Source organism: Dendrobates tinctorius, unplaced genomic scaffold (genome assembly GCF_039654945.1).
Source record: "Dendrobates tinctorius isolate UK_male_01 unplaced genomic scaffold, ASM3965494v1 ptg000150l, whole genome shotgun sequence".
Classification (NCBI taxonomy): Eukaryota; Metazoa; Chordata; class Amphibia; order Anura; family Dendrobatidae; genus Dendrobates; species Dendrobates tinctorius.
In genome coordinates this window covers 9,959,178-10,031,266 of record NW_027361817.1, presented here as the reverse complement: position 1 = coordinate 10,031,266, position 72,089 = coordinate 9,959,178, and the positions used below count along the sequence as shown (strand labels likewise).

Genomic DNA, 72,089 nt, shown 5'->3' with positions numbered 1-72,089 from the left:
TGGGGGGGACATCCCACTCATGTAAAAGATTGCTTCCGCCTAAACAAGCCAAAGCTAAGAGCTTGAACTTCACCATCTTCAATCTACTAATAATAATATTTAATATGGTTGAGTTTGATTGTGAATTTTGTTCAGAGTAGTAGAGAATAGGCTACATATAAAAAGGACTTTGATTAGGGAACGTGATAGGCTGCCCTAAACAGATGTGTTTTTAGGGAGCGCTTAAAAATGTGTAAGTTGTGGTTAGTCCTAATTTCATGGGGTTGAAAGGTTAAGAGTTGAGTTATCTAGGTAGAAGAATGAACAGAGAGCTAGATGAAGACCAAATCAGGGGTGTTACCTTCTTTGTGTGTCTCAGAGGATGAAAGTTGTGAGAGGCCACAAGAAAGTGACATGCAGTTGAAGAAGTGGGGCCGTTGAAGTCTCCCAGGGTAAGGGTTGGTAATTCTGAGGACATGACGTGTGGCAGCAAGACAGAAAAGTGGTCAAGGGAGTGGGTGGGTGAGTCTGAGGGATGATATGTGACCACTACTCTGAGGGAGAGGGGATGGAATACCCTGATGGTGTGAACATCAAAAGTCGAATGGCAACCAATCAGCCTGTATTTGTTTATTTTTTCAAAAACAGAATTGGTAGTTGCAGCTAGGAGTGTGGGGTTATCATGGAATTAGCAGTGATCATATGGCACTATATACACATATTCCATATGTCGTAATCTGGTGGTGTATATGCCGTACGCTCACTATTAGTTTTCCAATAACTAATTATTGTAAACAGCCTGTGGCCTCCTCGGTTGATCATTACCCAATCGTATAATTTTGTGGACGATAGGAGCCAGCTGAAGATCACAACCGGTGATTCTCCGTGACTCCTGGCCTGTGATCTCTATGATAAATGGTTGGCCAATCCAATCTGTTGGCCACGGAAATGCAGCCTTTCCACAATGTGCATAGAGACAGTTTCTGAAAGCTAATGGCTATCACAGTCCTCCAGTACCAGTTGCCCAGGCGCCATTACTTCTCTAAGAAATATGTGCCTGCACTACACCAGCATGTTGCAGACAACATCACCCGTTCCTTGAAAATATCAATGTATGTATGACAGGGTGCATTTTAACATTGACACCTGGATGAGCAAGCATGGACAAGGGCATTACATCTCGCTGACTAGGCACTGAAATCTCCAAGACTTTCAGGGCTCTTGAGGATGGAGAACTAAACCACTACACGCCCTAATAAGGACAACTAAACTACTAGACAACAGGGCTTGACTAAATAAAGTACTAAATACCTATAATTGGATAACTAAACCACAATACACCAGAAGATGGAGAACTAAACTACTAGACCACAGGGATTGGAGAAATAAAGTACTAAGCACCTAAATTTGGATAACTAAAGCAATGCACACTGTTATGATTAAGTCACCGAGGAGGATAGCCAGGAAATAAGCTAAGCAACCAGAACACCAGAAAGGTTGGTAACTTAGTGGATTGCAGACCCCTAAACCTAACAACACAACTAGAATTAGCCGTGGGACGTACCTACGATGCCCTAGATGCCTCGGCACAGCCAAAGAGTTAACTAAGCCTAAAGCAAGAAAGTGGAAAGCTAAAATGCCCCGGAGCAGAACCCCAAAGGAATAGATAGCCCCCAAACATATATTGCTGGTGAGATGAGGCACAAACACAGGCAGAAAATAGAGTAAGCAAATGGTGGGGCCCAAACTGTCTAGATAGCACAGGATAGGAAAGATACTATCTGCAATCATGCAAAAACCCTAAAAAATCCAACACGTCTGATATGCAAAAGTACTGAGGCCACACAACCTCTACCCACTAGATAAGCATTCTGGTGTGAACTGGAATCAAAACTAAAGATGTTGCTATAACGGGATTAGCAATACCGAACAGACTGACATAGGCTGTGGCATATGGAACAGGGTCCAACACCTGTCCCAGCAGGGAAAAATGCTGAACCCACACAGAAAAGCAGAAAGCAGAGAAAGGCAAAACTGGATCAAATGCAAAAGATTCCAGCAAACAAATAACTTATCTGTACGATGCAAGACTAAGCAGGGGACAAGCAGACTTCAAAATGGACAGGAAGAAAACCAAGTCACCAGCAGCAACTGAGGGAAGCTTGTTCACTTAAATCTTCCGAGTCTGTAACACCAGACTTCCACTCATTGTCTTCAGGTGATGGACTTCTGTCAACCCGACCAGCTCCACTACCCGCAGCAACCACCAGAGGGAGCCCAAACTCAGAAGTCAGATCAAGAGTGTTCACAACAGCACACCAGAAAATGGATAACTAAACTACCTGACAACAGGGATTGGAGAACTAAACTAGTAAACACCTAGTTTTGGAGAACTAAATCACTACACACCAAGGGATGGCAAAATCTTGTAATCCCCAAGGCTTGCGGGATAAACCTCTGTATGTAACCCTTCCTCCACTGTTTCTGCCTCCTCCACCTCCTGTAGGTTCTCCACCTGCGCCCTCAACCTCTCCCTTAATGAAACACACTTTCCAACAGTGCAGAGAATATCCCCCCTACCACCATACTGCACAGTCAGGGAAAACCACAATCAGGCAGTGTTTACATTTATATGCCTTGGAGAACACAGTTAAACAGCTCAAGCATTGTGGACAGCTATCCAGGCTGAGTTAGAGTGAAGGCTGTCTCCACTGAACCTGGAGTCAGTGAAGGCCGTGTCAGATATTGGAGAGAACCTAATGGTGGACCTATGGCTCACGTCCTCAACCAGGTGGTAGAGCAATTTCTATGCCATGGTCCCAACCTGGATGCGTTGCTGCATAAAGCCCAGTTGCTGTGTGCTCATTTCTGGCATCTACACCATTCGCGGTCATCGACTTACATTGCTACAGAGATATTTTGGGCTACCGGTAAACCAGTTCATATGTGCTGTGAAGACACCGTGGAATTACACTGTGCACATGTTGCAGTGACTGTGACAGCAGCAATGATCACTGGTAGAGTAGAGCGAAACGGGTCGGTCATATTCAAAAGTCGGTGACTTTCGCTGAAGTCGGGTTTCATGAAACGAAACCCGACCATAGTGTGAGGTCGGCCACGAGGTCGGCGACCAGAGCGCCAAAGTCACGTTTCAAAAGATGCTTCCAGCGCCCTTTTTCAGCCAATGATGGAGGATGCACACTGTGGGCAACGCGATAACATAGGCATCGGTCACCACCATCTTGGAGAAGGTCATGCAAGTGATTGGCTGGCTTTGTGTGGCATCACAGGGGCTATAAAAGAGCGTGAACGCTGACCGCCATCTTACTTCTGCCGATCTTAGCATTAGGGAGAGGTTGCTGCTGCTGATTCAGAATAAGGGAGAGCATTAGGCAGGGAAGAAGAACCAAACAACTGCTTCTGCTGTTAGCGATTTCCACTTACAACACAACACAACACAACACTTTGTGTGCAGTGACAGGGGAGGCTCTATTTTTGTGCATCAGCTCTGTTCGTTATTAGGCTGCCTTATAAGGCTCCCTGATAGCTGCATTGCTGTTTGCACACTGCTGTGCAAACTGCTTTTTTAAAAGCAAAAATACTTTTCTTCCTCTTTTCTGCACAGTTACCAAGCGTTCATTTTTCCACCCTTTTGTGTGTGCAGCAGTCCTGCTTATTAGGCTGAGTTCACACGTGGCTTTTTTTCGAGTTTCCGCGGCAGTTTTAACCACGCGATTTTGCCGCGAAAATGCGAAAAATAAGCATCCAATGCATTCCTATGGGATTCCGCAATGCTGTGCTAATGCTGTGGTTTTTACTGCGGCGGAATCGCTTCGCGGTAAAAAACGCAGCATGCTCATTAATTTGCGGAATCGCAGCGATCCTGCACCCATAGGAATGCATTGTTCCGCTTACTTCCCGCATGCGGCTGTGCGCACCATGTGGAAAGTAAGCAGGACAATTGCAGATGGTACCCACGGTCCGGAGGAGAGGAGACTGTCCTCCGGGCTTTGGGTACCATATCCCTGTAAAAAATAGAATTTAAAATAAAAAATATTGTTATGCTTACCTTCCGGCGTCCCGCGCAGCCTTCCCGCCTCTCTCCACGCTCCCGGTCCCAGTAAGCCTTTGCGAAAATGCCCGCGATGGCATCCATTCTCACGGGATCGCGAAGTCTCGCGGTCATTCTCGCGACGTCATCGCGAATTACCGCGAGACATCGCGATCCCGTGAGAACGGACGTCATCGCGGGCATTTTCGCAAAGGATTACTGGGAACGGATGCGCGGGACGTCGGAAGGTGAGAATAACACTATTTTTTATTTTTTTTACATTCTATCTTTTACTACTGAGGCCACCATCTCATACACCATCCAATTTCAGCCTGTTACATTGAGGTGTAATCTCTCCTGGGCCTGAGACAATAGTTCTACATCCTCAAATCTATAGTGAGATTCAAATTCTCAGGAATCCTATAGACACCCTCCACCTTGTCATACACCATCCAATTTCAGCATGTTACATTGAGGTGTAATCTCTCCTGGGCCTGAGACAATAGTTCTGCGTCCTCATATCTATAGTGAGATTCAAATTCTCACCAATCCTATAGACACCCTCCACCTTGTCATACCCCATCCAATTTCAGCCTGTTACATTGAGGTGTAATCTCCACTGGGCCTGAGACAATAGTTTTGCGTCCTCAAATCTATAGTGAGATTCAAATTCTCACCAATCCTATAGACACCCTCCACCTTGTCATACACCATCCAATTTCAGCCTGCTACATGGAGGTGTAATCTCTCCTGGGCCTGAGACAATAGTTCTTCGTCCTCAAATCTATAGTGAGATTCAAATTCTCACCAATCCTATAGACACCCTCCACCTTGCCATACACCAACCAATTTCAGCCTGTTACATTGAGGTGTAATCTCTCCTGGGCCTGCGACAATAGTTCTGTGCCCTCAAATCTACAGTGAGATTCAATTTCTCACCAATCCCATAGACACCCTCCACCTTGTTATACACCATCCAATTTCAGCCTGTTACATTGAGGTGTAATCTCTCCTGGGCCTGAGACAATAGTTCTACATCCTCAAATCTATAATGAGATTCAAATTCTCACAAATCCTATAGACACCCTCCACATTGTCATAGACAATCCAATTTCAGCCTGTTACATTAACGTGTAATCTCTCCTTGGCCTGAGACAATAGTTCAGCGCCCTCAAATCTATAGTGAGATTCAAATTCTCACCAATTCTATAGACACCCTCCACCTTGTCATACACCATCCTATTTCATCCTGTTACATTGAGGTGTAATCTCTCCTGGGCCTGAGACAATAGTTTTACATCCTCAAATCTATAGTGAGATTCAAATTCTCACCAATCCTATAGACACCCTCCACGTTGTCATACACCATCCAATTTCAGCCTGTTACATTAACGTGTAATGTCTCCTTGGCCTGAAACAACAGTTCAGCGTCCTGAAATCTACAGTTAGATTGAAATTCTCACCAATCCTATAGACACCCTCCACCTTGTCATACACCATCCAATTTCAGACTGTTACATTGAGGTGTAATCTTTGCTGGGCCTGAGACAATAGTTCTGCGTCCTCAAATCTATAGTGAGATTCAAATTCTCACCAATAGTAGATACACCTTCTACCTTGTTTTACAGTACCATATAGCTTGTGGTATTTTGGGTACATTTTCACAAAAATGAGGAAGTATGGTGGAAGACGCCATGGAAGTGGGCTGGGGTAGCCAGCTAGTCCCGATGGTGGTGGTGGTATTGCATCTGTTGGTAGTGGCAAAAGCACAATAGCACCTAAGGTAGGAGGTGTTGAGCCTTCGTCATCGTCTGGCTCCAGTAGGCCTCGAAGGCTCTCTTTTCTGGGAGTAGGTAAACCACTTTTAAAGCCGGAGTTTCAGGAACAAGTTTTGGCTTACTTTGCTGACACAGCCTCCAGCTCTCTCGCCTCCTCTTCTGAAGTTTCAAAAAATATAAGCACTGAGTCATTAATGGAGGCTCCTGGTCAGGAACAACACCTTTCCTTGTGTCCTTCACCCCTACCAAAAGTGAAGGATGTGGCAGGCCACACTTCCGATTACTCCATGGAGCTCTTTTCACATACCATGCCTGGGTTAGCAAGTCAAATCGTGAATTCCCCAGTCCAAGATGAATCTGACATGTAGTGCACTGATGCACAGCCACTGCTAAATTTTTCTGCTGGTACATTCACTCAGAGCACTACATTGTCCTCGCAGAGTACTGAGGCAGAATCAAACCCTGATGAAACTCAGGTGCCCCTTCCCGCATACTATACCACCTTACACGGTGACACAGAGGAAGGTGCACATGAAATTGAAGAGGAGGTGATGGATGACCCAGTTGTTGACCCGGATTGGCATCCATTGGGGGAAGAGGGTGCCGCTGGAAATAGCTCAGAAGAGGAGGAGGAGGATCCGCAGCAGGCAACAACATCGCAACAGCTGTTATCTGGCTTTACCGTAGCAGTCCAAACATGTGTTACAAAAACCAAGAGTTGCAGGACAGCTTTGCCAGACGGTCAAATTAGCACAGCGTGCAAGGTCTCAAAATGTCTTCCATAGTAGGAAGAGTGCAGTGTGGCACTTTTTTGAACAAAATCCTAATGATCAGGCAAAAGTTATCTGTAAGAAGTGCACAAAGACCTTTAGCCGAGGGAAAAATCTGAGAAATTTGAATACCAGTTGCATGCTTAGACATTTAACCACCATGCACTTGCAAGCGTGGACGGACTACTAAACCTCACGTACCACATGTGCACCTGCTCCGAATGAAGGTAGTCAGCAACGCTACATCGCTTCCCCCACTGTAAGCCCACCGGTTAGCACACCACCAGCAGCAAATGTTGAGGTGTCGTCGCAAGGGCAAAGCAGTCATGGAATCACAATGTTATTGCTACGAAAGACTGAATCTAGGCCATCAGCAACACCACCAACACCATCACCAACCCTCTCTCAGTCTGCCATGTCCCCCGCTAGTTCCACAATATGCAGCTCTCAAGTCCAGCTCACCCTACCAGAGACTCTGAGTAGAACAAGAAAGTACTCATCCTCTCATCCGCGTACACTGGCTTTGAATGCCCACATTGCCAAACTAATCACGTTAGAGATGATGCCCTACCGGTTGGTTGAAAGCAAAGCTTTCAGCAAGCTCATGGCCTATGCAGTACCACGTTATGACCTACCCAGTCAGTACTTCTTTTCAAGAAAAGCCATCCCAGCCCACCACATGCATGTGAAAGACCGCATTGTCCATGCACTCAAGCAATCAGTGAGTGGAAAGGTGCACCTCACAACAGATGCATGGTCCAGTAGGCATGGCCAGGGCCGTTACGTGTCCATCACTGTGCACCGGGTTAATGTGGTGGATGCAGGGTCCACAGGGGACAACGGCGGCAGGACAGTGCTGCCTAGCCAACGGTATAGGAAACAGTTGGCTGTTGCTGTTTGACCCTCCTCCTCCTCCAGAAGCGAAAGCTCATCCACAGAGTGCAGTTGTACGAGCACTCCATCCGCAGCTGCCAGTGTTGCACATGAGGTGTCCCACTATCGAACAGCTAGTGGTAAGCGTCAGCAGGCTGTGTTGAAGATGATGTGTTTGGGTGACAACAGACACACCACGGAGGTACTGGCCGACTACTTGCAGCAACAAACTGAGTCATGGCTGTGCAGTCTACATCTTGAGGCAGGCAAGGTAGTTAGTGATAACGGCTGGAATTTCGTGGCAGCCATAGCCCTTTCAAAACTCAGACACATACCTTGCCTGGCTCACAACTTGAACCTGGTGGTGCAGTGCTTCCTCAATAATTATCCGGAGTTAACACCCCTGCTCCATAAGGTGTAAGACTTTGCTCGGACATCCGCCGGTCGCCCGTACACTCCAGTCGCATGCAGAAGCTGCAGAGATTGCTCCACCTTCCCAAGCACCGCCTAATTATCGACGTTGCAGCAAGGTGGAACTCCACCCTGCACATGGTTCAGAGGCTGTGCGAACAGAGGCAGGCTGTAATGCATTTGTGGGAGGATACACGGGCAGGCAGTTTTCAGGCAGACATGGAGTTGTCTGGTGTGCAGTGGTCGAAGCTGAAAGACCTCTGTAAAGTCCTTCAGTGTTTTGAGGAATGCACATGGCTGGTAAGCGCAGACGACGCCATCATAAGCATGAGCATCCCACTTATGCGTCTGCTCATGCAAGCTTTGATGCACATTAAGGAGCAGGCGTCTGCAGCCGAGGAGGAAGAGGAGGAGGGAAGCCTTGATGACAGTCAGCCATTGTCTGCTCAGGGAAGTCTCGTGGACGAGGTGGAGGAAGAAGAGGAAGAGGAGGAGGATGATGGGGATGATTATTTTGGGGAGGATGCTTCTCGTGGGGCAACAAAAAATGTTGGTGTGGCAAGGTCAGGTACAGGGTTTGTGCGTGACTGGAGGGATGTTGATTTGCCAGAAAGTGCTCCTCCACCCAGCACTCGCAGTGCATCATTGACACCTGAAACATTGGCCTACATGTCTGATTATGCCTTGCAGATCCTAAAAAGGGACCCCCGCATTGCCAAAATGATGAACGATGACGACTACTCGTTGGCCAGCTTCCTGGATCCACGCTATAAAGGCAAGTTCCAAAACATCATGCCACAGGAGAACCTAGAGCTAATACTGGCTAACAAACAAGCAACTCTGGTAAACCGTTTGTTTGAGGCATTCCCAGCACACAGCAGCGGTGATGTTTTTCCAACGAGCCATAGGGGGCAACATGGAAGAGGTGTTCATGGTGCACACAGTCGAAGTGGCGTTGGACACAGGGGTTTCATGACCATGTTGTGGACTGATTTTTCAAGTACCGCTCACACAACTGGTAATACTGCATCGATCGAAAGTGACAGGAGACAGCAGTTGTCAACTATGGTAAGAAACTACTTCTCCTCCCATATCGATGCTCTCCCTCACCGGTCATTCCCCTTTGACTATTGGGCCAGTAAACTTGACACCTGGCCTGAATTGACACAATATGCCTTATAGGAGCTCGCTTGCCCTGCTGCTAGTGTGTTATCTGAACGAGTCTTCAGTGCTGCTGGATCAATCCTGACAGAAAAAAGGACCTGTCTGTCGACCCAAAATGTTGATGATCTAACCTTCATTAAAATGAACCATGCATGGGTTTCAAAGGATTTTGTCCCACCTTCCCCTGCTGACACGTAGGTTGCCAGAAAAATGGCTTGCTTTTTTCCTCCTCTTCCGCTGACTTCTCCAATTACTCCATTTGCAGCTGCTGAATGTCCAACATCAACATATGCCATTTTTTCCACCTCCCTAACTGGGCTGCCTCCCCCCACAGGGCCGGGATCACCACCTGGCGCACGCACCCGTGCGAGTGCCGTTGCCCTGGACAGGTGGGTGGGCACACTCTTTGGCAACGGCACTGGCACAAGGTCCCTCATAGTAGAATCAAGAGTCTCTGACGGTGGGGATGCGCACCCACCGTCAGACACACCGGCGTACTATGAGGGGCCCTGTGCCAGTACCGCCTCCCACGAGTGAGTGAGCCCCCCTGCTTGCTCAAGGCACCAGCACTTGAAATACTTACCTCTCCCTGCTCCACCACTGTGTAGTCTGGCCTGTTAAATACTTCACTGGGACTGCCAATACAAATTTGGTGAAATGATAGAAGATGGTTAAGACGTAGCTGTGCCCTGTCCTGCTGGGCTCTATCTTCAGATGATCAATGGCTTCCATTTGTTATGGACGTCGACTCACAATGAGATGCAGTGGTGGTTTATCATCAGCTTTCACGGTTTTCCGACTCACAGACGTGTGACATTCCTGCCCACAGTTTTAAATGTGTCTTCTCATGCCAATCCAATAGAATCGCCTACAGCCTGTGGCTTCAGTCTTTTGCACTCCAAAGTTACCTGACAGATCATGATAGGCATTGAGGACAATGTCTCCATCTGTCCCTGTGATCACAGTTTGATGGAGATGAGTAATGGTGATGGATTCCACGGTACTGCGATGCAGCAAACCTTTCTTCACAAGAACTGTTTTCGCTGTCTCCACAGACAAAGTAATTGAGGGTCAGCATCGCCTCAGAGAATTCTCCCGGGAGTTTTTACCGTGATTAGTAATTCCAAAATTTCTGCAATCACTCGACTTTCCATCTGTACTTGTATCCATCTCGTTTCCTCTTGCGGAGAGTCTGGACTGTCTTACTGAGACAGAAATATATATGAAGATTGAAAAATACCCCAACAGTGTATACTGGTGTACGCTTCGAATACATAACCCTTCTACTTTTTAGATTCTTGTCTAATCCATACTGAGGCTGTGAGTGTCTTTGTCGGACTCCGGAAATATACACGCAGATTTTTAATGTTTAAACTATGCTATATATACCTGCTATCCAGTGATACTGTATGTACCCTTTCTCAACTTTCTACAATCACGTTGAATCCAAACTGGGCCTGAGACCGTCTGAGTCTGCCTCCTGATATATAGACATAGGTTTTTAATGTTTAAACTATGCTATATATACCTGTTATCCGGTGATTCTGTACCCTTTCTCAACTTTGTACAATCACGTCAAATCCATACTGAGCCTGAGACCCTCTAAGTCTGTCTCCTGATATATAGACATAGGTTTTTCAGGTGTTCACTATGTTACATATATATACTGTACCTGTTATCCAGTGATACTGTACCCTTTCTCAACTTTTTACAATCACGTCAAATCCATACTGGGCCTGAGACCCTCTGAGTCTGCCTCCTGATATATAGACATAGATTTTTAATATTTAAACTATGCTATATATACCTGTTATCCGGTGATACTGTACCCTTTCTCAACTTTGTACAATCACAACAAATCCATACTGGGCCTGAGACCCTCTGAGTCTGCCTCCTGATATATAGACATAGGTTTTTAATGTTTAAACTATGCTATATATACCTGTTATCTGGTGATACTGTACCCTTTATCAACTTTATACAATCACGTCAAATCCATACTGGGCCCGAGACCCTCTGAGTCTGCTTCCTGATATATAGACATAGGTTTTTCAGGTGTACACTATGCTACATATATACCTGTTATCCGGTGATACTGTACCCTTTCTCAACTATGTACAATCACGTCAAATCCATACTGGGCCCAAGACCCTCTGAGTCTGCCTCCTGATATATAGACATAGGTTTTTAATGTGTAAACTATGCTACTTATATACCTGTTATCGGGTGATACTGTACCCTTTCTCAACTTTCTACAATCTTGTCGAATCTATACTGGGCCTGAGAACGTCTGAGTCTGCCTCCTGATTAGAGATGAGCGGTGTACAAGTTGACCTGTTCGCCAAGTTAAAATTCCAGCTGTTTTGGGCGGTGTTCGAGCCGTTCGTTGAACTCAAACACTTTGCTTAAAATTCAGCTGTTCGAGGTTCCGTTCACCAAAAGCGTAACTTCATTTTCACATTAATAATGGTTTTCAATTATAATAGACTGTTTCATGGCATAGTAGCGGTGTGTGGTAGCAAGCGGTGTAGTACACCTGTCAAGGAGCTACACCGTGTGTGTTTTTAATTATTTTTTACCGCATCTTGTCCAGAAAATCCTTTTGGGCCTTGTAGCACTGTCTGATACTCAGCAGAGGAGCCCACCAGTGAACCAAGCTATGCCGCCTGTTTATGTAAGAACTGCGTGCTACTCAGCATAGGAGCCCAGCTGTTAAGCAAGCTACAGCACCTGTAGTTTGGACACTTAATTTTTTCATTTTTTCTGGAATGCCGGTTAGGCCTAATTCCAGAATTTCGGTTGACCTGCACTTACTGGGAAATCCTCGTTTGCGGGGAAGAATTGTAATCCCAGATCCCCATCACTAACGGGGTTCAGTGGGTTATCTGCACCTGTAAGCGACACACGCTGGACCATTCAGTGTAGCGCGCATGCTGCCCCGGACATGTAAGGGCATGACAGACCTGTTATTGATCGATCTCGCGTGCCAGAGCCTCGCGTGTCCCTGTAGTAAGCTTGACGCGTACCGTGGGGGCATGTCGGAGTCTCGTTCGTTAATGGAATTAAGCTGACAAATCGCTAGCACAACTAAAAACAGACATCCACCACCACCCACAGAATCAACAAAGCTTGCAATCTGTCAATCTTTTCTGTAGCTGGCATGGTTGAGGTTTCCCGGGTGGAGTTGAATTAAGCCACTGGCTCCACTCCTGGTGGTGTGTTATGAATGGGTCACCGAGGAGAAAAAAGCAAAACAAGCTAAGCCACAGAAAACCAGAGAGGTTGGTAACTATGCAGATTGCAGATCCCTGATCTTACCACACAACTAGCAGTAGCCATGGAGCGTGCCAATGATGTTCCTAGACGCCTCGTCACGGCCAGAGGACTAAATAAGCCTAAAGCAAGAAAAGGGAAAACTAACTGCCCCAGAGCAGACCCCAAAGGAATAGATAGCCCCCATACATGTATTGACGGTGAAACAAGATGAAGGCACAAACACAGGCAGGAAAATAGGCTGAGCAAATGCTGGGGCCCAAACTAACTAGACAGGAAAGGAAAGACACTGTCTGCAACCTGAAAAAACCCTACAAAAATAATGTCCAACACTTCTGATAGCAAAATTAACCCTGAATTCACTAGACTTCTCCCACTATATCAGCACTCTGAAATATTCTGAGACAGAGCAAAAAAACACCGAACTGGCAAGGGACAAAAAGCCAATTGGCAAAATACTGATAAATACGAGTGGAAATTCAGCTCATCCCCAAGCCGGGGCTGGCAGACCACACAAAAAACAGAATAGACCAACAAAATCAAGTGTGAACATTAGCAGAAAAACTTAGCTTTAGAGGACTGGAAGAGAGTTGAAAACCAAGAGCTGACAAGCCAGAAGGAATCACCAGCAACTGAATAGGGCGTCGGCTGTCTTAAATCCAATCTGAGAATCCTGAGATCCAATCGTCATCCTCATTCTCAGGTGGCAGATCTCCATCGATCAAACCAGCCGCACCACCTCCCGTCACCACCAGAGGGAGTCCAGAAGGGGAACTCACAACTGGTGAACCAGAGAATGAACTCACAACAGTGGTGCCCTTCTGGACATTCCTTTAAGGTTCAGCTTTGCAACCATACTGCCCCCGGAAACAAAACACTTTGCCTTCATAGATGCTGTTCGGAGGTTCATGGGAATAATGCCGCCGATCAGCAGTTGGCCTAATTTTTGGTGGGAAGTCTGACGGTATATGATCATCTTCGATTTCAGATTTTTACTGTTTTTTGGTATTTTACATTTTTATTCCAGCCTTTCTTGACTTCATAAGGGCATGACATGCCTATATCTGTGTCTCCTCTTCCTCCTTTTACTCCTCCACCTCTTTTCTATATGTAGCTGCCGTTTTCCATATGTTATTTTTGTATTCTGAGCATTTTGTCTGCTTTGGGACATGTTTTAAGGTGTTTTGTAATTGTTTTCTATGTGTTTGTATGTGTTTGTGTTTGCCTGCCATTGTTTTCAATGATATTCGACGTTGTTTGTCGAACGTTCGACAAACATTCGATGAACTTGCCTCGTGTTCGACGAACCAAAACGAACTGGAACACTAGCGGGGTGGCTCAACACTAGTCCTGAATATATAGATGTACATTTTTAATGTTTAAACTATGCTATATATACCTGGTATCTGGTGATACTGTACCCTTTCTGCCAGGAAGTCCTCCTCCACCCACCACTCTAAGTGTATCACTGACACCTGGAACATTGTCCCACATGTGTGATTATTTCTTGCGGATCTTCTTGTTATATTGTGGTGTGATCCATCCTGAGCGTATGACAGTTTGTGGGTTACTCCTGCAATTTAGACGTACTTTTAAAAATTACACCAACACTAGTGTATACAGCTCTACGCTTGTGATACATTACCCATTTACTGCTTTTTATATTCTGGTCTAATCCAAACTGACCAAGTGAGAGTTATTTTCTGACTGTGGAAATAAATACTGAGATTGACAACAATGACCCCTACACTGTGTACAGCTGTACTCTTCAGATCCATTACCGTTTTACGGCTTTTTATATTGTGTTGTAATCCATACTGAGCCTGAGAGCGTCTGTGTCTGCCTCCTGAAATATCTAAGGAGATTTAGAATGTTTAAACTGTACTATATATACCTGCTATCTGATGATACTGTACACTTTTTCTACTTTTTCTATTCTTGTCTAATCCATACTGAGCCAGTGAGCGTCTCTGTGTGACTGATGGTATATATAGGAAGATTGACAATGATCCTTTGACTGTATAGAGCTGTACGCTTCTGATACAGTACCATATATCTGATTTTATTTTGGGTTCATGTTCTGCAACATTTTGAAGTTTGGTGGAAGAGGCCGCGGACGTGGGCGTGGGGGGGGCCAGCTGGTGCTGATGGTGGTGGTGCATCTGCTGGTAGTGGCAAAAGCACAATAGCAGCTAAGGCAGGAGGTGTTGAGCCTGCATCATGGTCTGGCTCCGGAATGCCGGAATGCCTGGAAGGGTACCTTTTCTGGGAGTAGGTTAACCGCTTTTAAAGCCGGAGCATCAGGAACTGGTTTTGGCTTACATTGCTGAAACAGACTCCAGCAAATATGCCCTCCTCTTCTGAAGTTTCAAAAAATGCAAGCACTGAGTCATCAAGTGTGGGCTCCTGGTCAGGAAGAACCCCTTTCCTTGTGTCCTTCACCCCCACCAAAAGTGAATGATGCAGCAGGCCACACTTCACATTAGTCCATGTAGCTCTTTCTATCATACCATGCCTGGGTTATCAAGTCAAATTGTGAATTCCCCAGTCCAAGATGAATCTGACATGGAGTGTGGGTGGCCAGCCAGGGCAGTGGGGTTAATCGGTACAGGGCCGGTGTCTCAGAGGGATGTGTCACGTTGGTGGTGATGACCCGTTCCGTGGCCCTGGGCGTCAATGCAAAGGGGTGAATAACATTTATAGGTGAATGATACGTGACACCACCTGTGGTTTCTGATCAGATTGACCCACGCTGCAGTGTCGCTTCTCTGGGACAGATGTTGTGGTGCAGCTAAGATGTAGAAGTCCTGCACAGGTAGGGCCATAGTCGCAGGGCAGATGAAAGAGTTGGTAGATGGTGTGCAGTGCAGGATGTAGCAGAGCTGTGTGCGAGACGCAGGAGAAAGATGACAGACACAGTCGTGCAGTTCCTTTACCTGTACTTGGTAAGTGCCGTCCAGGACCCAGAGTACAGATGGAGAAGGAGTTGGTCAGCCTGGAAGCAAATTTGGAAATCTCTCTCTGCAGATAGGTAGTGTGATGTCATGAACTCATTTTCTGCTCCACCAGTTGAGAGTTCCCCTTCTGTTCTCCCTCTGGTGGTGACAGGAGGTAGTGCTGTTGGTTTAAGTGGTAGTGATCTGCCTCCTGATGAGGGAGATAACAATTGGATCTCTGGAGTATCAGACTGGATATAAGACAGCCGATGCCCTATCCGGGTGCTGGTGATTCAGTCTGCCTCTCAAGTCCTGGACATCAGCTCTCTTCCAGTCTTCTCAAGTTAAGTTTGTTTTTTGCTAATGTTCACACTTGCGCTTGTTGGTCAATTCAGTTTTTTGTGTAATCAGCCTGCCCCTGCTGGGGCTATGCTGGAATTCCACTCCTATTTATCAGTATTTGCCAATCTGCTTTTTGTCCCTTATTAGATTGGCCTCTTTTTTGCTCTGTCTCAGAATATTTCAGAGTGCTGATATAGGTTTAGAAGTCTAGTGACTTCAGGGTTAATTTTGCTATCAGAAGTGTTGGACAATATTTTTGTAGGTTTTTTTTGGCAGATTGCAGACAGTGTCTTTCCTTTTCTGTCCTTTTTAGTTAGCCGGGCCCAATCATTTGCTCAGCCTATTTTTCTGCCTTTGTTTGTATTTTCATCTTGTTTCACCTTCAATACATGTGGGGTGCTGTCTTTCCTTTGGGGTCTGCTCTGGGGCAGTTAGTCTTCCTCTTTTCCTGCTTTAGGCTTATGTAGTTCTCCGGTTGTGACGAGGCATCTAGGACCAACATAGGAACGCTCCATGACTGCTGCCAGTTGTGCGGGACTACTGCATAGGCCAAAATATTGCCAGCACAAAATATTATTATGACAAAATATGGCATTATTTTAGGACAACGGTATTAACACATTTTATTTTCAACACAGTATTTTCAAATGTGGCCTTCTGATTTGACAATAAAACACAGCTTTAGCACAAACAATTTGGAGTAGCTATTTGGGCCTCATGGCTGCACCACTATATTAGGCCTAATGAATTTTACGTGTCAATTTGGCCTTCTTGATTTGCCACTGAAACACAACTTTAACACAAATGACTTGGAGTAGCTAATTTGGCATTGTGGCTTCTTTATTAGGCCTAATGATTTTTAGTGAATATATGGGCTTCTGATTTGCCACTGAAACACAGTTTCAGTGCAAACGATGTGGAGTAGCTAATTGGGGCCCGTGCCTGCAACACTATATTAGGCCTAATGATTTTTATGTGGAAATCTGTCCTTCTGATTTGCCACTGAAACACAGTGTGAGGGGTTGACACGCATAGCTGCTCCTCCAGGTAGACACAGGAAAACTTTGATAGTGAAACACCTGCTGGTTTATTAACGTCAGCATATACCAAGGCAGGCTTCAGGAAAACAAACAGAGGAGCCATCCTTGCTTAATGGAAAACAAAACAAAGTTCATCAGAGTCCTCTCTCTGCAGGTTCCACCTGCAGACATCTGGCAATGTTCTCTGCTCCTCCCGGAGCCATGTGGGATTGCTTCGTCTCCCAACACACCACCCAGACTCTCTCTCAGGTCCAGGTATTTACCCAGGACCATGTGATGATCACATGATTATGACATCACCGCAGGTCCAGCTAGTACACATGATGATGTCGGCTCTCCAAGAGGGGATATGGTGAGCACCCTCCCACCGATTCTATGGGTGCTCACATAAAGCACAGTTTTAGCACAAACAAGTTAGAGTAGCTAATTGGGCATCATGGCTGCACCAATATATTAGCCATAATGATTTTTAAGTGAAAATCTGGCTTTCTGATTTGCCACTGAAGCAATTTTAGCACAAATGATTTGGAGTTGCTAATTGGACCTCGTGGCTGCACTAATAAATAAGGTCTAACAATTTTTAATTGGAAAACTAGCCTTCTGATTTGCCACTGAAACACAGTTTTAGCACAAACAATTAGAAGCAGCTAATTTGGCCTCAATGCTGCAACACTATATTAGACCAAACGCAAACTGGTCAGGCTAGGTGATGGTGTAGTTTTTAGCATCATGCATTGATCTTGCATTATTGCTCTCTACGGTCACCTCTGTGGTTGCTCTGTGCCTGCTGTTGCAAACATTTTTTCAAAATGTGGAGAGCCCAAGTTGGGCCTCCATCTGGTGGGTTGCCTGTAGGTAGAAAGAGTGTCAGATGCCTTTTAAACGGTTTCTACTTTGTGGAAATTGATGCCAGTTTAGTGGTGTGTGACAATAATATTTTGAAATGTGAAGACTCCAAGTTGGGTCTCAATCTGGTGGGTTGTAATTAGGGTTCCTAGACAGGCAGGCCTGCACTTACTTTCAGTCAACTACCAGTGTTACTTTCCATTTTTCTACTGATATTACTGCATGAAACCAATGATGTTTGTGTAAGGAAATAGACCAGGCTGTGGATACCTATGAGACACCGGGTCTGGAACTGCCGAGGATACATCCAGTGTTGCAGGGGGGAAGGAAATGGAAGCCGGACAAGACCCATGACCTAGAGAGAAGGGGTGTGGAAAGCTTGGGGAAGACAGAGAGTCAAGTGCAGGAAAAGACAGAGAGTTCCCGCTGGAGGGAAGAGAGAGTAGGGACTAGCTGCACACTGTAGAACGAGTTGAAGTGCAGAGCAGCGATTCGGGATGGGTTCAATGAGGACTCCCGGGTGCCGAGTGAAGCAGCATGGTGCGAGTATTCAGGTACCCGCGGGTGTACCAAGGGATGAGCGTCAAGTGAAACATCGTGGTGCGTACATCCAGTTATCGGCAGGTACACGGTGGAGCACATGCAGAGACTTGTGCAGAGCTTCACACTTTGGCTCTGCAGTTCAGTGGACTAGGGGCTCGTCAGGCAAAATCGGTGCTGCCAGAAGCAAGACTGTGTGTTTGGCGGGGAAGCCTGAAGACGCAATGTCGGCCTCTGCTGGTATTCCATCATCCATCGGACTTCAAGCGACTAAAGGATAGCAGAGTCACAATAAGTTAAAGTTGATTGAAAGACTGTTGCGTTGAACCATAATTACACTGTTTAACTTGTTTCCCCCTTCCAGTTATCTCCCAGTGAGGAGTTCATTATTGTTAATTAAACCGCACTCTTGTTATCCTTGCTCTGCGCCTCTTTACACCAATAAGAACTACCACACGCCCACAGAGAAGAGAAAATTTGAAACAATAATGAGATAATACAAAATATTTATATTAGGCCAGTTTCACACGTCAGTGGCTCCGGTACGTGTAGTGACAGTTTTCTCACGTACCGGAGACACTGACACACGTAGACACATTCTAATGAATGTGTCTATGCAGATGTCAGCGTGTTTTCACGAACTGTGTGTCCGTGTGCAAAATACGCTGACATGTCCGTTTTTGTGCAACAGCACGGATGACACGGACCCATACAAGTCAATGGGTACGTGTAAACACGTACCGCACACGGATGGCGTCCGTGTGCTGTCCGTGTGCGTTTTCCAAAATATAGGGTTAAAGTTGAAACCAATTGTATCAATACCAGCCAGGTGTCTAGACATTGCCTGCAAAGAAGTTGGCTCACAGTCTGGACAGTTTTTGGAGTGATGTGAAGTTGGACTCTTCTCACAGTGGTTGGAAGTTTGTTGTTTGGTCATTTTTCACAAAATTATGGCCCAACGTGTGGACACAGAACAGCTTATACGTCTGGTGGAGCAACATCCGGAATTTTGGGACACTCGATCTGACGGATGCCATGACATGCTGGCCATAGAACGTGCTTGGTTTGCTGTAGTTGAACAGCTCTACCCCAGACCTGGTTGGGCCACATATTCACCAGCCAAGCAGGCAAAGTTTGGTAAGTTACCCCATAGATGTTCCTTTTTAACAATCACATTCCAAAATTTTTTCATATGACCAGATTTAACATGGTTAGTTAGATTTGCAAGGTTACATGTGTAGCAAAAACACACAGCTTAATATTTTGTGCATTTGTCTCTTGAAACACATCATATATATTACATTTAGTCCTAGGTTTAGAGTCTGATCCCTCTATTTAATATACAAATTCATCATTAACCATGCTTGGTGAAAATGTTAAAAACATGCAGTGTGTGTCTGTGGCAGTATTTTTGTGTTGCTCACTAGCTTCGTGTCTGTCACACTTTTGTTTTAGGGATCCTACATTTGTAAAAAAAAAACATTTACCTTGCTAAATCAATGGCTACTTGTCAGACATGTGTTAACAATGTGAAGTTTTGCACTGTTCCATGGGCTAACAATTGTGTTATATCATATTTAACAGTCAGTACTGTATAAAACCATATCTATACAGATGTCTCACATTTTTGGGGCTTTGGCCTAACTAGGCTGCCATATTTAGCGATGTGTGAATTTCCGGAGCAAATTGAAAAAAAAATTAGCCTTGCAAGTGTAAATTACGTTGTTTAAATTAGAAGGTGATCACCTATGACTTAGTTTACATGTAAGGATCATCATGTGCTTCATACTATTATTAACCGCCCATACACAACATATTGCCAAAAAAAAACACACTTGGACTGTTTGTATGTCACATTTGTTGGTTGAACCACCACTGACTCTGTCTGAGTGTGCTAAATTGAAGACTAAAGGTACTGTCACACTTAGCGATGTACCAGCGATCCCGACCAGCGATATGACGCGGTCAGGATCGCTGGTGCATCGCTAAGTGGTCGCTAGTGAGCTGCCACACAGGCAGATCTCACCAGCGACATCGCAGGGGACGTGGATCGCTACTCACCTGTCACACTAGGCGATCCTGCATCCTCCCGCCCGGCTCCACACGTCGCTCGTCGCCACAGCAGGAAGCCCAGCAGGAAGCTGACGACGAGAAATGGCCCAAGGGAGCCGGTCGGAGGTAAGTATCAGACATAGCGATATCGCTAGCAATATCGCTATAACGTCACAAAATCGGTGACGTTATAGCGATATTGCTAGCGATATCGATTAGTGTGACAGGCCCTTTAGACTTAATTCTGGACACCACACAAAATATTTTACACACTGCAAGCCCTTACATATGTCTGCTGGTAATTTTTAATTGTGTGAAGGTTTCTGTTGTTCTACACACCACAAGTCTGGCAGGCTATGTTGTTTCTAAGCGGATTTTATACATGGGCATGGTGAACAAACATCACATTTTGGGTCACAGCATGGATGAAAATGGTCACACACTTCTTAGTCTTAGTGGCCAGGCCAAAAGTGTTTTGATATTTTTGTTAAAATAATGTACCACGCTCCCAAACTGCTTACAAATTGGGCTGCTAAGGCAGAATGTGTTTAGAAGTGAAACTGAAAGTAAATTCACTTCAAATGTCTCACAAACAGTCTACACTTCTCTTCATCCCAGCCTGCTCTGCACCCATTGGTCCTCATTGTGGCCTACTTAGGCTAGTTTCACACTTGCTTTTTTTTGCAGCGCGTTTTTCCCGCAAAAAAACGCATTGAAAAAACGCATACATAAGCATACAACTGCTGCGTTTTTTTCAAGCATTTTTATGAGCATGCATGAAAAAAACGCAGCGTTTTTATGCGTTTGTATGCGTTTTTAGTGCGTTTTTACCGCGTTTGCGTTTTTTTCCAACATTTTTAGGTGGCCCCTCACACTACCCAAACCATGACTTTACTAACCCTAACCCTGACCCTAACCCTAACCCTAACCCTGACCCTAACCCTAACCCTAACCCTGACCCTAACCCTTAACCAAATCATACTTAACCCTAACCCAAACCCTAAACCCTAACTAACCCTAACCCTAACCCTAACCCTGACCCTAACCCTAACCCTGACCCTAACCCTAACCCTAACCCTAACCCTGACCCTAACCCTAACCCTAACCCTGACCCTAACCCTTAACAAAACCATACTTAACCCTAACCCTGACCCTAACCCTAACCCTAACCCTAACCCTGACCCTAACCCTTAACCAAACCATACTTAACCCTAATCCTGACCCTAACCCTGACCCTAACCCTAACCCTAACCCTGACCCTAACCCTTAACAAAACCATACTTAACCCTAATCCTGACCCTAACCCTGACCCTAATCCTTAACAAAACCATACTTAACCCTAACCCTGACCCTAACCCTAACCCTGACCCTAACCCTAACCCTAACCCTGACCCTAACCCTAACCCTAACCCTAACCCTGACCCTAACCCTTAACAAAACCATACTTAACCCTAATCCTGACCCTGACCCTAACCCTTAACAAAACCATACTTAACCCTAACCCTGACCCTAACCCTAACCCTGACCCCAACCCTAACCCTAACCCTGACCCTAACCCTAACCCTAACCCTAACCCTGACCCTAACCCTTAACAAAACCATACTTAACCCTAATCCTGACCCTAACCCTGACCCTAACCCTTAACCAAACCATACTTAACCCTAACCCTGACCCAAACCCCAACCCTAACCCTGACCCTGACCCTAACCCTAACCCTAAACCCCCTTAACTAACCCTAACTCTAACCCAAACCCCTAAATTCCATGGTTAAAAAAAAAAAACGCATATGCAAAAAAACGCATACATGAGCATGCCAGTGCGCACATATGCGCATCCATAGGCTATAATGGCCATTTTTAGCGCAAAACGTGCGCATATGTGCGCATGCGCTTTTTTGCAGGGCCAAAAAATGCAACATGCTGCGTCTGGAAAATACAAACGCACACCCCAAAAAAACGCAGCGCATGAAAATCGCATACATGCGCTTACAAGCGCGCAGGTATGCTCACCCATGTTAAATATAGGGGAAAAAACGCATGCGCACATATGCGTTTTTTTCCAGCGCTAAAAAACGCAAATGTGAAACCAGCCTTACTGCGATCAGGACGGCACCTGCTCTTCAGCCAGAGTCAGGATAAGCCTCTATGCGTTGCATCAGTAGCCTTGTTACAAAAAATGCAGAGGGCACCATCAAATAAATAGAACTAGTAGATAGGGATCCAACCACAGTATGTCCAAACTATTTGTATATCAAAAGAAAAAAACCAAGAAGACATACATCAAAAGCAAGGATCACCATAGAAAAATTGTCAATTTTATTGCATAGGATACACAAAAACACCAAAAAATTTTAAAAACTTTTAAAAGGAACAACGGTTATTTAGACATAACCTGTAAACCTGGGAGCAGTGACAAGTCCTACATAACATCACACAGTTATACATATGTAATGTGTACAGCAAGTCCGCATAGTAAATATTATGTATACAATGAACTCTGCCCTGAAAAACAATCTAAATGTATGCTACTAATAGGCACAATGATTTCAATATATCCACAATCGTGTCCTGAGAGCCTAAATATAAAGGTAAATATGGGAAGATCAAAGATGTAAGAGACACAAATTGTGTGTAATAGACTCTGTCCAATACAGCTCAATCTATGATATTGCTAAATGCATCACTCGCATAAAGAGATGAAAAAAGTGCATAGTGGAGTTAAAATACAACACATCAAGATAAAGTATTGTGGCATCAAATATTAGCCTAACATAATAATCTGTGGTAAAAACCACTAATAGAGTTCAATAGAAAAGCAGGCGATATAGGGTTAAGGAAAGCTAAAGCTCTTGTAAATTGACTCATGCAAAAACCTCCGCTTATACTTTACCACCCAGAGCAGCAGACTGCTGAGATAATGACGGACATGCTCACTAAATGCAGATGATCATTAAATTAAATCCAGATAACTGCAGGAGGACCAGGCATAGCTCCCATAACCCGACGCCTGTCGTCAAAAGTGTGACTTCATCAGGGGCATAGTGAAGTCTTCAGCATTTTTATTACAACAATTTCTTTATAGAAATGTTTTAAGAGCCCCCCAAAATTGTGGACCCATAGTTCCATAATATTAATAATGTTCAAATTTTACACATACACAAGTGGATACTGTATGTCAAAATTTGAAGAGTTTCCATAGTCAACACCTACCTTCATGTTTTCCAAAATTACCACAATGTTACTAGTTAGTTGATTTAGTGTTTGTTGTCAAAGTGTGTGTATGTATGTATGTATGTATGTGTGTATGTCTTATGTCCGGGATTGGCATCCGCACCGTCGCAGCTACTGCCACAAAATTTGGAGTAGTAGTAGTGGGAATGTGGACAGAGCAGGAGACATTGCTGGACACACATCAGGGGATCAGCTGATGTTACTGAACCCCAGTAACACAGGAACAAGTGTTGATTGTGCAGACGGCACTTCTGAGCAGCAACTGGCGGTGTTGGAGGCCAGGGGAAATACTGGAGACAGAGTGGAGCCAGAGGCCTAATTGGAGCACGTTTAAAATCAGTAGTAGTCTACAACAAATATTAAACTTGATGAAATTAGGCCTCAGCCTACACCCTGATTGACACTGGGCTCCAACATCGCCAGTTGTTGCTCGGAAGTGCCGTCTGCACAGAAAATAACACTAGATCCTGTGTTAGTGGGGTTCAGTAACGTCAGCTGCTCCCCTGCTGAGTGTTCGGCAAAGTCCCTGCTGTAGTGGGAATGTGGACAGAGCAGGAGACATTGCATGGCACACATCAGGGGATCAACTGACAATACTGAGCCCCAGTAACACAGGAACAAGTGTTGATTGTGCAGACGGCACTTCTGAGCAGCAACTGCCGGTGTTGGAGGACAGGGTAAATACTAGAGACAGTGGAGCCAGAGGCCTAATTGGAGGACGGTTAAAATCAGTAGTAGTCTACAACAGATATAAAACTTGATGAAATTAGGCCTTAGCCTACACCTAGATTGACCCTGGGCTCCAACATTGCCAGTTGCTGCTCAGAAGTGTCTTCTGCACAGGTACTCCCTCCTGCCCAGCCTGGTTCCAGCACGCCTGCTGTTTCTGGGTAGTGTCAACGTCACTTTGCCACCAATACATTGTCCTGTCATGTTGCGGTCAGGTTAGCCGACTCTATAGTGCCTGCAGTCTAGGTGCTTACTATGTGGGCTATGGGTTCTGGTAATAAAGGCTGGTTCCGTAGTGCCAAAAGGACAAGCACCCCCTGTAAGGACTGTGGACTTCGGTAACGCCTTGCAACTTTGTTTTTCATGGGTACCTTCTGCTACCCATCTGGGTTGCAGTACTATCAGCTGGCTCTCGGCAGTGCCTTTGGCTGAGGTGCCTCCTTCTCGGTATCCGTGTTCCAGCAACGTCTGCTGGTCCTTGGTAGTGCTTTGTAGCACAGGTACCTCCTGCTTAGTAACCGTGTTCCAGCACTGTCAGCTGGTCCACGGTTGTGCCATTGGCTCTTGTTCCTTCTGCTGCCCCTCTGGGTTCCAGCACCGTCAGCTGGTCCTCGCTAGTTCCATTTGCTCTCTCAGCTTCTGCTAATCATCCGGGTTGAAGCACCGTCAGCTGTTCTCGGCAGTGCCTTTGGCATGGGTACTCCCTCCTGTCCAGCCTGGTTCCAGCACACCAGCTGTTTCCGGAAAGTGACAACGTCACTTTGCCACCAATACGTTGTCCTGTCGTGTTGCGGTCGGGTTAGCTGAATCTATGGTGCCTGCAGTTTAGGTGCTTCCTATGTGGGCTGCGGGTTTTGGTAATAAAGGCTGGTTCTGTAGTGCCAATAGGACAAGCACCCCCTTTAAGGACTGTGGGTTTCGGTAACTGCGGCCGGCTCGCGGCCTTGCAACTTTGTTTTTCATGGGTACCTTCTGCTACCCATCCGGGTTCCAGCACTGTCAGCTGGTTCTCGGCAGTGCCTCTGGCTGAGGTGCCTCCTTCTCGGTATCCGAGTTCCAGCAATGTCTGCTGGTCCTTGGTAGTGCTTTGTAGCACAGGTACCTCCTGCTTAGTAACCGTGTTCCAGCACTGTCAGCTGGTCCATGGTTGTGCCATTGGCTCTTGTTCCTTCAGTTGCCGCTCTTGGTTCCAGCACCATCAGCTGGTTCTCGCTAGTTCCATTTGCTCTTGCAGCTTCTGCTACCCCTCCGGGTTCCAGCACCGTCAGCTGGTTCTCGGCAGTACCTTTGGCCTAGGTGCCTCATTCTCGGTATCCGAGTTCCAGCAATGTCTGCTGGTCCTTGGTAGTGCTTTCTAGCACAGGCACCTCCTGCTTAGTAACCGTGTTCCAGCACCGTCAGCTGGTCTACGGTTGTGCCATTGGCTCTTGTTCCTTCTGCTGGCCCTCCGGGTTCCAGCACCGTCAGCTGGTCCTCGCTAGTTCCATTTGCTCTTGCAGCTTCTGCTACCTGTGATGAAGTGTCAGCTTACGCTGAGTCGTTCTTCTTAGAAAGAGTGGACCCTCTGGGCCGTGGCACCCACCCACCTAGGGTGAGCTGACCTAGTGAGAACCACCCCCTATACAGGGAGTGTCAGGGGCAAGACTAAGGGGGTGAGCCACCACGGCTGCTGGACCAGACGGCCGGCTCAGGAAGACAAGACAAGGCAAGACGAGTCATTAATTCAAAGGAACTTCATTAAGGAAGACTTCAGGTACAACAGGTGAAAAACGTGAACACACAGAACATAAGACAAGGTGCATGCAAGAGCACGCCGAGGTCCAAGACTTGTGGAACTCTTCAGGGTGCAACAGCAAACGTGAACACACAGTTCATGAAACAGGGTGCGTGCAATGGCACGCCGAGGTCCAGGCATAGAACGTGCAGATGGTACACGGACATCGGACTCCGGACAACAGTCCACGATCAACCAGGGCATCAGGGTCTGTAGCTCAGAGGGAGATCGGCAGGATCCGGACATCCAGTAGTTAGCCAGGGTTCCATGCAAGGAAACAAGAGAGTTAGTGACATGGTGCATGTCAACGGACACGCTAGGATCATGTTCACAGGACAGAGACCTGCGCATTCCGAGGGGCTTGCCAGGAACGGGTCAGGTTCACAGGACAGTGGCCTGCGCATGCCAAGGGGCATGCCAGGGATGGGTCAGGTTCAATGGCATCGGAATCCAGGGTGCTGGCATCGACTGACAGGGTCCAGGAATCAGGCTACGGACATCAGGCCGCAGTCATCTAGGTCCGGACCTCTGGCAGCGGTCGGCAGGTTACGGAATCCGGCATGCAAACTAGGGTTCAGAGCAGAGTAAAAGAGACAAAGACTTTGTGCAAGAGTAGCACGAAAAGGCACAGTGCGAGAACCAGCGTGAGTGCAAGGGAGCACAGAGACCATGGCTGGGAGCACCGGCAGGTGGTACTGATGATGGCAGTTGCAAGCGGGCACGACTAGAGACGGCACCACTGCGGGGCCACGCAGCCAGACCACTATAGCACTGGACGGGGCACGGCTGGGGCACACAGGCGAGCACGGCTAGAGGCGGCACGGCTGAGGCACACCAGGTAGGCACAGGCAACCAGGCACGTGCACGGAGGCACGGAGCCACAAGGCAGGGCTAGGCAAAGGGTACAGGACAGAGCCACATGCGAGACAGCATGGCAAAGCCTAGTACGAAATGTGCAAGGGCGCACGAAACATCAGGGACAATACAAAGAACTAGGCAGAGACCTGCGCATTCAAAGAGCATGCCAGGGACAGGGACAGTCTAGCAGCGGAGCGTAGGCCGAAGCCCAGAGCCGGGCCAAGGAAGGACCTTGGGACTAGACAGGATACACAGACGAGGCAGAGTCCTGCGCATGCAGAGAGGCACGCCAGGGACAGGCGAGGCAGAGTCCTGTGCATGCAGAGAGGTACGCCAGGGACAGGCAAGGCAGAGTCCTGCGCGTGCAGAGAGGCACACCAGGGACAGGCGAGGCAGAGTCCTGCGCGTGCAGAGACACGCCAGGGACAGGTTCAGAGCGGAGGCCTGCACGTGCAGGGACACGCCAGGGACAGGTTCAGAGCGGAGGCTTGCACGTGTAGAGACACGCCAGGGACAGGTTCAGAGCGGAGGCCTGCACATGTGGAGACATGCCAGGGACAGGTTCAGAGCGGAGGCCTGCACGTGTAGAGACACGCCAGGGAGAGGTTCAGAGCGGAGGCCTGCACGTGTAGAGACACGCCAGGGACAGAGACAGAGGCAGGGTACCTGAAGCCACAAAGCAGAGCGAGACATGACACGAGGACAGAAACACGGAACAGAAACAGAGCAAACAAGGACTACAAGGCAAATCAGAGCAGGGACAGAACATGGCACGAAGGACAAACACTAGACAAGAGACGGAATACGAGCACGGAGCGTGTGCAGAGACGCACGACAGAGCAGAGTGCAAGGGCACAGAATAGAGGGAGCGCCCCACAGACCAAGCAGCCATGCAGGGACTCCACACAATACTCAGGCACAGAGCATAGGAAGGGGTAGCCTGATATAGGGCATAGCACCTCCTATTCCAGGTCAGGACCAGGGGAGCACTTCCGGGTTCAGATCCACAGGATAACAGAGCGTAGTCACATGATCAGAGTTCCAGGCATGACGAGACGACTGCAGATCCAGTGCTGAAACCTAGACAGGTCACATGATCAGAGTTCTAGACATGACGAGATGATTGCAGAGCCAGACAGTGCAGGATCCCAGGAAAGGTCACATGACCAGCATTTCAGACATGACGAGATGATTGCAGAAGGCAGAGCAGAAACGCAGGCATCCTGCAGCTCAGACATGAGGTGAGTGTGCACACTGCTCTAGGGAACATGCAAGATAGCAGACAAGATATGCGCATGCACATCGCTCCAGGAGTTCTTGAGACAAAACAGACATGGCAGACATGGCGGACATGACACTACCCATCCGGGTTCCAGCACTGTCAACTGGTTCTCGGCAGTGCCTTTGGCCTAGGTGCCTCCTTCTCGGTATCCGAGTTCCAGCAACGTCTGCTGGTCCTTGGTAGTGCATTCTAGCACAGGTACCTCCTGCTTAGTAGCCGTGTTCCAGCACCGTCAGCTGGTCCACGGCTGTGCCATTGGCTCTTGTTCCTTCTGCTGCCCCCCCGGGTTCCAGCACCATCAGCTGGTCCTCGACTAGTTCCATTTGCTCTTGCAGCTTCTGCTACTCATCCGGGTTCCAGCACCGTCAGCTGGTTCTTGGCAGTGCCTTTGGCTGAGGTGCCTACTTCTCAGTATCCGAGTTCCAGCAACATCTGCTGGTCCTTGGTAGTGCTTTCTAGCACTGGTACCTCCTGCTTAGTAACCATGTTCCAGCACTGTCAGCTGGTCCACGGTTGTGCCATTGGCTCTTGTTCCTTCTGCTGCCCCTCCGGGTTCCAACACAGTCAGCTGGTCCTCCCTAATTCCATTTGCTCTTGTTCCTTCTGCTACCCATCTGGGTTCTAGTACCATCAGCTGGTTCTCGGCAGTTCCTCAGCCTTCTTGTACCTTCTGCTACTTTTCCAAGTTCAAGCTTGTGGAAATGGTTTTTGGTTCTCACTCTGGATCTCCCTAACAAAAGATGACGACCCTGAAGACCACACCGAAGAAGACCAAAAAGATGACCCTGAAGAAGATGACCAAGAGGACAAAGAACATGAAGACAACCACCAAGATGCAGAACAACAAGAGACAGAACACGAAGAAACAGAAGAACAAAAAGCAGAATAACCAAAAGCAGAAGAACATTAAGCATAAGACTAAAATTCAGTGCAAAAAATATTATCTAAACTATAAGCAGAAGAAGACTAAGCAGTGTATGGGGGTGAGTCCGTTCCTCCTCGTGGTGCCCCTGGAAAATGCCTGCTGCTGCAGGCCAAACTGAACGTGGACAAATCCTGTTGTAAATCTTTTGTGACAGGCAGAACGGAAGGTGTAATCTTCAAACTTTTATAGATAACAAATACAGGAATGCCTGTCACAAATAAGAATATGATGAAGAAGAAGAATAGGAAGAAGATGAAGAAGCAGAATATGAAGAAGAATAATCATTGAATAAGAAGAATATGAATAATGTACAAAAAAAGAATAATAGGAAGAAGGTGAAGAAGAAGATGAATAAGGTGAAGAAGAAGTTGATGAAAAAGATCCTGCTGCTGCTGAGGATGATGAAGGAGAAAGTGTGGGAGAAGTAAAAAAGAAGGTGAAGAGCATGGAAGTAGTGAAACATACATATCTGACAAAATATATAAAAGGTTAACATAGTCAATATCTTTGTAATTCCGAACGTCTTTAAAAAAAATTAATTCCTGCTATTCCATTTGATTGGGCTAAACCTCTATGCCTTTAATGTCTCCTCCACCTCCCCCAATACATTCTACATTATTCTTAGTTGGTTTTTCTTCATGTAGAATTAACCTACAAGGAAAGAAAGGGTTTTTTTGAATTCCGATATTTCTGTCCCATTGACTTGAATGGGACTTCCGGTATCGGAATCGGCGATACCTGATACTTTTTGGATATCGGCCGATCCAATCCGATCCGATATTTCTCAATATCAGATGGTATCGCTCAACACTAATGTTGACACTATACATACATAGATGTATATATTTTCAACACTCACAAGGCAATCATTACTCTGGCTGGTTGGTGCTAGAACATCAGGAGATGACAGGATAGAAGACATGCTTTGCACACAGTTCAAATATTTTTCATGTGCAAATATATATATGTCACAGACTCAAGTGTGCAAAACTATTGAGCTTGGGAAAAGGCAATTTCTATTGTAATTAGCAATGTCAGTATGTATGTTCAAGCTGATCGTCCTGTGTCACACTAACATTCCAAACCACACACAATGCTTCAGGGTGGCCTTTATTTTTGCAGACACATTCTTTCTTGCTGCCAAAACATACTTTCCTACAAGTAAGCATTAGCCTAAACCAAGACATAAATTAACCAAAATGAGGTCCTCATTGTCTTGTGAGTCCCTAACAAAATTATTAGCCAAAAGGCACAAAAATTTCATAAAGACACTTAGAAAATTCAGACATATGTAAAGCTAACATTAGTTGTTCAGCTCAGTTTGCCATGGCACACTACCCTCTGGTGTTATAAAATAATCAGCAAAAAGATTTCTGACTTGAAGGCCAGACTGAGCAACTTGGGAAGCACGCTGATCTTCTTCTGGTAATGTCACATTTACCACTCTCTCCTCATCCAAATCATCCAAGGATGGTTCTTGTTTTCTTGAAAAATTATGCAAAATCACTGCTACCTTTATGACTGCCTGGACATTGTCTGGATGCATTTGGATTTGTGTTTCAAAGATACGCCATTTACTAGTAAAGACCCCAAAAGCACACTCAACCAATCGACGTGCTCTCATGAGTCGCATGTTAAAAATTCGCCTACGGGTGTCCAAACGTCGATGTGGAAATGGGCGAACATCATGCCTGGACAGTGCAAAACCCTCATCAGCAACCATAATAAATGGTGCAGGTGGGGATGAGGCTCCAGGAAGCACACATGGTTGGGGAATATTAAAATTTTGCGCTGCAAGTCGCCTAGCTAATCTGGAATATCGAAAGATGCGAGCATCAGAGGCACTCCCATATGCCCCAGTGTCAGCAATTACAAAGCAGTAGTTGCTGTCAGTTACAGCCAGCATCACTACAGAAAAATATTTTTTGTAATTAAAGTAACGAGACTCTGATTTTGGGGGCTTCTTCACACGAATGTGTTTACCATCAAGGGCACCTATGCAATTAGGGAACTCTGTGGCTTCCATGAACCCCTGGGCAATCCTCACCCAGTCTTGTGTGGTTGGCTGAGGCATGAATCGGCTCCTCAGCTTGTCCCATATGAGATCACAGGTTGAGCGCACAATCCCGGATATGGTTGACGTTCCAAGGAGGAACTCAAAATGGAGGGAAGAAAATGAATTGCCAGTAGCCAGGAATCTGTACACGAAAACAATAGTTTAGGTGTCTAACAATAAGAAAAAGGTACAGAATATGATGGAAAGGAAAACAATTCTAACATAGTGAAGCTCAGACAGCACATATAATTATAACAGATATGTTGAATAAAATCTAAAGAACAACCATGAAGGAAGCACAAAGGTGTAAGTTAGAATAGCCATGTCAGAAATTTGGCATGTTACTAGTTTGGTGGAGGGTAATAGGATTAGGTTAATAGTAATACGTCATAGCCAAATTGTTTTTTGGTCTGTAGTTTTAGGAGAATGTTAAGCAAGACATGTATGGCTGTTTAAATAATGTTTAGTGCATAACCTAGGGAAATCAAACATTACACAATATAATGTGAAAGCCTGAGACAAATGTGTGATTTACAAAAGTTTCCTCAAGGTTACTAGCAAACGCTCCTCCGGAGAAATGCTTAGTCGCGTGCAGGTGTCTTGTCTGAGAAGGTAAGTGCGCAAAAACTCCAGACGACAAAAAGCCACAAACTTCAATGTGTATTGGCGAAGTTCAACATACAACTTGGTAAAATGACCATGTGCCCCATGGAGTAATAGTATAGGGTGAACCCATAGTTTTTTTTATCCCCGTGGTTCCTGACCAAGCATATGTTGACGAACCCCAAAACGACGTGACACAAGCCATGCCAACCAAAACACCTCATTTGAAATAGACATATTTGTGAGACCTGAGGAATAATAACACACAACCCTAAGCTAATATGTCATTTTATTAACCCTTTTGTCAATTTTAGAAACACTCATCACTAATGGCTCACACCTTTCCCATTTTAAAGCATTAAATGGACGCTTTAACCTTTCATTTGGACATAGAAATACGTATTCACACGGACAGCACACGGATGACACACGGACAGCACATGGATGGAAAACACGTACACACGGATCGCAAGCGGATGACACACAGATGGTATACATGTCCACACTGACACACGGACATGGATTGCTCCAGGACCGTGTCTACCGGTACCGGAAATATCTGGATGTGTGAAACCGCCCTTATGGAACTATTAACACGTGATGTTTTATGGGAAAACTTTGGCACCGCGCAGCAAATTTTTTTGTCATAGCTGCAGGGCATTATTTGAAGCCCACACGGTAATGCAACAGGACAATTGCCTGCCCTATAATGCTTATACACAATGCGAGAAATGGCTCCATCCAAGGTTTTCTTTTGCAAGCTGCAAATCAAATCTCAAAATGTTAAAATTAACCTTGAACTTCCTCCTTCCCTCCCTTCTTCCCTCTTCCTTATTAACTTTGAGAACAGGCAATAAAAAAACATTTATTGACATTGACAGCACAGCTCACTCCAATGTGCGTCATTTTGAATTGAAGGGGTTTAGCAGGCCAGGGCTAATCTTCATAATTAATCTTCAGGTACTGTATCTTGGTGCATCCCTACAGTGTATAGTATGCATTCTGTTTGGATTCAGCTTTGTTGGCCAGTTTGATCTCTCATATGTGTTTTGCATACAGTACATGTTAACTAATTTCTCTTCCTGCTTCCCTCAATGCTTTAACATCAAACCACTTATTTCTTATACAGTATGTGACATAGGGAGAAAAGAGGACCCATTATTTCCTAAGTGAACAGAGCAATAAGGCTATGTGCACACGCAGTTTTAGGTCCTGCGGATTTTTTGGCGGGGATTTGGAAAAATCCGCAGGTAAATTCTCAGGTCAAAAGACCTGCGGTTTACCTGCGGATTAGCCTGTGGTTTAGCCCTGCGGTTTCACACCTCTACAATGGAGAAGGTGTGAAACCGCAGCGGACTCCGCACAAAAAATTGACATGCTGCTGATTTGAACCCGCAGCAAATCTGCGCGGAAAAATCCGCAGCATGTGCACAGCGTTTTTCAGATTACCATTGAAAACAATGGTACTGTGCACTGCACCTAAATCTGCTGCAGACCCGCAGAGCCTGAAACACTGTGGATCCGCAGCAGAATCCGCAATGTGTGCACATGGCCTGAAGTAAACTTCTTGTACATGATGTAGTCTTGTCTTAATCTTTAAGCTTTCTGGAAAACGATGTTGTAAATTATGAAAATAGTCTATTTATTAGATTTAACTCCCTCACCCTGTGTGTATACAGTATGTTATTTGCATATTTCTGGTGTTGCTCCAACAAGTTTTTCCTCCTGCTTCTCTGATTTTTTTCCTTAAATCAAGTGTTTTCATTGATTTTGTAGAATAAAACATTACAACATAACAACAGTAACTCCTTTCACCACAGCAACACAATGGTGAGACACAATACAGGGAAAGAGAACATGTTACAGTTAGTATATTAGATCACTACATTAAATATTGCAAACAAGGCAAATACAGTAAGAGTTTACCCCAGTCTAACTGACAAGTATTATTCCTTTCAGCTCTCCCTTCTTACATATTAAATCAATCCCATTCTATAGACTTTATTTCCAGCACTAATAGATTTTAACAATATTCCTTAAAAAAAAACCCTGGTGACATCTCAATAGCTCACTTGAAGCCATGCCGAATTCTTCCATCTAAAGTCCTGGCAGCTTTTCAAATTTAGCTATAACATTTCTCTTCAAGAAAATACCCTCAACAACCAATAATTTTAATTATAAATTCCAGAATTGTAGGCACCTGATCTGAAATGTGCTGAGCTACAGTGAAGGAAATAATTATTTGATCCCTTGCTGATTTTGTAAGTTTGCCCACTGACAAAGACATGAACAGTCTATAATTTTAAGGGTAGGTTAATTTTAATATTGAGAGATAGAATATCAAAAATAAAATACAGAACATCACATTCTATAAATTATATACATTTATTTGAATTTTGCAGTGAGAAATAAGTATTTTATCCCTCTGGCAAACAAGATTTAATACTTGGTGGCAAAACTCTTGTTGGCAAGCACAGCAGTCAGATGTTTTTTGTAGTTAATTATGAGGTTTGCGCACATGTCAGGAGGAATTTTGGTCCACTCCTCTTTGCAGATCACCTCCAAATAATTAAGATTTTGAGGCTGTTGCTTGGCAAATCAGAGCTTCAGCTCCCTCTATAAGTTTTCTGCAGAATTAAGGTCTGGACAATGGCTAGGCCTCTCCATGACCTTAATTTGCTTCTTTTTGAGCCACTCCTTTTTTGCCTTGGCTGTATGTTTTGAGTCATTGGTTTGCTGGAAAGCCCAACCACGACCCATTTTTAATGTCCTAGCGGAGGGAAGGAGGTTGTCGCTCAGGATTTTATGGTACATGGCTCTATCCATTCTTCCATTGATGCGGTGAAGTAGTCCTGTGCCCTTAGCAGAGAAATACCCCCCAAACTTAATGTTTTCTACCCCCGTGCTTGGCAGTGGGGACGGTGTTCTTTGGGTCATAGGCCGGAGTCACACTAGCAATAAAAACGGTCGAATGCAATGCGATAAAAAATCGCATTGCATTCGAACCCATGTTATTCTATGGGGCAGCTCACATCATGCAATTTTTTATCGCATCCGATCGTCGGACCGAGACAATCGCAGCATGCTGCGATTGTCACCAATTTTCGGATCGGATTCCCCAATGCAAGTCTATGGATGCGATAAAAAATCGCATGGAAAACGCACCACACATGTGACTTGCGATTAAAATCGCAAGACTTTTCCAGGTCTACAGGATAGAGCATCAGGCATTGGCATTGGATGTCAATTTGATGCCTAGATGCGAATAAAATCGGTTTGTCGCCGGAAAATGGGATGACAGACAGATATCTGGCCAAGAAACCTTTGTGCGATTTCATACCGTTAAAATCTGACCGATTTTTTATTGGTTGTGTGTGACTCCAGCCATAGGCAGCATTTCTCTTCCTCCAAATATGGCGAGTTGACTTAATGTTAAAGAGTTCAATTTTTATCTCATCTGACCTCAGCACCTTCTCCCAATCACTCACTGAATCATCCATTTGTTCATTGGCAAACTTCAGACAGGCCTGCATATGTGCCTTCTTGAGCAGGCAGACCTTGCAGGCACTACAGGATTTTAAACTTTTATAATATGCTACTCATGGTTTTCTTGGTGACTTTGGTCCTAGCTGCCTTGAGAACATTAACAAGTTCCCCCCATGTAGTTTAAAGCTGCTCTCTCACCTTCCTCATGATCAAGGATACCCCACGAGGTGAGATTTTGCATGGTGGCCCAGATCGATGTCGATTGACAGTCATTTTGTATTTCTTCCATTTTCTTCCTATTGCACCAACAGTTGTCTCCTTCTCACCCAGCGTCTTGGATATGGTTTTGTAGCCCATTCCCGCTTTGTACAGGTCTATGATCTTTTCCCCGACATTCTTATGAAGCTCTTTGGTCTTGTCCATGTTGTAGAGGTTAGAGTCTGATTAATTGAGTCTGAGGACAGGAGTCTTTTTATAAAGGTGACTATGTAAGACAGCTGTCTTTAATGCAGTTAACAAGTTGATTAGGAGCATCTAACTGGTCTATAGGAGCCAGATCTCTTAATGGTTGGTAGGGCATCAAATAAAAATTTCTCACTGCAAAATGCAGATAAATTTACATCATTTATACAATGTGATTTTCTGGATGTTATTTTTGATATTCTATCTCTCAATGTTAAAATTAACCTACCCTTAAAATTGTTTACTTCATATCTTTGCCACTGGACAAACTTAAATAATCAGCAAGGGATCAAATAATCATTTCCTTCACTGTATTACCTTTTTTTTCCAGATGATATATCCAAAGGGAATTCGTAGCTATATTCCGCGCTGCCGCTGAGACAAATTCCAGGAGAATGCTGTACGATTGCAGTGGTTTTATTCAACGCATTTCAGGGGTCTCACGCCCCCTTCATCAGGACACCACCACTAACTACATACAGGCATCACAGACATAAATAGTTTTGAGAGGACGCTGGATTTCAAAAAAATGAGCACCAACAAGTCAGATGATGCAGTGTCAAAGTTCAATGACATCACATAGTTCACAATTCAAGTGGAATATATTACAAAGCTATGCATAGTATAAAAGACTGTTGATTTATCTTGCATTGCCAGGTAATAAGTCCGGTTTACGGTTTTAACAGAGGAAAAGAAAACAGAAAAAAGAAAAAAAAAAAAGAAAAAACTGGATATCTACTCAAATGGACAAGAACCTGTAAAAATGGGTTATTCCAGTTCAAAGGTGGATGTCTTACAAATGGACTATCATGTGGAACCAGCAAGCTACTTTTTCATAGGAAAAAACATTGCAATCTTTATAGTAAAATTGAAGTAAAAACATTTTAATTCTTTGTCAATAAGAAAACATCTAAAATAATTTAGTTTTTTATTGACAAAGAATTACAATTATGTTTTTATTTCAATTTTACTATAAAGATTGCAATGTTTTTTCCTGTGAAAAAGTAGTTTGCTGGTTCCACATGATAGTCCATTTGCTTTTCCAAACTATTATTGGTTTTTCAATAAATGGGGAAAATAAGGGGGAGGAAAGAAGAGGTAAAGGGAAGGAAGTAAAAAAGGAAGGACAACAAAGTCCAAATGTAAAGATAACATGAAAATGAAACATGTTAATGCAGAAACACATTGTAAAATGAACTCTAGCAAAGGTAGGTATATAAGCATATAACCTATTAAATCTATACCAACCAAAAGACCCCGACCCAGGGGGTCTTAGGCAGGTGCACTCCGGTTGCTGCCTTAAGTAAACAACTCCAGCCATCTGGACCATTTCCTGGCATATTGGCAAATTGTTCATGCATATTTTCAAATTTTAGTTCAAAGGAACGATGAAAACTAATTTTGTCTATAATGTCATTAATTTGCTGGGGTTTTGGGTTTTTCCAAAGGAAAGCGATATTGTGTTTAGAGACTAATAAAATATGCATAATCAATAGTCTGTTAGTAGGATCAATTGTATCAGCGTCCAGGGAGAGAAGGGCCAGACGAGGAGACAAAATAAGTCGTGTTCCTAGGATAAGATCAATAAGGTTTGAAACCTTTCTCCAAAAAGGAACACTTTGGGGACATTGCCAAAAGATGTGCAGGATATTTCCAGGCCTACCACAACTCCTCCAACAGAGTGGAGAATTGTCAGGATTGATTTTATGGAGTGTTACTGGGGTGTTATACCATCGTGTTAAGAGTTTGAAGTGGGTCTCTTGTAGTGATAAGGAAATGGTAGAGGTGTACGAGAGGGAACATGCCTGTTCAAGGTCAGGAGGGTCAATTATTGTATGTAGAGATGAGCGACTTTGCCTTTTTTCAGGTCGAGTCGGGTTTCATGAAACCCGACTTTCGAACGAAATCGGCCGGTTATCGTGAAAAGTCGAAGGCCGACTGAAACACGAAACCCAATGCAAGTCAATGGGGAAGAAAAGTCGACAGTGAGTGGAGGACAGGAAACACACCTACAGTGCCCATTTTAATGTCAAAAACATCAATTCTTAATACTTAAGCTTGTCAACCTTAATTTACTTTATAATAATAGCTATGCATTGAAAACTGGGGGTTATTTGGCTAAAGTTGTGGGGGGGGGAAAGGCAGGCTTCAGATTTTCATGGGCCCTGGGCCAAAGAGTGTCACTGGGCTCTTTTAACACATGCCACAATTCATGATCCTCTGATATGGCAGAGAAACAGCTGTATTGTCATGGGAAGCCTAGGTAACTTTAGGCTGAAACCCCGGGGCCCCTGCGGTGTCCCTCAGACTAGGGGAAACCCTGTCTGTCCCTCAACCCAGGGTTTACACTGAAGGTGTGCCTGCCTGGGCCTCCACCCTGTCCTTGTCTCCTGTCCAGCCCTAAGCTGAACCCACCACCCTCCACCCAGTGAGGAGACCAAACACCAGACCCCACAAATAAGTATGGACAGGGATAACGGAAATGCACCACACCGCATACACACAGGGGAATACAGTAATGTGCAAGGGCAACCAAATAATACAACACAGGGAGGCAAAATGGCAACAATGGAATATACTACACCAGCAACCGTATGCTCTTTAGACCACCACTCCAGACCGGTATCGCTTAGCACAAGGCAAGAGCTATAGTCGGCGACGCCCATAGTCCCACAGGGCAATTTAAAGACAGAGGGCGTGGCTAAGCCCTCAGCCAGAATGACAACCTGGTTAACCCAATCCAAGCCGGATCAGCAGACCAACCAGCGCCGCTGAGAACCATGTGGTAGGATGGGGTATTACCGCTGTCTGCCGGACACCCTGGTGCGAACAGTGTCCGACATGACAGTACTCCGCCTTCTACGAAGGACCCCAGGAAACTCACAATGTTGAGGACCCGGCTTGTCCGGATGACAGCGATGAAACACTGTAATCAGTCGGTCCGCATGTATGTCCGAGGCCGGCACCCAAGTCCTCTCCTCAGGACCATAGCCACGCCAGTGGACCAGGTACTGTAGAGTGCGACGCACTACCCGAGAGTCAACCACCTTGGACACCTCAAACTCCAACGTGTCATCCACCAAGACGAGAGGTGGTGGCACGGGAGAAACATCAACAGCACCCACGACTTTCTTAAGTAACGCCTTGTGAAACACATTATGTATCTTGTATACGGCAGGTAACTCTAAACGAAATGCCACAGGGTTGATAATTGCGGAGATCCTAAATGGACCAATGAACCTGGGCCCCAACTTAAGCGATGGTATTTTGAGTTTGATGTTCCTTGTAGACAACCACACCCAATCACCCACACACAGGTCCGGACCAGGCACACGTCTACCGTCAGCCACACGTTTATACCTAGAACCTACATTCAGCAAGCGCTGCTTTATTCTCCTCCAAACGGATGACAATTGTGCTCCCAACTGTTCCTCCTCAGGGACGCCCGCAGAGCTCCCTTGGCGCAAGGTACAGAATTGGGGATGTTGACCATAAACACAATAGAAAGGAGATTCCCCAGACGATTCCTGATAATGATTGTTTATCGCGAATTCAGCCAGAGGAAGAAACGCCGACCACTCTTCCTGATTGTCAGACACAAAACAGCGTAAGTATTGTTCCAGGTTTTGGTTCATACGCTCAGTCTGCCCATTCGACTGAGGATGGAAAGCCGATAAATGAGACAATTTAATCCCTAGGCGTGAACAAAAAGCTCTCCAAAATTTTGCCACAAATTGTGTACCTCTATCAGATACAATGTCAGATGGGACACCATGAAGTCTGACCACCTCGCGAATAAATACCTGAGCAAGGGTCTTCGCATTGGGCAAAGATGGCAAAGCAACGAAATGCGACATTTTAGAGAACCGATCAACTATTACCAGAATGACCATGTTCCCAGCCGAGGAGGGCAAATCCGTAATGAAGTCCATGGAAATCTCAGTCCATGGCTTACTGGGCACACAGAGAGGATGCAATGTGCCAGCAGGACGGGAGCGTGGTGTCTTGGCCCGTACGCACGTGGTACAGGCTAACACATATGAGGCCACGTCCTGCCGGATTTTGGGCCACCAAAAGCGACGTGATACAAGTTCCAGAGTGCCCTTAACTCCTGGGTGACCCGCCAGGACAGTATCGTGATGTTCCCCTAATACTTTTAAGCGTAGGTGTAGTGGCACAAATGATTTATTAGGAGGCAGATCCGGCGGTACCTCCTCCTGAGCATCAACAATCTCTGCCTCAACCTCTGTCGTGAGAGCCGAGACCACAACTCCCTTTTGGAGGATAGGCACCGGATCCTCACGTGGCTCTCCACCCGGAAAACATCTGGACAAGGCGTCCACCTTAGTATTCTTAGAACCTGGTCGGTATGTCACAAAAAAATTGAACCGGGTGAAGAATAACGCCCAGCGAGCCTGTCTGGGGGACAGGCGTTTAGCAGATTCTTATGGTCTGTTATAACAGTAATCTGATGGACAGCCCCCTCCAAGAAGTGTCGCCATTCCTCAAATGCCAACTTGATGGCCAACAATTCCCTGTTACCAATATCATAATTACGCTCGGCCGGCGACAGTTTCTTGGAGAAGTAGGCACACGGATGCAATTCGCCCAAGGATGGACCCTGAGACAGTACCGCCCCCACTCCAACCTCAGATGCATCCACCTCCACGGTAAATGGTAGGGAGACATCAGGCTGAACCAGGATGGGAGCTGAAGCAAAACTGTTTTTGAGGAATTCAAACGCGCGCACAGCAGCCTCAGACCAGTCAGAAAAATTGGTTCCTTTTTTAGTCATGTCGGTGAGCGGCTTAGCAATCATAGAAAAATTCTTAATAAATTTCCTATAATAGTTTGAAAAGCCCAGGAATCGCTGAAGCGCCTTGAGATTATCAGGCCGATCCCACTGCAGCACCGCTTGCACCTTAGCGGTGTCCATTTTAAACCCTGAGGCGGAAATTACATAACCCAAAAAAGGTAATTCTTGGATGACAAATACACATTTCTCAAGCTTGGCATAGAGCTTGTTTTCCCTCAGCCACTGCAACACCTGCCTAACATGCTCTATGTGTCGCGTGAGTAAATAAGAATGTCATCAAGGTATATAATAACAAATTTCCCCGAGAGATGAGTAAAGACATCATTTATGAAATGTTGAAATACTGCTGGCGCGCTCGTCAACCCAAATGGCATCACCAAATTCTCAAAATGACCCTCAGGGGTATTAAATTCCGTCTTCCATTCATCCCCTTGATGGACTCTTATGAGATTGTACGCCCCCCTGAGGTCAAGCTTGGAAAACCATTTGGCACCAGACACCTGGTTGAACAAATCGGGTATCAGTGGCATCGGGTAGGGGTCACGAACCGTAATCTGGTTGAGTTCCCTGAAATCCAGACACGGGCGTAATCCGCCATCTTTCTTCTTGATAAAGAAGAACCCCGCCGCCAATGGAGATGATGAAGGCCTGATGTGCCCTTTGCTTAGACTTTCTGCAATGTATTCTTTGAGAACTTGCCTCTCAGGACCTGAGATATTAAACATCCTGGCTTTTGGTAACTTGGCCCCCGGTTTTAACCTAATAGCACAGTCATAGGGTCGGTGCGGTGGCAGCTCTGAACAACCTCTTTCAGAAAATACATCAGCAAAGTCCAGCAGTGGCTCCGGGATGCTGGGAGTCACAGCGGAGATATACGTGGCCAGACAACTCTCCTGGCAGTATCTGCTCCACTGAATTATGTCCTGGGTTTTCCAATGAATCACCGGATTGTGCATAGACAACCATGGAAACCCCAGGACTGCCTGAGCAGGTAAATTACTGAGCACCTTACATGTTACCCGCTCAGAGTGTAGGACCCCAATGTGGAGTTTTACATCAGCCACAAACTCTTTAATCTCCCCTTGTGAGAGAGGGGAGGCATTGATGGTAACCACCCGGATAGGATTAGGCAGCGTCTCCACCTTAAATCCCGCAGTACGTGCAAACTTTCATCAATGAGATTAGCGGCTGAACCACTATCTACAAATACAGTAATCGACAGCTCTTGGCCCCCCGATAACTACCTTGGCAGGGAGCATACACTGGGAGACCACCATGGAGGATATGCAAAGGCTCAGACTAGACTCCTCCAAACCCTCTGAGCCTAGCAGTTTTCCGCCGGCATGTCTTTCTTAGGTACCGGGGGCAAGCATTAATAAAATGTCCTTTTTTGCCACAAAAAAAACAGACCCCTTGCTTTCTGGGCAAGGGACATTTATGCTTGTTATTATGTGTATGTGATATACCAACGATCTGCATAGGTTCCACGGATTCACCTGAGGCGACCTCACCAGAGACTGCCCCTCCCCCATAGGCAATGTCTCCTGCGACCTCTGACGAAAACGGCGATCAATGCGTACTACAAGCACCATAGCAGCCTCCAGAGAAGCGGGAGTCTCATACATTAGCAGAGCTTGTTTAACCCTTTCAGAAACCCCATGCAAAAATTGACTCCTTAGTGCAGGGTCATTCCATTGCGTGTCCACAGCCCAGCGACGAAATTCCGTACAATAATCCTCCGCCAGTCGCTCACCCTGGAGTAGAGAGCGTATTTTAGACTCTGCTAACGCCAGTCTGTCAGGATCGTCATAGATTAACCCCAGAGCAGAAAAAAAAAGGTCTACGGACTCAAATGCAGGTGAATCAGAAGGTAGTGAAAACGCCCATGCTTGTGGGTCACCACCCAGCAAGGAAACTACCAAGCCCACTCGCTGAGCCTCATTTCCTGAGGAGAGAGGACGCATGTGAAAATACAATTTGCAGGATTCACAAAATACAACGAACTTACAGCGATCACCAGAAAATCGTTCAGGGAGAGGTAACTTAGGTTCAGCTGCCCTGACTGCTGCCTCAGTTTGCACAGCAGGAACTGAGAGGCCTTGTTGCTGGACCGCCCCCCTCAGTTCAGTGACCTGTATGGACAGAGCCTCCAGCTGCTTGGTTATGGAGACTATAGGATCCAAGGTAAATAATTCCTTTTTTTTTTTTTTCTCTTTTTGGGCCGACTATAATGTCATGGGAAGCCTAGGTAATTTAGGCTGAAACCCTGGGGCCCCTGCGGTGTCCCTCAGATTAGAGGAAACCCTGTCTGTGTAAAGCAGCAAATGAGATAAAATGTAACTTTTAATATACCAATTAAAAAATCAAAAATAATGTCACCCACAAGTGAATTTTAAAATAAAGATGCAAGATAAATGGGTGATCCTCAGAGGATATTTACGAGCACCCAAACGCATCACATAAGGGATATAGAATGTAACTGATAGAACAGACAACAACCTATATAATGGATACAGCATGAATAAAAAGGTAGCACAATGCTATAGCCAGTTGCACATGTATACACATGTATATTTTTTTAAAAGGCCAGAGCACAGGTTCATAGCCTTTTATAAACGAGATTTCAAAAAAGGACGAGATTTCAAAAAAGGAACAATCTCACCGGTTTATGCAGACGGTCAGGAGTCACCAGGGATACTCTGTATACCAACAGGAAGGTAGCGATGGGAAGACAATAACCTGTCAATTCCCTTACATGCTAACAATTAACTGATCCCTAGGCTCCTGCCCTTACAAGGGCAGTCCACAACTAGCCCTATATTGCACATGCCCTGCACTTTCCCTATAAGGAGCGTTCCAACGCGTTTCATCCAAGTAACTCTTCAGGGGACTAACTTGTTTAAAGTGCTATAGTGCTATAGCTAAGAGAAATACATCCTCCCGCTCTCTATGCTATCTGCTTTCTGCAGAGAGTGGAAGGGAGAGGGCATATATATGTCGTTGTGTTAATGCACACATATTGCCGCAATTAGATAATTAACACATATATGTTTGATCATTCCTTGCATACCAGTTGCAGGATTTAAAACTCCCAGGGCGCGCGCCATAATCCGCGCTAAAGACGCCCCACAATGACATCACTGAAAAGGAAAAACCCTTGTCCAATGGGCGGACGAAGCCCCATTTCCGGTCCAATCGCAAAATGGTGGATGCCCCACTTCCGGTAACGAACCACATACATAAATGGCATATTTCAATTTATCCATACACACTCATGTTTTGCGCGTCAGATATACCACAAAAGACGACTCAGATAAGGAGCGCGCATCATAATTCGCGCTAGACACCGCCTCAGTAGATTTCCCAGAACCGATGTCACCCCACTTCCGGTGAGAGCAAGATGGCGGATGCCCCACTTCCGGTGGCGTCTATCAAATAAACGGCGCCACACTTCCGATTAGCAGGGAAAATATCCTGCCACACTTCCGGTGTCGTCCATCAAGACAAACGGCGCCACACTTCCAGTTTAGAAGGGAACATATCCTACCACGCTCCTAAGAGTGCGGCGCCGCCCCCAACGTCGCCATCACAGAAAAAGCCAATCATATATGATAGCACCGGAGAGGCACAATAATTCAAAACATATATTCATATAAGCGCGCAATATTATAGCATATCCAAATAAAGGAAATGGCGCCCATTTAAGTACCAATATAAGATAATGCGCAAAACAACAAATAAGCAGCAACATGAAATGCATATATAGGCATATAATACAAATGTATACACATATGCCAATCCCCAATAATGGGTGACAAAAAAGTGATTCAGGCTTAAAGAAAAATCCAAACTATAGATCAAAAAATTGGGAAAAAGGCAAAAGAAGGGATTCAAATAAAACAATTAAAATTGATCTGTTCATTGAGGCCTTTAGGTGTTACAGTATCCAAGTAGAATATCCACTTAGCCTCACGTTGCAACAGCAACTGATCCCAATTGCCGCCTCTTTGTAGTTTAGGGTCCCTATCAATGGCAGTAAAAGAAAGGTATGAAATCTGCCCCTCATGCATGCCATGAATATGCCTTGAGATTGGAGTGTCTCTCTTATGTGTTATGTCTCCCACATGTTTACCAATTCTCTTAAATTCTCGAATCGTTTTTCCCACGTACTCCAATCAGCACTTACAAGTGATTTTAGAAATAACACCTTTAGTACTGCAATTCATGAAATGTCTAATAACATAATTTTTCCCGGTCACATTGCTTACAAAGGTCTTACTCACACCAATATGCGAACATGCTACACAATGGCCGCATTTAAAACAGCCCATAACGTCACTGTGGAGCCATGTTCTATTTACTGAAGGTGAAAAATGACTACGCACCAGTCTATCCTTCAAAGAGCGTGCTTTCCTATATGTAATCATGGGGAAATCACTCAAAAACGGAGAAATGTCATTATCCATCTGTAAAATAGACCAATGCCTTTTTATGATATTTCTTACAGGAATTGCACCATTGTCATATGTTGTGATGAATCTGAGGATATCACTATCCAGGGGCTTCGAATTGTCTGTAATCAATAAATCACAACGTCTGCTTTCCTTAGCTCCTTGATAGGCCTGCTTCAACACATGCTTGGGGTAGCCCCTATTCAAAAATCTATCCCTAAAATCCCCGGCCTGTAACTCAAAACTTTATTTGATAGACGCCACCGGAAGTGGGGCATCCGCCATCTTGCTCTCACCGGAAGTGGGGTGACATCGGTTCTGGGAAATCTACTGAGGCGGTGTCTAGCGCGAATTATGATGCGCGCTCCTTATCTGAGTCGTCTTTTGTGGTATATCTGACACGCAAAACATGAGTGTGTATGGATAATTTGAAATATGCCATTTATGTATGTGGTTCGCTACCGGAAGTGGGGCATCCACCATTTTGCGATTGGACCGGAAATGGGGCTTCGTCCGCCCATTGGACATGGGTTTTTCCTTTCCAGTGATGTCATTGTGGGGCGTCTTTAGCGCGGATTATGGTGCGCGCCCTGGGAGTTTTAAATCCTGCAACTGGTATGCGAGGAATGATCAAACATATATGTGTTAATTATCTAATTGCGGCAATATGTGTGCATTAACGCAACGATATATATATGCCCTCTCCCTTCCACTCTCTGCAGACAGCAGATAGCATAGAGAGCGGGAGGATGTATTTCTCTTAGCTATAGCACTATGGCACTTTAAACAAGTTAGTCCCCTGAAGAGTTACTTGGATGAAACGCGTTGGAACGCTCCTTATAGGGAAAGTGCAGGGCATGTGCAATATAGGGCTAGCTGTGGACTGCCCTTGTAAGGGCAGGAGCCTAGGGATCAGTTAATGGTTAGCATGTAAGGGAATTGACAGGGTATTGTCTTCCCATCGCTACCTTCCTGTTGGTATACAGAGTTTCCCTGGTGACTCCTGACCGTCTGCATAAACCGGTGAGATTGTTCCTTTTTTGAAATCTCGTCCTTTTTTGAAATCTCGTTTATAAAAGGCTATGAACCTGTGCTCTGGCCTTTTAAAAAAATATACATGTGTATACATGTGCAACTGGCTATAGCATTGTGCTACCTTTTTATTCATGCTGTATCCATTATATAGGTTGTTGTCTGTTCTATCAGTTACATTCTATATCCCTTATGTGATGCGTTTGGGTGCTCGTAAATATCCTCTGAGGATCACCCATTTATCTTGCATCTTTATTTTAAAATTCACTTGTGGGTGACATTATTTTTGATTTTTTAATTGGTATATTAAAAGTTACATTTTATCTCATTTGCTGCTTTACATTGTAAATTTGGATGAGAATTAATTGTCATTTCCGACTGATATTGGCTTTGCTTTATTTGGTTTGAAACCCTGTCTGTCCCTCAACCCAGGGTTTACACTGAAGGTGTGCCTGCCTGGGCCTCCACCCTGTCCTTGTCTCCTGTCCAGCCCTAAGCTGAACCCACCACCCTCCACCCAGTGAGGAGACCAAACACCAGACCCCACAAATAAGTATGGACAGGGTTAACGGAAATGCACCACACCGCATACACACAGGGGAATACAGTAATGTGCAAGGGCAACCAAATAATACAACACAGGGAGGCAAAATGGCAACAATGGAATATACTACACCAGCAACCGTATGCTCTTTAGACCACCACACCAGACCGGTATCGCTTAGCACAAGGCAAGAGCTATAGTCGGCGACGCCCATAGTCCCACAGGGCAATTTAAAGACAGAGGGCGTGGCTAAGCCCTCAGCCAGAATGACAACCTGGTTAACCCAATCCAAGCCGGATCAGCAGACCAACCAGCGCCGCTGAGAACCATGTGGTAGGATGGGGTATTACCGCTGTCTGCCGGACACCCTGGTGCGAACAGTGTCCAACATGACATGTATAGTACAATGAAAAATACTTCACTTTTTACATCTCATGAATGATATCCATTTTAAATTCTCCAATAGCTCCAAAAACGGACAGTATATTGCTCCATACAGTATTATGGTCACCACATAGTGCGCTATACAGAGTAATGAGGCCCATATATTTCTCCATAGAGAATCATTGGTCCCATATAATGTCTGAAACAGTATATGATGAGCTCCACATAATGCTACAGTATATGTTGGTCCCCATGGGTGAAGCTCCACTGTGTTATGGGCCCAAATAATGCTCCATATATAATGGGCCCCATTTCTAATGCTCCAGTGCATAATGGGCCCTGTAAATGCTGCTCCAGTGTCTGATGTCCACCTTTGGAATGCTCCAGTGTATGGTGGGCCTCATATATCATTCTCCAGAGTATAGTGCTCCCCAAAAATAGCTGTCCCAACATTGAAAACAATTAAATAAGTCTCCTCGCTAGGGAATCCCTGTACTTGTCTGGACTCCTCGTCGTCCCTATCTTCCATCTCACTGCACTTGGACTGTTTAGGCAGAGGGCGTACAGTCGTAATGTCATCGCGCTCTCTGACCAGAATGTCACTGTCAGGAAACGCGGAAGACGTCACGGCGGTGGAGCAGGAGAGGTAAGCATTTCAATTTTGCAAGTGCTGTGATCCTGAGCAAGCAGGGGGGGCCCACTCAATCGCGATGGCACTGGCACAGAGCCCCTCATAGTACGCCGGTGTGTCTGACGGCGGGTGTGCACCCCCACCATCAGAGACACTTGGCACACAGGTGATCACCCCGGCCCTGTGGGGAGAGGCAGCCCAATTAGGGAGGTGGAAAAATTGGCATATGTTGATGTTGGACATTCAGCAGCTACAAATGGAATAATTTGAGAAGTCCGTGGAAGAGGAGGACAAAAGCAAGCCATTTTTCTGGCAACCTACGTGTCAGCAGGGGAGGGTGGGATAAAATCCTTTGAAACCCATGCATGGTTCATTTTAATGAAGATTAGATCATCAACATTTTGGGTCGACAGATGGGTCCTTTTTTCTGTCAGGATTGATCCAGCAGCACTGAAGACTCGTTCAGATAACACTCTAGCAGCAGGGCAAGCGAGCTCCTGTAAGGCATATTGTGCCAATTCAGGCCAGGTGTCAAGTTTGTCAAGTTTACTGGCCCAATAGTCATAGGGGATTGACCGGTGAGGGAGAACATCGATATGGGAGGAGAAGTAGTTTGTTACCATAGTTGACAACTGCTGTCTCCTGTCACTTTCGTTCGATGCAGTATTACCATTCGTGTGAGCGGTACTTGAAAAATCAGTCCACAACATGGTCATGAAACCCCTGTGTCCAACGCCACTTCAGCTGTGTGCACCACGAACACCTATTTCATGTTGCCCCCGAAGGCTTGGAAAAACATCACCGCCACTGTGTGCTGGGAATGCCTCAAACAAACGGTTTACCAGAGTTGCTTGTTTGTTAGCCAATATTAGCTCTAGGTTCTCCTGTGGCCACGATGTTTTGGAATTTGCCTTTATAGCGTGGATCGAGGATGCTGGCCAACCAGTAATCGTCATCGTTCATCATTTTGGAAATGCGGGGGTCCCTTTTTAGGATCTGCAAGGCATAATCAGACATGTGGGCCAATGTTCCAGGTGTCAATGATGCACTGCGAGTGCTGGGTGGAGGAGCACTTTCTGGCAAATCAACATCCCTTCAGTCCCGCACAAACCCTGTACCTGACCTTGCCACGCCAACATTTTTTCTTGCCCCCTGGGAAGCATCCTCCTCCCCAAAATAATCATCCCCATCATCCTCCTCCTCCTCCTCTTCCTCTTCTTCCTCCACCTCGTCCACGAGACTTGCCTGAGCAAACAATGGCTGACTGTCATCAAGGCTTCCCTCCTCCTCTTCCTCCTCGGCTGCAGATGCCTGCTCCTTAATGTGCATCAAAGTTTGCATGAGCAGACGCATAAGTGGGATGCTCACGCTTATGATGGTGTCGTCTGCGCTTACCAGCCATGTGCATTCCTCAAAACACTGAAGGACTTTACAGAGGTCTTTCAGCTTTGACCACTGCACACCAGACAACACCATGTCTGCCTGCAAACTGCCTGCCTGTGTATCCTCCCACAAATGAATTACAGCCTGCCTCTGTTCGCACAGCCTCTGAACCATGTGCAGGGTGGAGTTCCACCTTGTTGCAACGTCGATAATTAGGCGGTGGTTGGGAAGGTGGAGCAATCGCTGCAGCTTCTGCATACGACTGGGGTGAACGGGCGACCGGCGGATGTGCGAGCACAGTCTTCGCACCTTATGGAGCAGGGGTGTTAACTCTGGATAATTATTGAGGAAGCACTGCACCACCAGGTTCAAGGTGTGAGCCAAGCAAGGTATGTGTGTGAGTTTTGAAAGGGCTATGGCTGCCACAAAATTCCAGCCATTATCACTAACTACCTTGCCTGCCTCAAGATGTAGACTGCCCAGCCATGACTCAGTTTGTCACTGCAAGTAGTCGGCCAGTACCTCCACGGTGTGTCTGTTGTCTCCCAAACACATCATCTTCAACATGGCCTGCTGACGCTTACCACTAGCTGTTCGATAGTGGGACACCTCGTGTGCAACACTGGCAGCTGCGGATGGAGTGGTCGTGTGGATGAGCTTTCGCTTCTGGAGGAGGAGGAGGGTCGAACGCCTACAGCCAACTGTTTCCTATACCGTGGGCTAGGCAGCACTGTCCCACCGCCGCTGTCCCCATGTGGACCCTGCATCCACCACATTAACCCGGTGCGCAGTGATGGACACGTAATGGCCCTGGCCATGCCTACTGGACCATGCATCTGTTGTGAGGTGCACCTTTCCACTCACTGATTGCTTGAGAGCATGGACAATGCAGTCTTTCACATGCACGTGGAGGGCCGGGATGGCTTTTCGCGAAAAGAAGTGCCGACTGGGTAGGTCATAGCATGGTACTGCGTAGGCCATGAGCTCACGGAAAGCTTTGCTTTCAACCAACCGGTAGGGCATCATCTCTAACGAAATTAGTTTGGCAATGTGGGCATTCAAAGCCAGTGTATGTGGATGAGAGGATGAGTACTTTCTTGTCCTACTCAGAGTCTCTGGTAGGGTGAGCTGGACTTGAGAGCTGCATATGGTGGAACTAGCGGTGGACATGGTGGACTGAGAGAGGGTTGGTGATGGTGATGGTGTTGGTGGTGTGCTGATGACCTACATTTAGTCTTTCGCAGCAATAACATTGTGATTCCATGACTGCTTTGCCCTTGCGACGACACCTCAACATTTGCTGCTGGTGGTGTGCTAACCGGTGGGCTTACAGTGGGGGAAGCGATGTAGCATTGCTGACTACCTTCATTCAGAGCAGGTGCACATGTGGTACGTGAGGTTTGGTAGTCCGTCCACGCTTGCAAGTGCATGGTGGTTAAATGTCTAAGCATGCAACTGGTATTCAGATTTCTCAGATTTTTCCCTCGGCTAAAGGTCTTTGCGCACTTCTTACAGATAACTTTTGCCCGATCATTAGGATTTTGTTCAAAAAAGTGCCACACTGCACTCTTCCTACTATGGAAGACATTTTGAGACCTTGCACGCTGTGCTAATTTGACCATCTGGCCAAGCTGTCCTGCAACTCTTTTGGTTTTTGTAACACGATTTTGGACTGCTACGGTCCTGCCAGATAACAGCTGTTGCTTTGTTGTTGCCTGCTGCGGATCCTCCTCCTCCTCTTCTGAGCTATTGGCAGCAGCACCCTCTTCCCCCAATGGATGCCAATCTGGGTCAACACCTGGGTCATCCATCACCTCCTCTTCAATTTCATGTGCACCTTCCTCTGTGTCACCATGTAAGGTGGTATAGTATGCGGGAAGGGGCACCTGAGTTTCATCAGGGTCTGATTCTGCCTCAGTACACTGCGAGGACAATGTAGTGCTCTGAGTGAATGTACCAGCAGAAAAATCTAGCAGTGCCTGTGCATCAGTGCACTCCATGTCAGATTCATCTTGGACTGGGGAATTCACGATTTGACTTGCTAACCCAGGCAAGGTATGTGAAAAGAGCTCCATGGAGTAATCGGTAGTGTGGCCTGCCACATCCTTCACTTTTGGTAGGGGTGAAGGACACAAGGAAAGGCGTTGTTCCTGACCCGGAGCCTCCAATGATGACTCAGTGCTTTAATTTTTTGAAACTTCAGAAGAGGAGGCGAGAGAGCTGGAGGCTGTGTCAGCAATGTAAGCAAAAACTTGTTCCTGAAGCTCCGGCTTTAAAAGTGGTTTACCTACTCCCAGAAAAGAGAGCCTTCGAGGCCTTGTTGTTAGGGTCGGCGGAACGCACCAGATATAAATAATAGGGGGTGCGTTCGCCGCCCGGGGTCCACCGTGCGGTAGGTGACAAGACCACTGCTGAGTAATGGCGAATGCACCAAAAGGTGAAGTACTGCGCTCGGGTTAACGTCACCCGAACGCTACGAGCGGCTCTGTTCACACACAGAGTCGCTAATACAAAAGACTTATGAGGACGCTGGCCCTGTTCACTTCACAGGCTAACCAGCGAGTGACGTTGCAAACGCAGACGCCAAGGACGCTGCTACTGCAGCGCGGCAATTACTATGGCCGCTGAACGACGGCGCCGGAATGACCGAGCACCGTCGGACGCTAGTGTGCAGTGCAGGAGGCACAGTGGCGTGTAGCTTGCCACAATCTGGAGCTGACTACCCAACAATCTGTCACCATTCATAATAACCGAGGGAAGGGGTTTCAAATAAGTCAGCCACCAGTCCATGCATCCATCACCATACACACACAGCATAATATGCTACACTAGCGCATGGCCGAGCCGCCATGCGGGCTTTTTATAGCCATGCGCTTCCGGGACCTTCCAGTACTATAGGAAGGACCAATCAGATCCGACATAGGACCTGCACATGTGACCCCTGCTCTCCACTGAGAAGACAAGTTGCGGGCATGCCCAGTAGCACGGCACGAGGACTTAGCCTCCGGAGCAGTTCCCTGCAAAGCAGGTTGCGCCACCATTGCTGCACCAGAGGTGGCAGCAGCATCCAGGCTCACAGAACAAGTCTGCGGGAAATGCCTGGTTCGCTGAGAATGCTGAGCAGGAGTCTGAGCGGTCGGAGGAGAATGGGAGACCGCAGGTTGTCTGGCTCTGGATTCCCGCTGTGCAGTGCCAGGAATCCGACGCCTAAAACTTGTGGAGCCTGACAATGACGCAGGCTCAACACCTCCTGCCTTAGGTGCTATTTTGCTTTTGCCACTACCAACAGATGCAACACCACCACCACCATTGGGACCAGCTGGCAACCCCTGCCCACTTCCATGGCATCTTCCACCATACTTGCTCATTTTTGTGAAAATGTACCCAAAATACCACCAGCTATATGGTACTGTAAAACAAGGTAGAAGGTGTATCTACTATTGGTGAGAATTTGAATCTCTAACTGTGTCATCAATCTCTCAGATTATAAACCCAACAAAGTGGAACTGGCCGTGCTTTCTAGAGGACTCTCATTTTGTCCCACTAAGGCCCTAGATAAAACTGAACTCTGCAGTGATATGGAACAGTATTTCAGGAGACTGCGCCTGAGGGAATATTTCAATGATACAGAAGATTCAGAAAACACTCAGACCGAAGGAAAAGGGATCGTAACAACTAGGAAAAGGTCAGACTGGACACCTCCACCTGGACGCAACCCTCATTTGGATAAATATATAGACTCCTTCAGACATTTGATAAAATCCACAATCATAGACACTAACAGGAGACAAGCATCCAACATCAGTGCCCAGGAGAGAAAGGCCATACAGTCTTTAAAAACCAACAAAGAAATCATCATTAAACCTGCTGACAAGGGAGGTGCAATAGTCATGATGAATACGTCAGACTACATGAAGGAAGCAAACAGGCAACTTATGGACACATGCTACTATAGAAAATTGGAGTCGGATCCTACACAGGACTATTACAAGGAACTAAACAAGTTGGTTTCTTGTCTGCCTGACCAGTCCATAAGAGCTGGCGATGACCTGATACCAGAGACTCCAAGAATAGGGACATTCTACATGCTTCCCAAAATCCACAAATCTGGAAATCCAGGAAGACCAATTATTTCATGTGTGGGCACCCTCACTGAGCAGGTATCTGGATGGGTAGAGGGTATTCTTAAACCACTGGTGAAGGATACATCCAGCTACATTCAGGACACAACTGACCTATTGAATAAACTAGCAGCAATAGGTCCTCTACCAGAAGGAACCATCCTGGCCACCATGGATGTGGAATCTTTGTACTCTAATATCCCACACCAAGATGGTTTACATGCCTGCAAATTCTTCATGGAAAACACAGGGACTGATGCTGATGCCGTGGTGAAACTTATAAAATTCATCCTCACCCACAATTACTTTGAATTTGACAACAGGATCTATCTACAGGAGACTGGCACAGCTATGGGAAGTAAAATGGCTCCACAGTATGCAAATCTTTTCATGGCCAAGCTTGAAAGCGATTTTTTGTCCTCATGCCCCATCAGGCCCCTGGCCTACTACCGCTTCATTGATGATATTTTAATCATCTGGACGGAGTCTGAGCAACAGCTAAAGACGTTCCACGAACAGTTTAATCAATTTCATCCCACCATCAATTTAACACTCAACTACTCCAGTACCGAGATTAATTTTTTGGACACCATCATTAAGCTAAAAAACAATGAAATAGAGACATCCCTGTATCAGAAGCCAATCGACCGTCCAACATACCTTAAATGGGACAGTTTCCATCCAAAACACATAAAGAACTCTATTATCTATAGCCAAGCCATCAGATACAATCGTATATGTTCCAACCCCATGGATAGAGACAAACACCTTGGTCGCCTCAAAAAAACCTTTTTGAATCAGGGTTACCATCCAAGAACAATTGAAAACCAAATTACAAGAGCCACCAGATTGTCAAGGAATCACCTGCTACATTACAAAGCTAAAGAAGAAAATAACCGAGTGCCTCTAGTAGTCACCTACAACCCAAATCTGGAGGTGCTAAGGGGAGCTGCACGGAAATTACAACCTTTACTACAAAAAGATGCCCGATTAAAATCAATTTTTCCAGACCCCCCACTGCTGTGTTTTAGGCAGCCCCCAAATTTAAGAAGCATCATTGTCAGAAGCTCCCTGTCCTCTCCAACAGCTGCAGGAACCTTTCCTTGCAACCAGAAAAAATGTAAAACCTGTCCATTTATAATGACCACGGACAAGATAAAGATCCCCAACTCACATCAGGACTACAAGATCCCAGGTACTTTCACCTGCATTACATCTAATGTGGTGTACTTAATTATTTGTACTAAATGTCCAACTGGGGGTCTGTATGTGGGGGAGACAGGGCAAAAGCTTAGAACAAGGATGAATGCTCATCGTCACACAATAAGAGAAAAAAGAATGGATCTACCTGTGGCAAAACATTTCTGTATCCCTGATCACAGCAGCATGGATATGAAATTACTGGTATTGAAAGGTAACTTCACATCTCAGATAGAGAGACGAGTTTGGGAGTACAAATTTATGACGAACTTTGACACTCTCAGTGCTGGAATGAATGTGTCGCATGGATTTATGTCTTTTTACATCAATTAAGGAATTTCCTTTTAAAACCTTGCAGGGCAACACAGAACTAGACCCCAATCAGAGGACCATAAAACATCCAGACTCCTTATCTATGAACTGGTCCAATGTTTATATTTATGTTTCTCCCTCTCCCATATTGATAGTTCTGCTTCACGTCACTTGTCTTATCTATTGCATTTTTTCTAGGCTGTATTGTGCATAAATATGTGACTTCAGATTTTGTATTAGTCTAGCCTGATGAAGAGACCTGAGTAGTCTCGAAAGCTTGCAATGTATTACCATCTTTTCAGTTAGCCATTAAAAGGTATCAACTACTGAGGACTCTCAATCCTGAATATTTTTCTATCTACTGGCTAACACGGTACAAAGATATACATCTTTCCTGTATCAAAATGGAGGATACCAGAATGTACCGCATCTTTATGGAACTAAAACCACTTCTGAAGAAACGTGCACAAATGGACAGCGACATTTTTTTCTTATCTAAATGCAAAAAGGAGAATCTAATTCCCAAAGGACTCTGGATTACAAACCCAATTCTTCATACCTACAATACCCATTATGCACAAAACCTTTGTCACAGGACTTCTGAGAGACTAAGGAACCACCTTTTACATGTCTGCTACAGCATAAGGAGTAAAGTCCAGGGGCAATTTGAAACTCTGAGGAAAACACTTACAGAAAGCACAGAGCAAAAATTACAACAATACTACAACAAACTACGGACCTTTCTGGTTCATAACAAGGAAAAGAAACTACACAGACTGCGTCTCAATTCAGGACTCTATACAAACAGATACAAAACAAATCCAAAACCTGACAACTTGGACAACCACTCCATTCCAGACACAAAAGCATCTAACTGTGTCATCAATCTCTCAGATTATAAACCCAACAAAGTGGAACTGGCCGTGCTTTCTAGAGGACTCTCATTTTGTCCCACTAAGGCCCTAGATAAAACTGAACTCTGCAGTGATATGGAACAGTATTTCAGGAGACTGCGCCTGAGGGAATATTTCAATGATACAGAAGATTCAGAAAACACTCAGACCGAAGGAAAAGGGATCGTAACAACTAGGAAAAGGTCAGACTGGACACCTCCACCTGGACGCAACCCTCATTTGGATAAATATATAGACTCCTTCAGACATTTGATAAAATCCACAATCATAGACACTAACAGGAGACAAGCATCCAACATCAGTGCCCAGGAGAGAAAGGCCATACAGTCTTTAAAAACCAACAAAGAAATCATCATTAAACCTGCTGACAAGGGAGGTGCAATAGTCATGATGAATACGTCAGACTACATGAAGGAAGCAAACAGGCAACTTATGGACACATGCTACTATAGAAAATTGGAGTCGGATCCTACACAGGACTATTACAAGGAACTAAACAAGTTGGTTTCTTGTCTGCCTGACCAGTCCATAAGAGCTGGCGATGACCTGATACCAGAGACTCCAAGAATAGGGACATTCTACATGCTTCCCAAAATCCACAAATCTGGAAATCCAGGAAGACCAATTATTTCATGTGTGGGCACCCTCACTGAGCAGGTATCTGGATGGGTAGAGGGTATTCTTAAACCACTGGTGAAGGATACATCCAGCTACATTCAGGACACAACTGACCTATTGAATAAACTAGCAGCAATAGGTCCTCTACCAGAAGGAACCATCCTGGCCACCATGGATGTGGAATCTTTGTACTCTAATATCCCACACCAAGATGGTTTACATGCCTGCAAATTCTTCATGGAAAACACAGGGACTGATGCTGATGCCGTGGTGAAACTTATAAAATTCATCCTCACCCACAATTACTTTGAATTTGACAACAGGATCTATCTACAGGAGACTGACACAGCTATGGGAAGTAAAATGGCTCCACAGTATGCAAATCTTTTCATGGCCAAGCTTGAAAGCGATTTTTTGTCCTCATGCCCCATCAGGCCCCTGGCCTACTACCGCTTCATTGATGATATTTTAATCATCTGGACGGAGTCTGAGCAACAGCTAAAGACGTTCCACGAACAGTTTAATCAATTTCATCCCACCATCAATTTAACACTCAACTACTCCAGTACCGAGATTAATTTTTTGGACACCATCATTAAGCTAAAAAACAATGAAATAGAGACATCCCTGTATCAGAAGCCAATCGACCGTCCAACATACCTTAAATGGGACAGTTTCCATCCAAAACACATAAAGAACTCTATTATCTATAGCCAAGCCATCAGATACAATCGTATATGTTCCAACCCCATGGATAGAGACAAACACCTTGGTCGCCTCAAAAAAACCTTTTTGAATCAGGGTTACCATCCAAGAACAATTGAAAACCAAATTACAAGAGCCACCAGATTGTCAAGGAATCACCTGCTACATTACAAAGCTAAAGAAGAAAATAACCGAGTGCCTCTAGTAGTCACCTACAACCCAAATCTGGAGGTGCTAAGGGGAGCTGCACGGAAATTACAACCTTTACTACAAAAAGATGCCCGATTAAAATCAATTTTTCCAGACCCCCCACTGCTGTGTTTTAGGCAGCCCCCAAATTTAAGAAGCATCATTGTCAGAAGCTCCCTGTCCTCTCCAACAGCTGCAGGAACCTTTCCTTGCAACCAGAAAAAATGTAAAACCTGTCCATTTATAATGACCACGGACAAGATAAAGATCCCCAACTCACATCAGGACTACAAGATCCCAGGTACTTTCACCTGCATTACATCTAATGTGGTGTACTTAATTATTTGTACTAAATGTCCAACTGGGGGTCTGTATGTGGGGGAGACAGGGCAAAAGCTTAGAACAAGGATGAATGCTCATCGTCACACAATAAGAGAAAAAAGAATGGATCTACCTGTGGCAAAACATTTCTGTATCCCTGATCACAGCAGCATGGATATGAAATTACTGGTATTGAAAGGTAACTTCACATCTCAGATAGAGAGACGAGTTTGGGAGTACAAATTTATGACGAACTTTGACACTCTCAGTGCTGGAATGAATGTGTCGCATGGATTTATGTCTTTTTACATCAATTAAGGAATTTCCTTTTAAAACCTTGCAGGGCAACACAGAACTAGACCCCAATCAGAGGACCATAAAACATCCAGACTCCTTATCTATGAACTGGTCCAATGTTTATATTTATGTTTCTCCCTCTCCCATATTGATAGTTCTGCTTCACGTCACTTGTCTTATCTATTGCATTTTTTCTAGGCTGTATTGTGCATAAATATGTGACTTCAGATTTTGTATTAGTCTAGCCTGATGAAGAGACCTGAGTAGTCTCGAAAGCTTGCAATGTATTACCATCTTTTCAGTTAGCCATTAAAAGGTATCAACTACTGAGGACTCTCAATCCTGAATATTTTTGAATCTCACTAGAGATTTGAGGATGCTGAACTATTGTCGCTGGCCCAGTAGAGGTTACACCTCAATGCAACAGACTGAAATTGGATGGTCTATGACAAGGTGTATGGTGTCTATAGGATTGGTGAGAATTTGAACCTCACTATAGATTTGAGGACGCTGAACTGTTGTCTCAGGCCTAGTAGAGATTACACCTCAATGTAACAGGCTGAAATTGGATGGTGAATGACAAGGTGGAGAGTGTCTATAGGATTGGTGAGAATTTGAATCTCACTAAAGATTTGAGGACACAGAGCTATTGTCTCTGGCCCAGTACAGATTACACCTCAATGTAACAGGCTGAAATTGGATGGTGTATGACAAGGTGTAGGGTGTCTATAGGATTCATGAGATTTTGAATCTCACTATAGATTTGAGGACGCAGAACTATTGTCTCTGGCCCAGTAGAGATTACACCTCAATGTAACAGGCTGAAATTGGATGGTGAATGACAAGGTGGAGGGTGTCTATAGGATTGGTGAGAATTTGAATCTCACTATAGATTTGAGGACGCAGAACTATTGTCTCTGGCCCAAGAGAGATTACACCTCAATGTAACAGGCTTAAATTGGATGGTGTATGACAAGGTGGAGGGTGTCTATAGGATTGGTGAGATTTTGAATATCACTATAGATTTGAGGATGCAGAACTATTGTCTCAGGCCCAGTAGAGATTACACCTCAATGTAACAGGCTGAAATTGGATGGTGAATGACAAGGTGGAGGGTGTCTATACGATTGGTGAGAATTTGAATCTCACTATAGATTTGAGGATGCAGAACTATTGTCTGAGGCCCAGGAGAGATTACACCTCAATGTAACAGGCTGAAATTGGATGGTGAAGACAAGGTGGAGGGTGTCTATAGGATTGGTGAGATTTTGGATCTCACAAGAGATTTGAGGATGCTGACAATGATGCTCTCAGTCCAAGTATGGATGCAGGCAGCCTAATAAGCAGGACTGCTGCACAGTGCACACACAAAAGGGTGGAAAAATGAACCCTTGGTAACTGAAGAAAAGAGGAAGAAAAGTATTTTTGCTTTTAAAAAAGCAGTTTGCACAGCAGTGTGCAAACAGCAATGCAGCTATCAGGGAGCCTTATAAGGCAGCCTAATAACCAACAGAGCTGATGCACAAAAATAGAGCCTCCCCTATTACTGCACACAAAGTGTTGTGTTGTAAGTGGAAATCGCTAACACCAGAAGCAGTTTTTTGGTTCTTCTTTCCTGCCTAACGCTCTCCCTACAGAATCAGCAGCAGCAGCAGCTCTCCCTATGCTAAGATCGGCATAAGTAAGATGGCAGTCGGCGTTCACGCCGTTTTATAGCCACTGTGACTCCACACAAAGCCAGCCAATCACTTGCATGCCCTTCTCAAAGATGGTGGTGACCGATGCCTATGTCATCGCGTTGCCCACAGTGTGCATCCTCCATCATTGGCTGAAAAAGGGAGCTGGAAGCATCTTTTGAAACGTGAATTTTGGCGCTCTGGACGCCGACCTCGTGGCCGACCTCACGCTATGGTCGGGTTTCGTTTCATGAAACCCGACTTCAGCGAAAGTCGGCGACTTTTGAATATGACCAACCCGTTTCGCTGAACTCTAATTGCATGTAATTCTTTTTCCCATTTGAAAATATTTTGAGTCTTGACCACTGCAAAGCTATTATTACACTATTTGTATGTATACTCAAAACTCCAGAAAATATTATGATCTATATTACAAATAAGATTAACTGCTGGTTCAGAAATTCTTGGCGAGATAGCAAGGAACTCATGGAGTATGTCATTGAGGATGACATATTGTAAGAAAGCATGAGTAGAAGATTGAAATCTTTTCTTGAGTTTGTTGTAAGGTGTACAAATGGTGCCATCGTATAAATCTTTGAGTTTTTTGAGCCCACGTTCAAACCAAATGGGGTCAATAGTCTGACTGGATGCTTGAAAAATAACTGATAAGGCCAGATTTTTTAATGTGAAGCAACAAAAAGAGTGGTCTATAGGAGCGCTTAAGGAGAGGCAGAAAACCACCACCAAGTGGTTTTCTGCCTCTCCTTTAGCGCTCCTATAGACCGCTCTTTTTGTTGCTTCACATTGAATTTTCCTCTCTGAGGATTAGCGGCAGGAGCAGCTTGGAGGGCAGTTGTTTGTGGGAGAACCTGCATTTGCTGGGCGGTGCTGGGAAGCTCCGGGACCCTTGGTGTTCACTTACGGCTGGGATTGGTTTCAACTTCACATCTGGAAGCCGGTGAGAGATGGACTGACCAGGAGAGCGGAGGTTGCTGACAGCCACGCACAGTGTCCCTCTGGGTTGCGAGGACAAGCTCCCCAACTACCATTTACGTTCACACCGTGGTTTTGCAAGGGTGGCACAACCCTGTAAGGTGAGCACCCTGTTGATTCAGTTAGGGATTTTAATTTCAACACAGGTACACTCATTGCACCTCTCTTTGCATTTTATTTTTCAGATTTTTTTAATGTGACTTCTTTGTTAGTGCCTTTTTTTGGAACAGAAAATTTTTCCAGGCCACAGAAATAGCTTGAAAAATCGGGTGATAATTTTTGATTACTTTTTATAAAGGAGTTGGTTCAGAATTAGTAGACGAAGAGGTTTATAATTGTTGAAAAACAATTCTAGTTCATGCCAATCTGGAGTCGATTCATGTGGCCACCAGTATGCGCTTTGTTTAACCAAATTTGCAGTGTAATATGCCGCAATATTTGGAGAACCAGCTCCACCATAAGATTTGTGGTTGTATAGAATGTTTTTGGCTATTCTGGGTCTTTTGTTTTCCCATATAAAGTAGTTCAATAAGGCTTGAAGATTTGTAAGAGAAGTAGTGGGAATTTTTAAAGGAAGTGAACGGAGTAGATATAGGATTTTTGGAAAAATGTACGATTTGACCATCATGATTCTTCCCCACCAAGAGAGTCCACCATCTTAAGAAATACGGAATTCGTTAATAATCTTTTTAGTAAGGAGCTCCCAGCTTATTTTTATTAGAGAGTCTATATTTTTGACAAATTTTAGGCCTAAGTATGTCATCCCATCAGTAGCCAACCCCAAGGCGAGAGGCCCTCAATTTTCACTTGATCTACTCCCAGATTAAAGCCAAGTATTTTTGATTTTGAGTAGTTTATTTTAAAATAAGAGATCCGTGAAAAAATCTTGAATAGGTTTTGTAAGGCAGTGATAGAGTCGCTTCGATTAGTGAGGGTAAGAATGATATCGTCTGCATACAAAGCGATTTTAAAACCTCTATGCAAGGTCTTAATTCCCGAGATCTCTCTATTGTCTCTGATTAGCTGGGCCAAAGGCTAGATAGCCAGTGCAAATAACAGTGGCGACAACGGACAACCTTGTCCAGTCCCGTTTGCTATTCTTAACTTAGAGGAAAGATGATTGTTAGAGTATACCCTCGCCCCAGGGCTGGAGTACAAAGCCATGATACCCCCCATGAGCCGAGAATTCATTCCGAAGTGTTTGAGAGCCACTTCAAGATAAGACTGATTAAGGCTGTCGAACGCCTTCTCGGCATCAGGAGAGATAACCGTAGCCTTAAGCCCCCGTTACACACTGCAATATCGCTAGCAATATCGCTGTAAAGTCACCGATTTTGTGACGTTGCAGCAATATTGCTAGCGATATCGCTGCATGTGATACTTACCTCCGACCGGCTCCCCCGCTGGTTATCTCTGATTGCGCGAGAAGCTCCTGGACCATTCCTCATCGACCACTTCCTGCTGGGCTTCCTGTGGCGCCGACGAGCGACACGTGGAGCCGGGCGGGAGGACGCAGGATCGCCTCGTCTGACAGGTAAGTAGTGATCCCTGTCCCCAGCGATGTCGCTGGTGAGAGCTGACTGTGTGGCAGCTCACTAGCGACCACCTAGCGATGCACCAGCGATCCTGACCGCGTCATATCGCTAGTCGAGATCGCTGGTGCATCGCTAGGTGTAACGGTACCCTTAAGCTTTTTAGAGGAGATGATCTTGAGAATGTTGATGAGCCTCCTTGTTCCATCTATAGATAGCCTTTCTTTAATAAATCTAATTTGGTCGTTTGATTTGAGACTCGGAAGGAATTGGTTTAGCCTATTAGCCAGGATTTTTGCGTAAATTTTGACATCCGTATTGATGAGCGCTATGGGCCTGTAATTAGAAACCTGGCTAGTGTCTGAATTGGGTTTGAGGATGACAATAATAGCTACCTCCAGCATCTCTTTAGGAAATTGACCTGATTGGAAAGCTGTATTAAATATTTTTACAAGGTGAGGGGCTAATATATTACTAAAAGACTTGAAATAATCATTACTAAACCCGTCTGGACCGGGAGATTTGAATGTTTTGAGTTGATTTATAGTGTCCAGGACTTCTTTTTCAGTGAAGGGAGAAGACAGGCTTAATAAATCATTTGAATTGAGTTTTGGGAGATTCATGCTTGAAAGAAATGATTCAATTTCTGAGGCAGTTGGCTAAGTATTTGGGATGTCCTGATTAATATTATACAGAGTTTTGTACTAATCGGCAAAAGCCTTTACAATATCTTTAGGGTGAAACAAAGATGTGCCGCTAGAGGAATTTGTTATCAATTCTATTCTGTTTCCTGATATTTTTAATTCTGGTTGTCATGTACTTTGAGGGACGATTTATAGAGAGGTAATGTTTACATTTAGGTGATTTTAAAGCAGAATCATAAAAATTGAATATGATTGTGCATAATTGCAATCTGAGATTGGTAAGTTCTGATTGCACAGCTTATTTGTTGGGAGAAACAGATGATTGACATAATTCTTCTTCTTTAGTTTTGTTTAACTTTTGCAAGGTTAGGATTTTGTCCCTGTTAATCTTTTTCTGTCTGGAGGAAATTTGGATCAAAACTCCCCTCAATACCGCCTTGTGAGCGTTCCAACAGGTAAATGGATTTAGGAGGTTGGAGTCGTTTTCACTAAAATAATTCTGTAAGGCTAAGGGTACCGTTACACTTAACGATGCACCAGCGATCCCGACCACGAAATGACCCGGTCAGGATCGCTGGTGCATCGCTAAGTGGTTGTTAGCGAGCTGCCAAACAGGCAGATCTCACCAGCGATATAGCAGCGATCGGGGGTCGTTACTTACCTGTCAGACAAGGCGATCCTGACGTCCTCCTGCCTGCGTCCACACGTCACTCGTCGCCACAGCAGGAAGCTCAGCAGGAAGTGGCCGACGAGAAACGGCCCAGGACATTCTCACGCGATCAGCGATAATCAGCGGGGTAGCCGGTCAGAGGAAAGTATCACACATAGCTATATCGCTAGCAATATTGCTGCAGCGTCACAAAACTAGTGACGTTATAGCGATATTGCTTAGTGTAACAGGCCCTTTAGTCAATTTCGGATTTGATGGAGGGATTGTGAAGCAAGGAGGAGTTGAATTTCCACATGGACTGGGGGAAAATTGGTGGCCCTGTATTTAGCTCTGCAGTCACCGGAGCGTGATCTGAGATAGTTTTATTAAGTATGGAGATGGAGGAGAACCTTGGCAAGGAAAAGACATCTGTGAGGATCAAGTCGATTCTAGAAGCCGACTGATGGCCAACAGAAAAATGAGTAAACTCTCTAGATGTGGAGTTTTAGCAGCAGAACGAATCGAATAGCTCATGATTAAAAATCCAGTTATTCAATGACTGCGTTTTTTGTCTGGTGAGGGAGGTGAAATCTAATTTATTGTCTGGTATCATATTGAAGTCACCTAACAATAGCAGGCAACCTTTTTGTAAAGAGGCCAATTTTTTCATCAGTTTGTTTAGGAAACTAATTTGTCTGACGGTGGGCACATAAGTATTGACTATTGTGAAGGTGTGGCCATTCAAGTTGTAAATGAGGATATGGTAATGGCCTTTTTCATCTTTAACTTCAGAAAGAAGTTCAAAGGAGAGCGAATTACCAATCATGGTCAAAACCCCAGCTTTTTTCCATGGGCTGCAAGACTCAAAAACAAATGGGAAATTTTTATGATTTATAGAAGGGTGCTTGTCTTTTTTGAACTTTGTATCTTGGAGGCATAATACATCAGGATGTAACCCGTTAACCTCTTTACAGATAGAAAATCTTTTCCAAGGGCTATTTAGCCATCTGACATTGTATGATATAAATTTTATTTTCAACTTTTGAGAGTGGCCAGGACGGTATGAGGTGGAGCAGAGGAGAAGTAAGAACCAGAGTGCACCTACCTTTGCAGAATATACTCGGTCTGGTCAAGAGAACAATAAATATGTTACTTCTTATCAATAGAAAGTAGACAGATAATAAACCTGTTTGAAACAAAAACAACAAAAACACAAAACAGTACGAACAAAATTGTCCTCCAGAAGGAGCCTAGCCGGTAGGCTCTACGTTCTGTGTGGGGAAAGTTTGTGTGTTTGGATCCCATTGGAGGCATCCTTTTGAAATATCAAACAATCTTAACAAAACTGTTCCTAGAAGGAATATAATCTCATGTGATATATGAGACCTTTTAGTGGTAGAGAAAACCTGTGGGAAGAAGAACAATAAACAGTATAATGTACTGAACAAGAAATCAAGAAGTATAGAGAGGCCTTATGACAAGATGAGTAAATATCACGAAACAATCACTGACCTCAGGGAGACCAGTCAAAGAAAACACTGCGGCAGCCGGCAAAGGCACTCAATCAGTGAAATCCTAGGTACAATGCTCCTTCCTTGGAGGAAGATCTGGCTAGTCCCCTGTTTGAGACTCTTAAATGAGGCTCCACGGATTTTATTTGCATATTCGTATTTCCCAAGGAGCACTGTACCTAGGATTTCACTGATTGAGCGCCTTTCCCGGCTGCCGCAGTGTTTTCTTTGACTGGTCTCCCTGAGGTCAGTGATTGTTTCGTGATGTTGGTCTACTAGGCATTGCTCCCACCTAGACAGAATCCTACTCCACACTGATAAGGGGCAACACCCTGAAACAGCTGTCTGTGGATGGATACCTGGCCTTGGTATTTCCCTTGTCATATCTGTAAACTCGTAAAGAGCTGGATATTGACTTAAAGGGCCACTTAATATGGTGGTAATGATGGCTTCCAAAAGGAGCCACCCCTTGGCTGGGTCCTTCCCTGGAGGAAGATCTGGCTAGTCCCATGTTTGAGACTCTTAAATGAGGCTCCACGGACTTAATTTGCATATTTGTATTTCCCAGGGAGCATTGTACCTAGGATTTCACTGATTGGGCACCTTTGCCAGCTGCCGCAGTGTTTTCTTTGACTGGTCACCCTGAGGTCAGTGATTGTTTCATGATGTTGGTCTACTTGACATTGCTCCCACCTAGCCAGAATCCTACTCCACACTGATGAGGGGCAACACCCCGAAACAGCTGTCTGTGGATGGATACCTGGCCTTGGTATTTCCCTTGTCATATGTATAAACTCGTAAAGAGCTGGATATTGACTTAAAGGGCCATTTAATATGGTGGTAATGGTGGTTTCCGAAAGGAGCCACCCCTTGGCTGGGTCCTTCCCTGGAGGAAGATCTGGCTAGTCCCGTATTTGAGACTCTTAAATGAGGCTCCATGGACTTTATTTGCAAGATGAGTAAATATGTAGACAAGGTCTCTCTGTCGAATCATCCCTTCTCTGAAGAGGACCGGGGCTCTTGAGAAGTGGAGTTTCTGTCGCGGCCGGGTATCTATAGTAAGACAGGAAGTCTCTTCCTTGGGCGAGAATAGAACGGTCATCTTTCCTTTGTAGGTTACCAAAAATTTGAGTGGGAAGCCCCACTTATAAGGAATATTATTTTCCCTCAAGGCGGAGGTGACTGGTTTAAAAGATTTTCTTCCTTCAAACGTTTCCTTTGAAAGATCTGTAAATAACTGGAGGTGGGCGCAGGGTTCTGGAAATCCTCCTCGATCCTTAACTGATTTTGGAATTTTTTCCTTAATCTTGAAGAAGTGTACCCATAGAATGGTATCTCTAGGTAGATCTTTGTCGATATTCTGTGGTCTAGGAAGTCTATGGATCCTATCTATGATAAGATCTTGGTCTGTGAGTGTCGGTAGCAGATTTTTGAAAAGTGTCTTAACGAAGTCCTCTAGTTTGTCTGGTGAAATAGATTCTTGTATTCCTCTTATTTTCAAGTTGTTCCGTCTATTTCTGTCTTCCGTGTCTGCAACTTTAATTTTAAATCTATGAAGTTCGGTTTTGAGGTCATGGGTGTCTTTTGATAAATCAACAGTATTTTCTTCCACGACAGTTAGCCTTTTTTCGTGGCTGTCTAATCTGCTGCTGAATTTGTCTAAAGTGGACTGTAAGAGTTTAGTTTGGTTTTCAAATGATTGATTCATACTAGACATAATTTTCTGGGCGAGGGTGTCCATATAGGAGTGTATGGATTCAACGTCCAGTTTTTGGGTAGGAGAAGGGTTGATGTTGTCCATCTTAAGTTTTGACCTTTCCGGTGAAAAGTTCGGTGAGTTTGCTCCAGACTCAGAACTTAAAACATCGACTGACGATGCAAATTTTTCAGATTTGTCACCCAGATTTTTCCTTTCAGATGAGAGAGATGTGTCTATGACCTCTTTATGAGGAGATCTGTCCATAAATGGGTTGACGGGGTCCACTTGTTCTTTAAAGTGAGGGTTATAGGTATCCTGAAATTTTTGTGATCTTTGAGAAGATGTAGGAGACACTTTTGTTGATTTAGACATGGAAGTGTTCCTTTGACTCATCATGCGATTTTGTACCACTCTAGTAAATGGAAAAAGTGAACTGAATATGCACTAAGGCTGATTCTTATAAGAGACCGCTAATAGTATTAGACTGTTGAGTGCTGAGTGTTGAGCTAAGCACACTTCACTGAGTAAATGTTTTCTTTTTTTCCCCTTTCACTCTATATTAAAAGATAAAGATCTTTTGTGTCTTTTTGTGCTTTTTTCATAAAAAGGGTTGTGTGAAATGAAATAAGCAACTGGATCAGGTGACACTTTTAATATTTAGTGTTTCAAACGGTAAGATCTGTTTTTGAACTTCGCGCCTGTCTAGACGCGCTCCCTGTGAATTAATTGCAGCCACAGCAGGCGGCTAGACTTCACACAGGGCTTAGTGACGTCAGACCCCGCTCATTTAATATGCATCAGGGGAGCCGGCAGCTGATACACGGCGCCGCTGAAGAAAGGCAGATCCCTCCTCCTCTGTCGTCACCCCAGTGCAGCCGCAGAGGAGCGGTGGGGAGCGGCAGGTGAGCTTACCATAGAAATAGGCACAAATCACGGACTATTTTGTGTCCTTCCACCTCATAGATCTTTTATGCCAGGAAAATGGCGCTCATGAGAGAGGACAGTAAGAAGAAATAGATCCCTCCGTGACCGTTATGGCTCCTGCAGCCCCGCATAAAACCAGGGAATATAAATAAATTAGGATACTCTGGGACACTCAATGGGTCCAAAACATAAGAGGAGCTTCCAGAAAAAAAAAATCAGTGTCTTTTATTATATGGTAGGAGAAATCCTGTCAGGTTAGACACAAGGTGAGGACTATTTTGTGTCCTTCCACCGACCAGCTGGTATGTGACGTAATTTTTATAAAAAATATCTCCAGAAGTCAATAAAAATATTTAAAATGTGTCAGACAGTTGTGTGGACATTTTTTACTGATGACAAGGACCACTGGTAGATGAGAGGTGAAGAAGGGAGAGAACGTTTCCACTCACGAAACAAGATGGCGTCACCTTGCAGTAAAATGGCGGAAGAAGGCCTCAGATTTCTTAACTGTCTTTTTAAAGTCCAAGATTCAAATAAGGGGTGTCAAAATGTTCCTCTGAGTGACGAGAAAACAATCCTGCCATGGGTTATCGGAAATAGCAATTTACTTTTGCTTTTTTTGTCGCTTTAGGAGATGCCTCCTCAGAGATCCCGAGTCATGCGTGTTACGCTATTGCCAGTTCAGTCCACGCCCCCCATGATAGTCCATTTGTAAGACATCCACCTTTGAACTGGAATAACCCCTTTTATTACCGGTTCTTGTCCATGTGAGTAGACATCCAGTCTTTTCTTTTTTTTTTTTTTTTCTGTTTTCTTTTCCTCTGTTAAAACCGTAAACCGGACTTATTACCTGGAAATGCAAGATAAATCAACAGTCTTTTATACTATGCATATCTTTGTAATATATTCCACTTGAATTGTTAACTATGTGATGTCATTGAACTTTGACACTGCATCATCTGACTTGTTGGCGCTCATTTTTTTGCAATCCAACGTCCTCTAAAAACTATTTATATCTGTGATGCCTGTATGTACTGTGTGGTATTTCCTGATGAAGGGGGCATGAGACCCCTGAAACGCGTTGAATAAACCCACTGCAATCGTACAGCATTCTCCTGGAATTTGTCTCAGCGACAGCGCAGAATATAACTACGAATTCCCTTTGGATATATCATTTCTTCTGGTCACTAAAGATCTGTGGATCTGCAGCAGCCGCTACCTTCATGCTTTTATCTCATCCTAACCAGGTGAGCAAATTTCATGATATACTCTATCCTTTGTAACGTGGATAAGACCCTATTGCGCTTTTTGTCTCACCCCTTTTTTTTGCATTACTTTTTTTTCAGATAGCATTCGAGACAATCCTATTTTGCTGAGGTCATGAGTGCTTAAGTCCTCAATACATCCTAATATACAGTTGTGCTCAAAAGTTTACATACCCCGGCAGAAGTTTTGCTTTCTTGGCTTTTTTTTCACAGAATATGAATGATAACACCAAAACTTTTTCTCCACTCATGGTTAGTGGTTGGGTGTAGCCATTTATTGTCAAACTGTAACGGGCTTGCAGAACGTACCAAATAATAAAGATGGAATAAGGTACATTCGCAGCCCGGGGTCCACCGTGCAGAGATGACAAACTGCTGCTCGGTAATGGCAGACGCTATATGGAGTAGTACTAACCAACACCAGCGGGTAACCACTGGCTTGGTGTGAAAGGAAGCGGACTCTGTTACCTCACAGAGCCGCACTACCACTCAACGTAAATGCTAGAGCCTGTTAACCTCACAGGACTCGGCAAGGTGAACACTAGCTAAGACACACAGAACTCTGCCCCAAGGACACAGGGTTAGAGTCCCTCTAGTCCCACTAGCGTTCGACACCACAACTGCGATGCCAGAACTAATAATTTAATTGCACCACGTATGCACTGAATTGGTTCAGCGGATGCCACTAACCACCCTGAGCAGGGAGGTAAGCGCTTGACTTGCACACGGCATCGCAGCGAGGAATGCTGCTGCTCTTGCGGTACAGTGGTGCCTTGTGCTGAATGGCACTACCTGGTGCTAACGCTCATGTGGAGAGCGGGATGCTTTGTAGCACATTGCTTATGCCACTACTGGTGCTGACTCTATGACCGTAAACCCTAACTCATACACAACCTAGGGTAGGGGTTTCATAATGAGTCAGTCACCAGTCTCATACATCCGTCATCACACACACAACTAGCCATCGGAGTCTATACTAGCGCATGGCAGAGCGGCCATGCGACTCTTTTATAGCGGCGTCCTTCCGGGACCTTCTCAGTGGACCAAACAGCGCAGGAACGGGACCTGCGCATGTGACCTCCGACCTCCAATAAGAGGTCGTCCCATGGGCATGCTCAGTAGGCAAAATATAGGACTTAGTCCCTGGAGTGTCTGCTTGCTGCTGACTCAAGCATGGTGTTATAACAGAGCCACAAGGAGCAACCAGACACCTAGCATTAGCCTGGGCAAGATGCCGGGAGCGACGTCTCTGCTGAGCAGGAATCTCTGCGGCTGCAGAGAAATGGGAGACCACAGAGGACATGGCTTGAGATTCCCCCCTGTGCAGTGGGGGAAACTTGACTCCTAACAAAACTACTGTGCTTTCTCTTTTTAAATCATAATGACAACCCAAAACATCCAAATGACCCTGATCAAAAGTTTATGTGCCGCATTACTTAATACCTTGTATTGCCCCCTCTAACATCAATGACAGCTTTAAGTCTTTTGTGGTAGTTGTGGATGAGGTTCTTTACTTTCTCAGATGGTAAAGCTGCCCACTCTTCTTGACAAAAAGCCTCCAGTTCCTGTAAATCCCTGGGCTGTCTAGCATGTACTGCGCACGAGATCTCCCCAGAGTGGCTCAATGATATTGAGTTCAGGAGACTGTGATGGCCACTCCAGAACCCTCACATTTTATTCTGCTGTAGCCAATGACAGGTCGGCTTAGCCTTGTGTTTTGGATCGTTGTCATGTTGGAATGTCCAAGTACATGCTATGCGCAGCTTCCGGGCTGATGATTGCAAATTTGGCTCCAGTATATGCTGATAATGTGCTGCATTCATCTTTCCTTCAACTTTAACCAAGCTTCCTGTGCCTTTTAAGCTCACACATCCCCAAAACTTCAGCAATCCACCTCCGTGCTTTACAGTAGGAATGGTGTTCCTTTCATCAAAAGCCTTGCTGACCTCTCTCCAAATGAAACATTTATGATTGTGGTCAAAAAGTTCAATTTTGGTCTCATCACTTCAAAATACTTTTATCCAGAAGTTTTGAGGCTTGTATCTGTGCTGTTTTGCATATTATAGTCAAGATACTTTGTGGCATTTGTGCAATAATGGCTTTCTATTGGCGGCTCGACCACACAGACCATTTTTGCTCAAGTGCCTCCTTATTGCCACACCGCTAGTTTTCAGAGAGTCCAGTACTTGAGCTGATGTTATTTGTGGGTTTTTCTTTGCATCCCGAACAATTTTTCTGGTCAGTTGTAGATAAAATTTTTGTTTGTCTACCTGACTGTGGTTGATGTAAGGTCAGCTTATCACAGTTTTACCCAGTCACCCCTGTCCACACAAGCCCAGGAAGGCACGGGGAGTGATAGAATGTGGCCCACGCAGTAACTGATGTGGCACCACTCTCGCTCACAACCCTGACAGGTTGAGAGGCTCCTTTCACTAGCACGAGTGAAACATCACCTTCTCAGCCTACTAGGACTGCTGCCAGTTCCTCGTTAGATATAAGCCCAGTATGTTAGCAGGATTATATCAGGCCATAAATCAGCTGCGGTAGCATGGAAAGTTAAGCTGAGATCATGGATGTGTGGATTCATGAATTGAGATAAAAGAGCAACCCAAAGGTGGCACGTGGCTCAGTGGTTAGCATTGCAGCACTGGGTTCCAGTCCCACCAAGGACAACATCTGCATGGAGATGTATGTTCTCACCGTGTTTGCGTGGGTTTCCTCTGGGTACTCCGGTTTCCTCCTACACTCCAAAGACATACTGACAGGGAATTTAGATTGTGAGCCCCATCGGGGACAGTGCCGATAATGTATGTAAAGAGCTGTGAAATTAATGGCACAATATAAATGAGTAAAATAGATAAATAAATAAACCCAAGGTTAAATTATATATTTAATTGCCTTTAGGGCACACTAGAGAAAATGCTATATACACAACGGTTATACACATACAAAGGTCAGATAAGCAAATACAGGAGAAAGTTTGCAGAATATAAGAGTCAGTTACCAGTCAAATGAAAGGCCTGGCTTGTGGGGGAGGGGCTTCCACATGAAAGGCTTGTGGTCCCCTCTGTTCCTTGACTTCTGCCCATACGAAGTGTCGCTGCGACCTCCCCAGAAGGGTAGCTGAGACCCCAGAGAACCCGGTGTTGTGATCGCCGTTTTTAACAGTAAAACGGCGACCGCGAAAAAAAAACAAAAGTACGACTTACCATTTAATTTCTCTCTCCTCTGATGTGATCGCACATTAGTGGAGAGATAAATAGGGTCCTCCAATCCCCCCGGTACCACAGTTGTCCCTGCAACCCCCCGTGAAGTCCCATGGGCCGCCGGCGTATTCTTCTGGGAGAAAATGATGGGTGCATGCGCAGTGCGTCCACCGAGATCTGTCAGCCGGCATCCGGCAACAATAGGAAATTTTTTCCTATTAGTTCATTTTGATCACTGATATAGACCCTATCACAGTGATCAAAATAAAAAAAGGAAATCAAACCCCCATTTATCACCCCCTTAGTTATCTAAAAATAAAAAAATTTATTTATTTCCATTTTTGCCATTAGGGTTAGAGTTGGGCTAAAGTGAGTTGGGCTAAAGTTAGGGTTGGGATAAAGTTAGGGTTAGGATTAGGCTAGGGTTAGGGTTGGGCTAAAGTTAGGCTTGGGTTAAAGTTAGGGCTGGGGCTAAAGTTAGGGTTGGGGCTAAAGTTAGGGTTGGGCTAGGGTTAGGATTTTGGTTATGGTTGGGATTATAGTTGGGGTTGGGATTAGGGTTAGGGGTATGTTAGGGTTAGGTTTGTGGTTAGGGTTATGGTTAGAGTTGGG

The 72,089-nt window shown here is 45.0% G+C and overlaps 1 pseudogene; it reads right to left on the bottom strand.

Moving 5' to 3' along the window:
- Positions 1 to 30,156: 30,156 nt before the first annotated feature.
- LOC141049828 (uncharacterized) lies at positions 30,157 to 66,475 on the bottom strand (annotated as a pseudogene).
- Positions 66,476 to 72,089: the final 5,614 nt, after the last annotated feature.